Source organism: Dreissena polymorpha, unplaced genomic scaffold (genome assembly GCF_020536995.1).
Source record: "Dreissena polymorpha isolate Duluth1 unplaced genomic scaffold, UMN_Dpol_1.0 chrUn015, whole genome shotgun sequence".
In the NCBI taxonomy this organism is placed as follows: domain Eukaryota; kingdom Metazoa; phylum Mollusca; class Bivalvia; order Myida; family Dreissenidae; genus Dreissena; species Dreissena polymorpha.
Genome location: NW_026273329.1, coordinates 289263 through 361351, shown reverse-complemented (window position 1 = coordinate 361351; position 72089 = coordinate 289263). Strand labels below are relative to the sequence as shown.

Genomic DNA, 72089 nt, shown 5'->3' with positions numbered 1-72089 from the left:
AACGTTTTTAAATAACGCAAAATAATGGCAACATCACAGGTTTATGTATATTTAACACGTCTTGGCCGTAAAATTGAAATAACACAATTTGGAGAAATATATCTTTTTTTGGAATGAGGCAATTTATAAAAAGCAAAATACTAGAGTTTTATAAATGTATTCTTTGTTTATTTTAACCTTCCAAAATCATAAATAAACAATTGACCTCGTGAATTTAAGCCCCTTTTACACTCAAAATCAACGAATATTTTGTTAAATATGTCTTAAAATAATTTTTACCCACTAAAATAAGTGATCTTTATACAAATTGCCGGCATGTCATAGGTAGATTTGTTATTGTTACAAATTTTTAACTCATAAAAAATGCTCGGTTTTATTATTTGTCTGAAAATATATACAAGGTGAATTTCCCGCGACGATATTGGAACATTTAAAAGTGAACGTTAGATTGGCTTCAGACAGCGTCGGAAGCACGAACGTTTGCTTATAATAAAACAGTTTGACTTCAATTTACTATCAAAGTTATTCCGCTTAAATGTTCCATTTGTAAGAAACAGAGAGATTCGTTAAAGACCCGCGTCATAAATAATGGGTCCTAAGTCATATGCAGCCAACGCAGCTCAAGCCCGGTCTGTGCATTTGCGCAGCTTGGTTAGGAGCTGCGCTGGCTGCTATATATAAATCACGCAAAGTACAATTTGCAAAAAAGGTGTCCTACAAAAATACATGTTGCGTGTTTGGTGTGAATAAGAAATAACGAACAGTAGTTTGAATAGGTATGAATCGAAATATGAATACAATTGTGTTTCGATATATGTTGGAAAACGTTCTGATGAGGCATACATTCTTGATTGTATTGCACAATGGTCTGAATCATTGTATTTAGTAACGAATGTATACGATTTAGTGCTCAATGTTTTAGACGATCACGATTAATATTGAAAGCAGTTTGAGGTACGCATTTATAACGAGCACGTTATATATCAACAGCGTGTTATGTCACGACATTGCACACACGTCATGAATGCAAAATATAACATCAACATAAAAATTCAAAAGGTTTTGTTAGAATGAATTTTCATATTTCACGGATTCAATACAATTTTAAGAAGGATTTATTTACGGTATATGAATATATAAAGACTTCAGCACCAACATTGGGCATCTGTCAATTTTTATTTTAATACTATATAAGGTAAATGAGTCGATACAAATAACAAAATATTTATAATATGTGTTCTTATTAAGATAAAATACAAAATGTATTAGTCTTTAGTAGAATAACTTGCCACGTGCGTGTTTATTCTTCATGACGATATGTTGGAGCACCGGTACATTAATGATGTGAATATGACAACTGCTGGTGAATGCATTTCTTACATTGGAATATTGCTATAAATACAATGCCTATGTTTCATTCTATCGTGCTCACAATCTAAAGTGTGAGAAATAGGCCCAAGTTGTGTTGCACTACACAAAGAGACAACGAATACAGAGCACAACGCTAAATTATATCTAGCACACTGACTGTTGTTATTAATTGACGACGACTATACTTAATAAATATAAATGTTCCAACCTTTTCTAATGGATCTTACCTTTTGGATTGTTTAACCATATGAAACGTGTTTTCGAAAAGAGAACGATTGGTGGTTCGATGCTATAGTTGAATGTGATTAGTGGTGAATGCAGTTTTAGTTCCGTAGTATACTACATTACCTCGATACAGTTCATCACACAATTGCCTTCAAAGCAAGTACAATACATATCAACAGAGCGTGGTGCCACGCCTTTTAAGACACGCCATGAATCACACAAAAAACATCGAAAATGCAGGAGTTTTAGTGATAATTTTTCGAATTTCACGGATTTAACATTCACGTTTTGAAATGTTAAGTGGCGCATTTATGAATCTAAAAAATACTTTAGCACTAACCTTGGTGAACTGACACGTATACGCAAATAATGGTCGAAATAATTTGGGAAATGTATGTGCAAATGAGGTACGTATTACAATACATTTTACAAATTTCGTATCTGTGTATTCAAAGCAGTCGTTACAGATTCAGGGTAAAGTTAGAACTTTTCAGTTGCTTATTCGGCTTGAATTATGAATAAGAATATATGTCCTTTTCCTGTAATCAGTGCCGAAAAAAGATTATCAATTAATAAATACATTTAAGTAGAAAGATACTAAAAGGCATTATATTTCAAAACAACATAAAAACAGTATCAAAGCTATAGTGGACTTACTGTTCATCTTATATATACCGGTATTACTTAAAAACAGTATTTAAAATATAAAAATTCGTGCAAACTTGCTTCAATACTGAATGGGACCGGTGTATTTGTTTATTTGGCTAAGTGACGGAATATACACTAGGAATATGCACGATTATACACTGTATAGCTCATCTACACGTATATTTATGATCAGAGTAATGTGGCACAGTTTTGTCAATGTGAAATAGTTTGTTACTATTCCTTATTCGGTTTAAGGATACAATAATGAACCCGTTCCTTTTTTCTTGTCGAACTTTGGTCGTGAAAAAAGCAACAATGTAACTACATTGAATCCGAAGCATGCTGAAGATCATTGTTGTTATTAAGTCCAAGAACAGGAACTGGAGTATTATTAAAACAATTATGTTCAGAAAAATGGTATATAACAAGAACGTATGTCAGAATGTGTATATTTATTTGTTACAGATGTGTACAGATGAATTAGATATTTATATTAGACTATATTGTATCATATTTTGGTTTGCACAGGGAATAAGGAATCGGTTCCGTTTTCTTTATTTAAAGGGAGAAAATACTCTAAGCCATAACGTTATACATAAGTTATATTCATAACATGCTAAAATATTGTTCAATGTTTCGCAAATGATGGTAAACATTGTATATTGTATTTAATTAATACGTGTACTTCAACAATATGTTTATGTTCAGGGTGAAAATTGCAAATGAAAGTAAACAAATACAGGAACGACTTTTGTCCTTAAATATATATCTAAATGACTTTAATATATAATTGATATAAAGGACTTTCATAATACAGCACATCATGGAACACGTTGGTCTTATCACTTCGTGCCGTTGTCTATTAAACATTTATCGGTATGTAATTGTGTCTGGAGAAATATTATAAAAGTAGCTAGATCGCTATATAAAATACTAAATCAGAATGAAAAGTGCCTTTATAAATATATATTATATAGTCTGCATAGCGGTTTGTAAGAACGAAACACCATTTCATAAGATGATTTGAAAATACACGATACATATTTATATGAATTTGATATGTTAATAATTTTAGTTTTATATCAATCGTCCATAAAAAAAACAATTGCACAATAAGCCAACATGGATGACGTTTTAAATTTCATTCAAACATTTATATTTAATGATCGCATTTACACATTAGAATTGTTGATCGTCTTGATTTGTGAAAGTAACCGAATGAGTATTTAATTGGTTGAATTGTATGACTTTTAAACGTGTGGATTTACTTTGGTGCTACACATTCAATAGAAAAGTGTTGATTTATCGAATCGATATCTCATCAAAAATTTAAGAAACTTCCATCTTTTGTTTTTTAATTAATAATCGGAGATATCACTGTTTTCTGTGGTTACAGCAATCTGATCAGTGTTGAAAGTAGTCATTTAGCCTAATCAAGGTTATCAATACTGTAACTTTATCAAAGGCTTTCGTTTATTATATAATTTCTGTGTCTTAGTTTCCTTGGAATTATCACACTTATCATTATTCGCATTCTTATCTCGCTTAGCGTGGGGTCATATTGATCAGCATAGTGACCATTGTTATATTTAACATAATGATTACAACTATCACAATAATAATCGCCATTATCTGTATCATCTTCAGTACTAGTATCGCCAATACCTCCTACATGATCATTATTTGTTAGATGTGTTTGGATGTAGAGTACTTTGGCTATTGGGAATATGAAACTAACTTTAAAATGATTTAGTACAGTGCTAAAATCTTAACACTTTATTCAGTGATGCACTGATAAATTCCATATGCATGCTTTTATTTGCTACCACGTTAACCGTAGCCCTGAATACATATTAAACCGTTTGCACATTATCTAAATATACCAGTAAGACATAGTATAGATGGTTAAAGGCTGTTAATACACATATTTTAGTTACCGAAAATTTATGGTTATAGAAAGTACAATAATTCTAAAGATATGAATGTGTTGTATGCAAATAAATTAAACGGAAACATACACGCACCAATCCGATGTTCATTAAATAAATGAAGTAAAGTCACATTTGCATATTGCCCTTTACAAAATACCTTTCCTTTATTTATAAACATATCCCATCTAAAAAGATCAATATACGATTGCAGTGCTTTCACATGGCAAACATCAGGCAGGTATGCCTGTTGTTTAGCAGGGGATCGTTGAAGATAATTATAATGGCTTACCACTTACAATATTTTATGTGTTGTTTGTACTATCAGTAAACTTCGTAAAAGTTTTCGTATTCTTCAAATCAACACCGGAAACATTTCAAATGATAGTATATCTGAGTTAAATATTTAAATCTTAATTAATAGCTGTAATACAAGGCAATTCAATACTTATTAAACAACTATAATTTCTTAGAATATTTTGGACCAGGCACGATCCTGTTATAAAATGATAATGCTGGCAATTGATAAAACACTACAAAAAACAAGTATTCGGTAACAGTTTGTACGGTAAATTAAACACGACCGTTTAACAAATGCATATGTCAACATCATAGTTTGTGTAGCAACATTTTATTTTCAGTTGTTACTAATTCAATAAACTTGTGCATGCTAGGTTAGTATATGTTATAAAATGGAATATATTGAGATCTTAATTTTGAAAACATTATGCGCTCTAAGAAAATGTAAAATTAATCTTCTGATATATTACACACATTACACTTTTTTTTTCGTATATGAACGGGAGAGGGTTTAGTTCATCTTCCACTGTCTACAGTAAATGTGAATAACATCATATTTTAGAAAAATATGTACGAACTATTTCAATAGCGCACATATCAAAATAACGCTGAAATTTAAAAGTGGAATAAAAGCGCATATATCTAAATAACGCTGCAATTTAAAAGTGGCAATATGCTTGAGTTGCACATATGTAAATAACGCTGCTATTTAAAAGTGGCAATATACATGCGTTGCACATATCTAAATAACGCTGCAATTTAAAAGTGGCAATATGCCTGACTTGCACATATCTAAATAACGCTTTAATTTAAACGTGGCAATATGCTTGAGTTGCACAATGCCTCATTCTACTTTTGAATAAAAGTAATATTTTATCTTTGTCTTACATTTGAGATAAATACCATATAATTTCAGACATCTTAAAAGCGCCTCGTAAAACCCTAAGTTATAAAGCAAGACCTTAAGTAATGAACATCAGATGATCTATTAGAAAGAATATTGCATTACCAACATAAGAAACTTTTAAGTAAACTTGTTTTCTGTCTATCAATTCAATTCAACATTTAATAAGGTTAATTTATCTGGCAGATTGACAATTAAGACGAGAAAGTTCATCGTATACAAAGTCATTTTGTACATCTTTTTATAACGAGGATTTGCTTACAATATTGCACATTAACACGCTCTGCGGACATACCATTAACAAATCTCCAAACTTTACTGCCATAGTTCACATTGGAATTAGAAGTCTATCAAAGAGATTTAGTTTGTGGCTCACAGAAATATCAGTAAATTCAAATTAATACTGATTCATTCTAAAAATGCTTTTAATGCCTGTCCTTAAAGCGTAGAGTGTGCTTTCGAAAAAAAACCTCCGGAAGTAAAAACGATTCCTTGATAATTAAATTCGCTTTCAGTCAGTATACTACTAGAATAAACCTGTTCAGAAGTTTATCACCCACCTTTTATAAAACTCATAATTTTAGTTGTATCAGTGTTTACAATATGTTTACAACGCTGACAATAATTTGAAGTAAATTTAAGCCGTTCTGCAACTTATTCTGCCGTGTTGTCCAAAATAATCATATCATTAGCAGTACGTACAAGAAACATTGTAAACGCAATAACATAAATACTACTATTCCTTAAGTATATCATTCTGATTTCAAGTCATTTAACTATATGTTAAATCAAAATGAAGATACACATTCACACTGTCCCACTTCAAGCATGCATCCGTACCTATCACTTAACTCGTTGCAGTGTTTGACTTTGGACTTTATTACAGTATACATCGACCGTATTATATCCAGTATAAGACCTCGAATACCTCATTTTATCAATGAATAGCATTACATTATCCCGGACCACAGAGTCAATTGCCTTAAGTAGTAAATTCTATAAAAGTGCAATGCATGATTTAAAATGTGAGCTATAAGTCCATGGAATACAAAAATATTATCTACTGTTCTCATGTGAGACCTAAACCCCGCATGTGCCTCTATATATACACAGTAAATGTATGCCCAAACAGGCAATCTATTATTAAAAAGTTTGGTAAATAGTGTTTCTATAGTGCTTAGCAATGTTATACCTCGATAATTATTGACTTTGTTAAAACTGCCCTTTTTGTGTAAAGAAATCACGAGGCCATCTTACCATTGCACTGGAAAATATCCTTACGTAAATATTTTATTAAAAAGAACACGAAAATACGGTGTGAGTATACATGAGTATACTGTGTCCGTGTATAAAAACTATATTTAAATATAAATAAGTGCCTGCACTCTTGTTTGGGCTTATTTTGGTTATAGCTTTGTTAATTTCCTGAATCGATATAGGTATATTTAATTATTCAAACACAATGTTTACCATGCTGTTTATACCTTTGCACTTAGTGTACAACGTCTTCGCCAGGAGTAAAAATCAAGCTATCCGGGGTATAAATAATTTTGAAGTAATTTGCAAATTATTTTGTGGTTATGTTTCATGTTCGTAAGCCATGTCTGTTGGTTTGTTTGTTGGTTTGTTTGCGTCAAACTTTAGCATTGGTCATAACTTTTGCAATATTGTAAATAGCAACTTGATATTTGGCATGCATGTGTATCTCATAGAGCTGCACATTTATAGTGGTAAAAGATCAACTTCAAGGCCAACTTTCAATGTCAAATTTCAACTATATTGGGGAGACATAGTCTTTCACAAACATCTTTCACATCTTGTTAAATATTGCATATACCACTTGTTTTTGTTTTGATTATTATCATAGTGTGTTTAGCTTGCTTAATGCAATTTGTATATTCAGTTCTAATGTTAGTTAACAAACTACCGATATTCATCTGTCTTACTCTTCCTAAATGCATTTAAATGTTTTTAAAAAGTCGATCTTTATTCTGAATATCTGAATACTTAGAAGACAGCCATACATTGGGCATGAGACAACACAAATTATGTTTTGTGTTTTCAGTTTTCGCTTGAATAAAGGAGAAACAACTCGTAAAAATATCACTAACAGTTTGAAATACACACATTCTATATTATTTGCACAACTGCAACTACATGCACTTTTAGCATTTTGCCATGCATTCATTTGATCAATGGCATAAGCAGATTACGAAAATTCTATGTAATTACGCTTATTTTCACCATTCCAAACATATATATGTGTATTATCTAAATAACTTCGAAACATGAATTTATATTATAAGACTTTTAAAAAGACCATATAAAATCACCCAAACAATGATCAGATAAAAGCGTTGGATCATGCACACAAATTGACATATATTGTCAAATAAATACGGTATAGTTAACACATTATCAACAACGTTAGATCTAGAGATACCAACATATGTATATTTTCCAGGCACATCTTTATAAATTCGACCATACATTATACCCAGACCGGTTTTGTTTACACAAATCAATATAAAGAAGGGAAACTCCGGCTGATGGAGCAGAATAGAATTCTTATTAAGAATAATTATTATTTATCCGACCTTCATCTTGCAAGTAGCGCGGGTTATATACGTCAAGGATATAGTCGCCCTGCAAAAAATCTAAATTACTATTTAAATAAAATCTGCCAAATCTGAAGAATGGGAGTTCAAGTCACCACACACAACTAAATTGAGCTCTTTCTCGTTTAATGATTCAAAATCAATAACAAATTAGCATAATCTCTCAAATGTATGGCTTTTTTGAATAGCTTGGCGAGAGCCCTTCTGAGACAATATAACAAACACAAATAACAAATCACTACATCAATTAATTTGTGATGCCCCAATTTCGCAAATATAAAATCATAATGTGTTTTTTTATATGCATCTTTTCTAACAAATGCATTCCTGCTATAAACAATTACTCCACCTGAGGACCGCTTACTAGTGTTCAAGTTTAATATCGATTTAATTCAAAATTGTCAAACCCATGTAACTGTAAATCGGTAAGATAATGGGCCATGTTTCAGTTAACAGTACAATATCGTGACAATAAAATATATCTATAAGATCATTCGCATCAAGTGTATTCACTCTACGGCTAGAAATAGCCTTAATATTGTATGTTCAACTACATGTATAACTTTATATGAAGTTATAATTTAATTAGTGTCTATTTTGTTCAGACTTTACTATTAAGAACTAGTTACACTAGAGTATAAAACATGAATTAAAACTCATTTAAATATGTATACCAGCGGTTAAGAATACCAATTTCAATAATGATGTATCGATAAGATATATTTTCGTTTTTACGTACACATGTGTGACCACACATCTATGAAAAGTCTAATACGTGTAATACTTTTGCAGATATTGAGTTCGTTTCTGCATTATATCTCATATATTTGTAACGTATTATCTAAATGTGATGAAACTAAACAGCCATACTTTCTATTAGGAATTGAATTACGATCTATTTACATTTATTCGATTTTTCGTCGCTATGACTGTGAAACTTCGAATACTAATTTGCAAGAAATCGGTTCATGCGGGATGTTTTGGAATTTTTGTTTTTCTTAAACATTTCCGCCGTTCTGAATGAAAAATCATTGTATCGCGCAGTGACACGTTGTGTCTAAATCTTCTTTATTTCGCAGCGCTTTCGGTTATCTCCGGATAATATCTTGGATATCTTATACATATCTACATCGACATACTATTGATTTAGCTTCGATTTGCGTAACGCGTTAATGTGAATAGTAAGTGTTATTGAAACTGTTTTAATCGTAATGAAAGTAAATAGTATACATGCGAATCCACTCCAATGATTTTCAAAGAGTTTAATGCTTGTATTATAATCTCAAGACGACCTCAGTTTTCAGTAATGTAAATAGGAGATTCAATGCTTTCCCTTTGAATATCTGACTATATATTGGTTGAATAAGACGACCAAACTTATTGTTCTGTTTGGAAACGTTCTGAAGGACCTTACATTTGATTTTATATTGTATCATGGTCTTTATCATTGTATTTAGCGGCAAAAGGATAACATTAAGAGTGCAATGATGTTGACAATTTTACCATTTTGAGGTACGAGTTACATTGCATGACTTCGATACAGCCCATTATTACATTCAATGCCATTATAACTCATGCCAACTAACAATGGTGTGTGTTACGCCTAAGCCCCATTTCACACAAGCAATAACTCTTACAAAAAGCAACACATATTTAACAATAAAGTGTATAATATGGGCCCTTGCTTCTCAGCGGCAAAAAGGAGCTTGACAATTGATGAAAAAATAAAAAATTAATTAATCAAAAATTTATTAATTAATAAACCAATATATCAATAAATCAATCAATTCATCAATAAATCAATTAATCAATTTAGCAATCAATAAATCAATAAATCAATAAATCAATAAATCAATAAATCAATAAATCAATAAATCAATAAATAAATAAATAAATAAATCAATATATCTTTATATCCTTATATCTATAAATCAATCAAATATATTCGAATGCATAGTTTATTATTTTAACAACCGCAATTTTATACATATTAATTAAGTAAGGTTGTATACATGTTCAATTATTATTCATATTCAGAAAAGAAGCATTTCTCATTTTGCTACAATCAGAAATATGCCATATTCGAGTTCATTGTTTATTAACTGCAAGAAGGAACTGGATAAACAAATGATTATAAGTATTTATAATGTTTATTCTTAAGCACACTTACATGTAAAATAATTCAAAAGGGATTGTAGTTTCGTCTATGAAAAAATTATTTTTGTTGAAAATTCCAGTTTCTTATAATTTCGTAAAAAAATCATTTTGATTTAAAAGTTAATGGAATCTGAAGTTTTTATAGTGCAATGTATTACATGTAAAATAAATGTTTTTTTATGTTTGGTATATGTTATGCTATATATTAAGTTAACGAATGCCAGTTAGTTATATGGTAAAAGGAACTTGTTGTGTTAGACACGAAAGGACAATTCTTTATACGTTTATTTATATATAAAATTTGGCAAAAACGTGTTGAGCTATTTATTTTTAAACATAATAACTAAATGCATAATTATTGCTACTTCTAGGTCGAAGCGAGTAGTAAATAAGAAGTCATTCATGTAAGCAGACAATGCAAGGTGCTTATTTAAATTAAATAAGTAATAACGAACAATAGTATGTATAGCTTAATTTAGTTAAAGTGTGATAGAAAAATATGTTGATATACAAATAAGTTAGCATCAATATATATATGTTTGATAATGTCTTTATATGTTAAACAATGCCTTTTATTTAAAAACGCAAGTTCTTCATTCGGTTTGAAGAAAGAATACTTTACAAATTTGTTATTATTTTTGGCCGAAATACAGAGACTGGAATTTAAATAAATATCAGTGAGTAGTTGTATTTAATAAATGACATATATGATATAATTTCAACTTGTTTGATGATTATCATATTTATGTGGTACAGTTTGGTACATTGTAAGTTGTGATTGAAGTTCTGATAAAAATGCTAGCAAAAATGTATTAGTATTCGCCAGAATCTTGCAAACGAATGGTCATTCAATTGCAATAAACAATAATTAACATACAGGTATTCCATAGTTTTGCTTAAAATCAAGGAACAAATATGCGTTTATACAATGGTGTTTATAACAAGGACTACACGTTTTTATATATTTTTCCGTCCGTATGTCCTTCCATCGGGACAGAAGAGAAATTTATATGGGAAATCCGAATTATTTCACAAGTTTTATCCAACAACGAAATTGAATCCATATACGTCGGCGTATTTGAAGGAGTGCCGAACATAGAAGAACTGTAAAACGTTCTCAGACTTGAACTTTAGTACAGATGAACAAGTGTATGTTTAGTTGTATTGATTGTCTGTTATGTTCAGACAGTACTACTAAGAGCTGGTTGCAATATTGCATAGAACATTATGTATTTAAGCCTATTTCAATATGTATGCCAATGGTTCAGAAAACATATTTTCATAAAGATGATTGACCTTCTGGTAAGACACTTTTTGTTTTGCAACGATGATTGCTTCCGCGCTGGATCGCATGAACGTATGATCAAAATTTAACGAATCTGACCGGTACGAATTTAAATTCTAAACTGCGATCTTGCTACATCCATTCGATATTTCGTGGCTACAACAGCGAGACTTCGTGTACTTATCGCCAAGGATCCATTTATACGGGCTGTTATGGAATATGTGTTGATCATAAGCAGGTCAGCACTCATTTCATTCCCATTTTCTTTCGGTTAAGACATGATTGCTCGGTTATTTCTGCCAGTTCTGAATGTACCTTTTCTGAACGAACTTGGAAACTTGTGTGTTAAAAGTGTGCAGTATTACTAAAATCACCGGCTTAAATTTCAAATATTAAACAAATATCATAAATCTACTTATTCTTGATAAATTGAGATTTCAGAATGCGGTCATTTGAATAGTAAATGTTATTGATAATGTTTTAATTGTAATTGCAATACATATACCTATTTAAATGAATGGCTGGATGGCTGGATTGACAGACAGACAAACACAGACAGACAAACACAGACAGACAAACACATACACAGACCGACAAACAGAAAACATACATACAGACACACACACACAGACATACATACAAACACAGACACATAGACACACAGACACACATACATACAGACATACAGACACACAGACAGACATACAGGCGGACGGACGGAAGATCGGACGGATAGAAGGACGGACGGACGAATTGACGCCAGGCAGGCACGCAGACAGACAGACATACAGACAAACAAAGAGACACACAGACGGACGAACGGAAGGACGGGTTTACGCCAGGCAGGCACGCTTACAGACATCCTAACAAATAATACATACAAAGTCATTGTTCATTTTATTCTGCTGCAAAAAAGAACACATGATTATAATCATTTTGGAACATTGTTTAGCACACTTACATGTTAAATGATTTACAAGGGTTGCAGTTTTGTCTATGTAAATAGTTTTGATAGTTATACAGGTCATTTTATATTTATTAAATAAGTATTTAAATCAAATAATTTTGAAAGTTACCTGCAAATTTCATTTCTTTGTATGGATTGAATATTGAATAAGGGATTGTTTTCTTGCTCCTTATTCAATCACGAAAAATACATTGATTTCCAGATTATTAATAAATGAAATTATATGCAATCGTATACTTGTTTTTAACATCATATCTTCATGCCTTATGATTTTTATAGTTAAGTTGAAGAGTGTGGTTCATTAGAAGTCATAACTTATGTGAGGAAATGCAAGTTGCGTAAATGGTTTTAAATAAGCAGTAAGGAACAAAAGTATGAATAGGTACAATTTAATGGAAATGTGACATAAACATATGTTGATGTAAACACTCAAGTAACACTACTTTTATAGTTTTTTGGTACAGTTTTTGCATGTTAAACAATCCCTTTAAATTGAAAACGCCAGTTCTTTACCGGGTTTGAATATCAAATAATTAACCAATTCTTCGTGGTACAGTCTTGTACAATATTAGGTTTTGAAGTTTTCATGAAAAAAACGCTGGTTAAAATGTTCTAGATATACCAGTATCTTGAAAACGAAATGTATTTAAATTGCATTGGACAATACTAAATAATAAACAAATATTTCACAATTTTGCTTTGAATGAAGGAAAAAATAGACGTTTATACGATGTTTTTAGTACAATGAGAAAAATTATTGATACTTCTTTTCATTACATCTGTCCTTCCTTTTGTCTGTCGGTTTTGTGTGTGGCACATAAATCTATTTCACATTTTTTAAACTTAAAATAAAATGAACCTAAAGTTAAATTACATTACTTACCGTGTTAAAGTTTAGTATTTTGGTTAATGTTCAAGAGATAAAATAATAATGTGGAGGCATCCGTATATTTCACACATATGTTTAGTTAATATCTTAATATGTACATACAATCGTATCATTTCGTTTTATTTTGTAAATTACCGTCTGAACGAGCATTTGCATAAATGGGTTTTGAACTACAAAATTATGCGCAAAGGGTTAAATAAAAGGCCTATGTGGTAAAGAGATAAAGCGTTGATTTTAATCATCAGAGGTTGCTGGTTCGAATCCCGATATCGAAACAAATTTGTCTCAAATTCACGGTGCCTTTACCACTTGACTTTTTAAGATCTGTGGTTGGATAATAAAGCGCAACCCCGTTAACTTGTTTAATGATGTCTTTTTAAATAGTTCACCATTGATAATGTGATAAATTGGAGAGTCCGCTTATTCGTGAAAGTTTTCTATAGGTATCATGATATTTTTTAAACAAATAAGTATTTTTTCAGTAAAGTACAACCGCGCGTTTGTTATATGAAGTCCCAAAATTGATCCGACATTTTTCTATGTTAATACAAACAGTTGAGGAAAGTCCCTTTAGTTGCGCTGGTTTACGTCATGAAACACTTATTGAAAATTAAAAAATTTAGGTGACTTATTTCATCCTAGTATGTGTGGGCAAACATATTGTTTCTTCAACTAGGAATTGGTTGTTAACTTAGGTGTTAAAGAAATAATTTGTAGCACTAGCTTACTGAGTGTAAGTCGAGATCAAAATGGTATTATTGCATTCACAGAGCTTAATAAGTAATTAAGTAAACGAAAACGGAACAATTCGAAAATTTACAGGTTGGCAAATGGGATACCAAGCGCGACATCCTTTGCGTGTTACCAATGTATATTTATCGTTTTATTATTAATTTTGAAAATTATCAAATATAAACATTCGATTATTAGTTTAGATGATATCAAACTTAGTGGCAAAAATGAAACACAAATATCATTTAGGTTAATCATGGTTTATATTTAATATTATCATTGTGGTAAAACTTTTACTTCAAAGTGTTACTGACTTTAAAACCAATGACTGGTAATTTCTAAAACACCAATAAATGATTTCTTCTTACAATAGCGCGTGTCTGTGTTTCTGAAAAGTTAGTATTTACAGTAAAGACGAATAATGAAGCATACACTTTGGAATAGGTAGACTATATATTGTCCGCGTAGCAGCAGGATGGCAACTGGTTCGATCACCATTGTGGGAACTTTCTTTAGATCTTTAGATCCCATAATAAAATAAGTACCGGTTCTACCAAAAATGGACTCGAAAGCGTTTCAATAAGCCTGCGGCTTTCTATGCAATCGAGCGAAAATAAATATGTTTAAACTAAATTTGGAATACACAATCTTAAAGATACTCCCAAACTTATGTATAGTTAAAGTCAGTTGTCCGACTGAATAAAAAATATTTATAATAGCATATTCTCATTAATAAACTATGTTACGGCATTAAATGCACGTGACTCTTTTAAGTAGGTGATTTGAAATTTCTGAAAACTTGGGATGGTGTTTGAATAAATTAATAAAGCAATACGTCAATATATCCATAAATCAATCAATATGTTGGAATGGAAATTTTATTATATTAACATCATGCATTGTTTTACTTCTGAAGTAACGTTTTATACACGTTCAATTATTATTTAAGTTAAGAACAAAAGCAATCCTCATTTTGCTACAATAAGACATACGGCATATTCACAAATATTTTTCATTAATGTTGCAAGAAGGAATTGGATACACAAATTATTAGAAGTATTTGAAATGTTTATTAATTAGCACACTAACATGTACACAGATTTACAAGAGGTTACATTTACGTCTATGAACATAGGCTTTTAGCAGAAAATTCCAGTTTATAATCATTAAAATAATAACTTATTACACTTATTTTGATAGCGAATGGTATCTTTCGTTATGTATCTTTAGTAAACTGGCCACAATCGCCTAAATGTCTCTTTTACTGTGATACAGTTCATTTAACTTTAAAGGGATCTTTTCATGTTTAGGTAAATTGACAAAATTGAAAAAAGTTGTACCGCATTTGCAAATTTTCGTTTTAGTTATGTTATTAATGAGGAAACAGTATTACTGAACATTTACCATGGTCTAATATAACCATTATATGAATCTTTTAACGATTTAAACATTATAAAGCGTTGCAACGCAAAACGATTGAATAATTTGGAGAGTTCTGTTGTTGTCGTTTAATTTTGTGAAACTACGAAGATTGCTTATATTAGATATAAAATACGTCAACCATTTATACTTGGCAGAATAGTCGAGCAGGCTAATGCGTTTTTACTCCAGGACTAAGGGGGTCACTGGTTCGAGCCCTTCTGCGGGCTACTTTTTATGTATGTTTTTTTTAATGCTTACACAGGTTGTGATTCAACTTCATTTTCGGTAAAAAGTCGGTCAATCGGAAATAAATAAAACCTGTTTTACATAAATTCATGTGCCAATTAGTTTCTTCTTCCAAACAAGTCTCACGAGGAAATATCAAGTTTTTATATTGGCTTTGTTTGGTGGCAAGTCCGATTATTCATTAAAGTTAATGCACCATAATATGTTCACAAAGAAAGTGGCTACTGCCGAAACATATGTCACTCATTGTTTTACTTCTGAAGTAACGTTTTACACACGTTCATTTATTATTTAAGTTAAGAACTAAAGCAATTCTCATTTTACTACAATAAGAAACACGGCATATTCACAATTATGTTTCATTAATGTTGCAAGACGTAACTGGATACACAAATTATTGGAAGTAATTGAAATGTTTATTATTACGCACACTAACATGTAAACTGATTAACAAGAGGTTACAGTTTCGTCTATGAACATATGCTCTTATCAGAAAATTCCAGTTTCTTATCAATAAAGAAATAACTTATTACACTTATTTTGATAGCGAATGGTATCTACAGTTATGTATCACAGTGTAGTACATGTGAACGAAATGGATTATGGTTGGTATATGAAAAGTTATTGTTTAAGTTAACGATTATCAGTTCGTTATATGGTTCGAATAATGCATAATGCAAATGTTGTGTTCCTTATTATCTCAAGAAAACGAAATTCCTTTATAGGGATAATACACGTTTTCGAGGGCATGTTCATCTGCGGGCGCTCGAAAAATCCGTTCCTGCCCGAGTGCGCAGCAGATGATCATGTCGGAGAAAATGTGTATTTTCGCTATTATTGCATAAACAAATCACTTATACCAAAATAAATTTAAATAACATTGAAAACAATATGTTTTGATCATACGACATCGACAAAATAATTCGATTATTTCAATACAGTTCAAAGTTGTGTTTACATACGCCTCACTCGGTCATCATCCGAAATGACGAGGCTTTACCTTCGGATGGGCAGTTTTCGATTCAAAATGTGTTTAAACAGTGGATTAATGCAAAGTTGAAATGCAGCCGCGCAATGTAAGAAATGAGGAATTATTTTGGAATTAACAGCAGGAACGTTGAAAGTACATACACACTTACATTTACAGCATAGTCTTTTGAACATGTTGAGTAAATAACCTTAACTTCATTGACGTTGCCAATAAAATAAAGCTGTTGCCAAGAGAGTGCAGATGGTATAACTTGAAAAGTGGATTGAAATAGTCATTATCCCTGCATGCATGAGGAAACTAGTGCTTATTCAGTTCCCCATTTATGCTTGGAAAGTCGTCGAAGGCTTGAGAAGGGACGTAACTGCGCGTGGACCAGATTATGGATATGAAACACACATAACAGGGCTTGAACGGCACGTGCATCGCATTGTTAATACACGATTTCACCCGTTCAAGCCCTCCTTTTGCCAAGTTTCTGCACCCCTGCATTATAGTTAGAGTTTATGCAATAATATAAGTGTATTAGTATATAAAATAAAGTAAAACCGTGCTTTGCATACTTTGCATACGTATTACTAGATGCATAATCATTGTTGAAGTAGTGTGTAGCAGTGCTGCACACAAGAAGTCATTTCTTTAGGGAGAAAATGCATTTGCTTATTTGGTTTGAATAAGTCATAATAAACAATAGTATGAATAGTTACACTTTAATTGAAATATGACAAAACTATTTTGATAAAAAATGCAGTAAACATTAAAACATATTGTTTGGTACTGCTTGTACATGTTAAACAATTCGTTAAATTTCAAAAGTCACTTCTTTATTCGGTTTGAATAAGGAATAATTCGTTATTAATTTTTCAGCCGCCATAGAGAAACTGCTGCTTAAATAAATATAAATGAGTAGTTATATGAATTAATTTATATAGTTGATATGATTTTATCATGTTTCATGACAATAATAGTAAAGAATTACAGTTTAGTGCCATGAAATCTTTATTTTTAGTTATTATAAAAATGTTTGTTTTACGATTCACAAATTTTGATCATCAAATCGCATTGTACAAAAACTTACATACAGGTATTCCATAATTTTGCTTAAAATATAGTAACACATAGGTGAGTATACCATAATGTGTATTACAATGAGTACAATTATCGATAATTATTTCGGTCCGTCTGCCCTTCAAACATATGTTTAGTAAATTTCCAAAGTTGTAAATATATTTGTTTCATTTCGCCTTATTTTGTAAATGATCGTAGTCCGAACAAGTTCAATTAATCGGTTTAGAACTGTACACAAGTTATCAACAAGTTCAATGAAAGGCCTCTGTTGTGTAGAAATAGTTTTTCTCCTTAGACGTTTTAGGGTTCGATTCCCGAAATCAAATTTTCTTTTTAAGTTTCTAGTAAAATGACTTTGGAATATTCCAAAATTAAATTGTCGTTTATAAATACATTTCATGATTGTTTTACATACAAAAACGTTTTAGTTGAGTTATTTCATCCTGATATGCGTAGGTCAACATAAAGTTTCTTAAACTTTGAGTTGTTTATAAAATAGCCATTACCTATCATTATTCAAACAATTGTTTGTATGACTCATTCGATGTGAAAACTAGGTACTTTTGAATAGCATAGCTTAAGAGAGCCCGATGAGTTTTCTTTACAATTGATGGGCTGCATATATTTCACAAGTGTGAGCAGTTTTGGGGCATTTTAATGTGAATTAAGATATTTTTAAAAGTTTATGCAACAAAAGTTTGTCAAAATGAAATGTGCTTTTATTTTCAACCACGGATAAATTATATTAAATGTACACGTTCAAACATGGTTCCTTGCCGCATTGCAAGGATTAAAACCTTAAAAGTATCTGGTCTGTAGTTATGTATTAAGAACGTGCACTTGGATGTGCTTCAGTGTAAATCATATAAATACAGTCATATGTTATGTGCTTCAGTGTAAATCATATAAATACAGTCATATCGGATGTTCTTCAGTGTAAATCATATAAACACATTTGGATGGGCTTCAGTGTAAATCATATAAATACACTTGGATGTGCTTCAGTGTAAATCATATAAATACAGTCATATTTGCAAAATAATTGACCAACAATCATGACGAGAGAAGCTATGGTATATAACTATTGTATTTATTAATTCTTTAGTATCCAATTCAGTTTTTTTTAACCCAAGTACTAATTGTTTATAGTGTGTGTTTATTTATCAACGCTTGTACTGATTATTAGCATATTATAACTAAACAACTTGTGTGATACCTTATCATTTTGTTATTTGCGACAGAAAATAAAGAACATATTTGCTAGAGCAAACATGTGTTCAATTATATTACAGGAAAATTGTTATTTATAGAATGGAAACAATATTTAGTAGACAAATCAATATACTGGGATAAAATAAAATCAGTATATTGATATTTGCCTACCTGTTTGTATTTCGAAATACAAATTACAAATTCCACCCATAATATTCTACCAACTTTTCCTGATAGTGTCATTAAACCAAATATGTTTACCTTAGGTTGCAAAAAACAATAAGTTCATTTTGCAATTTTATGCCTTAATAAACTGAAACAGAAACAGTAATGCGATATACACGAATACATCTAGTATATATTTCCTATTGTATTACTATATTATCATAATTAGAATGTAACGTTTTTTTTTAAATTAAGTGACAAAAGCAAAAAATAAATCCAATAGTTAATAAATAAATGAAGTATACTACCATTAACCAAGTTTGTTTTATAACATGTCTTTAAATTCATACACAAATCTCAGCTTTACAGATATTTATTAGATTGCAGTGCTTTTCACATATGCAGAAAACAGGCCTATCTTTAATTTAGTTGGGGCTCGCTTGATGTTCTGTTAATTTACCAGGGAAACCTTGAAATGTGTTCACTTGTTTGGATTTTATGCTTAATCACAGGGCGCTATGTGTTGTCACTTTTATAATGATTAAAAATTGTCCATTTATTGTTTGGTAAAAAGAGGACACACAATAACTATTTATTATACCGATACTAGACCAACAATTATTTCATGAGTTAAACAATCAGTGAATTATTGACAAGTGATTGTTAAGTTCCAACAACGAAGCTAAACACAGTCACAAACAATTGTTTTCTTACACATTCAATCAGTCATTTTTTTAAAGTCTTCATTTATTAGTAAATCTGTAGGTGTCAGTTTAACAGTTTTATATATAAAAATATATTGTCTTGCCAGTCATCTCTACGGGAATCCGCTCGTCTGCGACTGCCATCTGCGATGGCTCATTGTGACAGCTCAGGCCGGCGAGTCCAATGTCACAGTAACGAACGCTAAGTGTAGTGAGCCCGCGCACCTGGAGGGGCGTGGAATAAGGAACGTCACCCTAGCGGATATCAATTGCAGCATGTTCGGTATGTTCATAGTTTTAAATTTAAAGTCACACGCTCATCCGAGCAGTTTGTGTACATGTTAATTGTTTTATCACAATTCGTCCGTCATGCGTCGCCTTCGTATATTGTGCGTAGTCCTTTAAATCACTCCAAGAGGCCACATCATTTCCAATCTTTATGAAACTTATTCAGACAATTTTTCCAAATGTTATCTTTGCTGATCTTATGCATGGTTCCAGTCCGTTGAAAAACATGGCAACCAGAGTGCTGGTTAGTTTTTAATAAATTACATTAAAAAACATGTTACACTGTAGGGTAAACTGTTTAGTTCAATCTTCATTACACTTTGTAGGAACATTTAATATAAGGTTATCTTCGCTGAGTTTGAAAATGGTTGTGGTCTGTTGACAAACATGGCCACCGGATGGCAGTGCAGTCTTCCTTTTATGACTTTAGTAAATATTAACCTTGAAAAACACACTGTTTTCAATCTCAATGAAACATGGAAGGTGCATTTATTCTAAAGATATTGGCCGTGTTTTAAAAAGTGATTATGGTCCGTTGACACACATGGCCGCCATGGCGTATATTGTAGCTAGAGCTATACCTTGTTAACATTGTATAATTAACATTTTAGTCCAATTTTATTTAACCGGGCCGAAACATTTTTTTTGTAAACGATATCTCAACCTATTTAGGAAAAGGCTCCGGTCCGTTGAAAAACATGGCCCCCAGGGAGCGAGAGAGTATCTCTTTAATGGCTATAGTGAAACCTTGTTTACACTAAAGACGTTCATAGGTTGGTCCACTATTCATTACACTTGATAAGAACATGTGGTATCTGTGCAGGGTTTAAACATTGTTATGCCGCTTTGAAAAACATGGCCACACGGGATCGCGTCAGTTTTTATATAGCTTTATTAAAACATTATTAAAACTCTTGAAGTTAAAATTACAGTCCAATTTTCACGAAACATTTGTTAGATCAGTTGTTCTAATGAATTTCTTGGCCGAATATCTTAAATGGTTCCGGTTCCTTGCAAAATATTTCCGCCATAGGGCGGGGTAGTATGCTTTATATGGCTAAAGTAAAAACATGTTTACGATCGTTTGGCTACATTTATTGGTAAGAACATTTGTCAGAATAAAACCTCAGTTACACATTTCCTAGTTAGGCTGATATAAGTGGAACAACATTATGAAATACGGTAATGCGAATGGTGCGATGTTATTTTGACGGAGTCAAACACTCTCGCATGTAGGTTATTTTAAACGATGTCGCGACTATGCGTTAAATAAAATCGATAGGGATTTAATCGACTTTGATCTTCAAACAAACCCATTTTTTTGTAATTTCTCAGATTATCATTTTTCAGGAAATTTCAAATAGACGAGTATCATTTGTATTAAAAATATCATACGAATTATTGAGTTGCGCAAACATTTAAAAACCTCTACATCTTAATAACAGCCACAACTATATGTAATATTTTTTATAAAAGTATCTTATGGTTTGTCTCAGTAAGACAATCCCTTTTTCTGGCATTCTTGTAAGCTTGCCTTAAGCGCGACTTGCCTTAAATAAAGGACCAACTAATTGTTTTTAATGAAAATTCAATACTGCTCCAGCAGCTGGAGTTTCATTTCTTTATATTGGCATGACATGTGTTTAAGCTCACCTGAGCACATATTGCTCATGGGGTGCTTTATGATTACGTGTTATTCGTCTTCCGTCAGTCGCAAGACGTTTTGATAATCAAATGTCGTCCATAACATACACGTTCTTCACAACAAAACAAACCTTAATTGATCCATACACTTATTTGGGTAACACACGATTTTTCAAAAAGCTCGTGTGTCAAGACCGTCCAGAAATCGTTTAAAATCGGTTAGAAAGCGAACATTTCTCATGTGCTCGTGTGGGAATTTGAAATACAATACTTATTTATTAAGATCTTTGAGTAATCTTGTATTCGATGAGTTAATGACATTAAAGTTTTAGACGTCAAAGGCTGCTCAATAAAACTGTGATGTTAAAAGCCTTGCTGTTGACATATTGAATTCCGTGTTTACAGTGGTAGTTGTGTGGTGGGTGGGGAACATATAATCTGAATTCATGGTAAATTCAGGAATTGCAAGAGACACTGGATTTGTTTGTGAGATTAGTGTTGCTGTACATGTTGTGTTTTTTTTATATGGCATGTTCAGACATCGACTGTGCTTTTGAGGACGTCGACAATATGGCTGAACATCGTTGAAGTTGTTTTTCAGTTACTGGAGAATAGTTCAAGATGGACTGAACATTCTTATGACCTGTAATAGCCATACTTTATGTGGGAGAAACTTCATGACCTCGCAGCTTCTGGACAAGATGTTTTCGCGCAGACTGCTTTTTGTAACGTTTGCTCTCAGGAAAATTTGCTGTCACCGACATGTTTTTGAGCATCTTTCCTAGATTGACCTCTCCAAGACGCTGTCTAAAAACACATTGACTAGAACAACCATCTGCGGTACGCGGCGCTAAGTAAAATGGATCATCGTCTTTTGAGAATCCATCTGGTCGCCTTGCCGAATAAGTCTTGTACATGGCAATTGGGTCACGAGGAGAATTTACCCCAAACATCTTCGGGTTGATCTTCCTTTAGTCGACCATATTCTCACCAGTGCGAGTTTTTGTCTGCCTCTCATGAAACTCTATGCATTCATCACCCTCTGCATTGGTTCTCAGCCTCACATCTCCCCATCTAAATATAAGGTATGCTATGTGTTTTGTTCTATGATAAAAATCTTTTGTTCTATTATTGCTTTTTTTAAATTGAAATATAAAAAAATACACAAAAATACACACAAAAATGAAGAAACAACATGTTTTTTCCAGTTTTGTGAAGCGGCCTTTGCCACCCAATTCTGTGAAATAATGAGTCGCGAAATGTTCAAAAATAAAAAAAAAAGTCGCGAAATTGTTAAAATTGTGAAAATGTGAGTCGAGAACTTTCTATAATGGTGAAAATTTGAGTATCGAACTTTTTGAAATTGTGAAAATTTGAGAAGCGATTGTAATAAATTTGTAAAAACGGCCATTCTCACAGAAGAAAAAAAACTCCGAACAGTGCAACTTAAATAGTTATGGCTTCCATAAATTAAAATGTTGTTTTTTATTAATTTGAATGGCGCGCCTTTAAACAGGTCTGTCAGTACAATATCAACTGTTCGCTAGAGTTCTTTCAGCTACCATTTTAATACTATATTGATAATATGTGTAAATTAATTTAGATGACGTTGTCTACAAATTTGAATTTGCAAACTGTTAAAACTCAACAATTTAAAAGTTTGTCAATTTTACTGACAATGGACTCTGACAATGGACAGCGAAACCCTTGTAAATCATTTGTCACACTACCAGTATCATAAATTAATAATTTTATTTGGATTTTGTATCGAAAATTTTATTTATTAAAAAAATAGTAGGTTTAATAATAAAACAACATGCATTTGAGCTATCACTAATGATTGAAACAATTCATTTTGATAAAATAGAGTTACCCACCTCAAATTGTGTTATTCAGTTGTCCCTCTTAAGCCAAAGTGGAGACTGTTATTAAGCCACATTGTGTTTAGCAGGGAACATGGAGTGTGTGGACCAAGCCAAGCAGTTTCCCATATCTGGTATATGTCCTCACCGTGAGAGGTTCAGCTTCTCCCGGTTGCCTTAGGCGTGTATACAGCAATGTTCAACTGTTCAATAATGTGAAGGTATGCATTTTAGAGGTGGTGTTCTGCCTTACATTACAAACATCCAGTGGACAACTAAAATGGCTTTAATTGTTTGTATTAACATTTCATTAAATAATCCATGTGTGTTATTTACATGTTAAAAACAAGTAGAAGTACAGAATATATGCTAGTAATTGCCCCCTACTGGTTTCACCGTAGGGGCCTAATTGTTTACGCTCTGTGTGTCCGTCAGTCCGTCAGTCTGTGAGTCTGTCACACTTTTCTGGATCCTGCGATAACTTCCAAAGTTCTTCATATTTTTCATGAAACTTAAAACATTGATAGATGGCAATATTGCTATAATGCACGTCATTTCATTTTGTGCTTACGTCAAAAATTCTGGTTGCTATGGCAACAAATATATAAAAGAAATCTTACAATGGTGGAGCCGGTAGGGGACATATATTGCTTGGCAATAGTCTTGTTAGAAATGCTATTTATAATTCCCATAGTTTATGCATTTTTTTGGATAGGCTTTGCATTTTTTGGATAAACTTACTTTTATTTTTTATATAATTATGTATTAAGAACAGAAGTAAACCTCGTTGTTTAGACTTTTCTTTTTTGCATTGAAGGTTTAACGAATCAGCGCGAAGTCTGTTCCGGAACCGGACATAAAGCTGTTGAAAACGATGACGACGGAAATACCGATCCAATAAGCTTAAAAAGCCTCTCAATGAACTCGGTTCATAGTCCGACCCATCCGTTTAGTTAGAGAGAGGATGAATCTTGTCACATAGTGATCTAACTGATCAACGGGAACTTCATGTATTTGATTTGTTTTGCCTTTTTGTGCAAGATATCTGCGAAATTTGTTGATATCAGCAAATGCTTTTTTGCTGTTTTTATTTTCTTGGTCAGTGATACATTTATTGACATGTTCAATGTAAACATCCTTAAACTCATTGCTTTTGGAAGTTTCTTGCCTGATTGAATCCTCATTTATGGGAATGTTCTAATAAGCTAGTTTGTCAGTAGCAGGTTTTACCAGTTCATGGTCAAAATCAAACAACACTCTGGCATCAAACCCAAACTTTGCCTAAAAGTCTTCATATGAAATTTCAACAACATTTTGTGTATTTGCAGTTTGCTCATTGAGTTCAGTTTCAAAGTCACTATCCTCTAGTATTAAATTCAAATTTGGATATTCAATATGATCAGACCTATTTGTTGAATTTTGTTCTGTTGCAGCAGCAATTTTAGAGCAGAATATTTACATCATAAATAAATAAATTAAATTAAATATATAACAATAAGGCTAACGTTGTGTTTCATTATTTATTTGTTTATTTTATAGAATGTAATATTATTATGAATTGATTATAATTATAAATTCATTTGTATGTCTATGAGGTCGCTGAAAATATGAGTTTCACATGAACTTTATGAATGAAGTAAACAAGTAGTTCCGTCTAGAAATAGCAATTGGAAAATATCCTGATATAAAAATAGCGATAGTATAAAGCTGAAGTTTAAACGATCGTTGTTATGCTATCGATTTTCATCTGGTAATAGGATACAATCTATTCCGACGCGCATGGCTACTTAGGTAAATAACGTAATATGATTGGTACTGCCTTAAAAAAACGATCGCTTATCTAGCAATTTAATAGTATTACCCATGTACTTGTGCAACGACAATTAGAGTAACCCGTCCAAGGTCCTATTATAAAAATCCGCTTAAATTAAATTTAACTATATTTTGTCGAATTGTTCGATTTTGAACGGATTCCGGTAATCTATGGACTGGTGAATATATAAAGTTAGCGGATTATGTCATTACACTCAGGCTAGTATACCATCTAAAAAAGAAAACGTCTATCAACTTGTGTCGTAATAAGTAATATATTAATGTAATCGTTGCGTGTGCATACAAATCTTGAGAATTGAGTTATGTAAATTGTAAAATGAATATTGTTATTTAGAGTAATTAGATACATATTTATTTAGTCCGATGTCAAATTCAATTCCATGCATAATGTAAACGAGTTGTTCATTGATACATGTCATTTTGATAATATTATAGATATTACATATGAATTACGGAGTGCAAATTATATTTTGAAAAATTACGAAGATGGCGTCAAAATGGCTGCCGAGATCAAGATACCTCCTCAAAACTTGCTGCGTAAACCAGGATCCAATACCAATTTTGCTTTAGAATATTAAATTTGTACAAATAAGTTCAGTCTTGTATGATGTATTGGGTAATTTGTTAGACTTACAGTCATAGGTGAGTCAGTATTGAATGATGCAGGTAATGTGTCAGACTTACAGTCAAATAAGAATCAGTCTTGTATGATGTAATGTGTTGGCTTTCCAAACTAATTTGCATGGGGTAGTGTAAAGGTGTATGCCTAGGGACCGGAAGATCAAGTTTGATTACCGCTGTGGTAGCATTCTTTGAGCTCCTCCGAATTACTCAAAGTAATTGTTCTGCCCAGGAAGCGGACTCAAGAGTTTGAAATAAGCCTTAGGCTTTTGATTCAATCGAGCTTGAATAGATAGGTATAACTATTTCCTATCCTTGCTTTGGCCCCTAGTTGGAGAGTATTATAACGTTCTTTCCAAAATCATAATACCAGAGTACCGGTATTGTTTCTGAAAGTTATGCTGTTCGATACAATGAATGTGTTGTGTTAAGGAAAACAATGTGAACAATGTAACACAAATACATTGAATAATGACATGATAATGACTTCCTATGACAAGTATAGCGATTGGACAACATAGGAGAAAATATGAGTCTCCATTTTGGAAAACTAGGCTAAAGCATGTGTGAAAAGTGTCGTTTTATTTAAGAATCTGCAGTCAGCACAGGCTTATTACGGATGACAGTTGCCAATGACTTAATATTTATTGAAAACGAGACATCATTTTAATGAAAACATCCATGAAAGCAGAAAGTGGACTGCACATGCTAATCTGGGATAAAACTACTCAAATGTATTTAATCCGGTTTTCCTAAATGTAGGCTCATATAATTGAAAAGTGTACTTTATTTAAACAGGTTACAATGAGTTTGTCCTGTTTTGACAAAGCAACTCTTTTATCTGATTTTTAAAAAGTATTTCTTGAACTTTAGCAGTGAATTGTTTTTTGTTGTAAACTTTTTTTTGGTTTGCTGCTTCTTGCAGATACGATTGAAATATTAAAGGCCCCTAATGCCACATACGATGTTGAGCCCAATATGACGATTGTCATTGCCATAGACGTCATCACGGACCCAGACTGGCAGAACCAGATTAGCTACAAATGGTTCTGGTACTTTCCAGTCACCACGGCGACCGGTAACCAGATTATAGGTCGGTGTAGTCAGGTCAACAACACGTTCATTTTGACCCCTAAAAAATTGTTACAAAAGGTTTTTTTAACTGATCTTTTTATGGTAGGAGGTACTTAATATCATTTGAACAGTGTACACAAATCGGACTACTGGAAAGTTGTGTTTATACAAGTATTGACTCACATTTAATGATATGTGTGTCTATGCTTTGGTTTTGGGGGCAAAGAATTAATTAACCCTCTACCGCTCAGAAGGACAGTGAAAATGACTGTTTGCAATCAGTATAAAGCTATAACTGCCTGAGAGTCACTTGAAGTCGGTTACGGCTTTATGCTGTTTGCTTCTCATGTGTTTTAAATGGTTGGAAACAAAGCCTTTGAAACTTGAATCAAATAAATTTAACTTTCTAAGGGACTACACATGCGTCAAAATATGTATCCAAGTGGTAAAGGATCATCAAACTCGGTATCCCAGAACTTTTCTAGACTGTTATTTCTGTACTCTACAATTTTGAATAACTTGCCAAAGACTTTAACCTGTGGAAAGTGCCGATCACATAAAAAAGATATCTAATGCTTAAAGGTAAAGGTCATGCTTAGAGGTGAAAGGTTAAATAAAAGATGATTATACAAAACATGTATGGGCTTCATCATATATTGAGAAATTATTATTTGATTTCTCACACATTTTCACTGTTAGTTATGACATGTTGTAGTGTTTTATCCAGGCCGCATCAGCTGGCGCCCCGCCATGCCTAAGTTTTCGGAGCGCCACTCTACCCCTTGCAAAACCAATTAGCGCGATGTGCCATTTTATCTAGATCCATATGTTTAAAGTCTTATCTTATTGTACAATCGTTTGTTATCTCGGTGTCCCGAAAACATATATATTAATGCATGACTGCGTATGACGCAATGAGAGAGGGCCTATGACCCGAAAAGTGCTGTAAAAATCAATAATCACCCCGAAGCATTTAATTGCGCGAGTTGGTATAAGCTCCAAATATGATATGTTAACTCTGCGTACGGCATTTTTGTGATGCATCTGTCATGTTGACTGGCTAAGTGGCAATATCAATGGAAACCAATCAGAAAAAGCAGTTTGTTCTTAATAAAACGGCGTGGGTTTTGTGTCAACGAATTTATGACAGTCACTCACGTTTCGTAATGACAAACTTCGACGACCCAAACTTTTGGCTAAGACTTTTATCTGAAATAAATCAGCACAAATTATACAGTCCTTGCGTATGACTGTTTTTTTCGCTCACCTACATGGAGTACAAATAATATTTACCTAAATTAACGACTTTACGTAGTGTAACTAAAATGATCCGACATCTTTTGTTAATATCAGAATATTCGTAAGACACAAGGCCGTAACGGTAAAGATTGTAATTACTTAGAAATAAGCCGAGTTTTGAATAGAATACTGTATGTAACAAGTCAAACCCTCTCAAATTTTGAAGAACGCTTATTAACATGTATAGCAATTAAAGCTCATCCATTTTTGGAAAAAAGAGCTATTATCATCAACTGAGCGTCAGCGATTGCGTCGGCGACGGCTTCTACGTCTTTGTCTGCGTCGGCGTCATGTTAAGTTTTGTGTTTAGGTGCATTTATCTCATGAAGTATCAATGCTACTGCATTCAAACTCAGTACTCTTACTAACTGTTATGAGGGGACTTGGCAGGCAAAGTAAAGTTGTCATTTAAACGGAATTATGACCCTTTTTTTACTAAGTAACTTTGATTTTTTTTTGTTTCGATCCTCTTTACTTTTAAAGTATCAAGGCTATTGCTTTCAAACTTTAACTACTTTCATACTACCATTTGGGTACTGTACCTGACAAGTTGAAATTTACCTTGACCTTGAAATGACCTTGACTCTAAGGTCAAATTATTAAATTTTGCTAAAATTGCCAAACCTTCTTTATTTTTATCAGATTTGATTCATACTTTGACGAAACCATACTTACCTGACATACCATAATAGACTCCACCCAAACCATCCCCCATGCTCCATGCTAGATTCCCTAACACAGAACATGATTTTTTCCACATGTTTTTCTAATTTTGGTCAGATCATCTAATTAATGACTATACCCTCACACTATACCACCCTCTCAACCCCCGACCACTTCGACCCACCAATAAAAATACTATTTCTTATTTAAACATGGTTTGAAAAAAAGCAACTTTTTTCATTATTGTATTTTTGAAAGACTGTCTAACCATTTCGCCCAAGAATCCTCCCCACAAAAAGATGATTTGTTCATTGTGTTTCTTATTTGTGGAAGATAATGTAATAAATGCCCACACCCCCACACTATACATCCCTCTCCATCCCCACACCTCATTCATTTTTATTGAAGTTTTGAGATGGGTCCTTGAAATTAAAAACAAAAAAATGAGCAGTCTGCACCCGCTAGGCGGTGTTCTTGTTTTATTATGTATTGACTACCTATTTCATGACTGGCAAACCGGCATATACATGAACCGCCGTTTGTTTAACTCTCATTTTCACGAGAAACACGCGGATATCTAACGCTGATTAAAACTTTCTTTGTTTAATACTTCATTAATTTATGAATACAGACATGATTAATATTTAAAAATGGCATTTAGTAAAAGCATTACGAAACATGTGTAATTAAGTTCATTCAGGGACGTATACCAACATGTGTACGTCCCTGCTTCATGTAACCTTTTCATTTGAAAACGACAAGAGCGTTCGATATGAATGTGACGTCATTGCGAAAATTCGACGTGATGAAAATTTAAAAAAAGTTAAACACAGCTTATGTGCCTTTTGTAAGAGAATAACCGTGTGCAATGCCTTTTTTAAGTCATTATCCATGCCCCTCTGACATTCCAGATTAAACACTACATGTTGTGTTGCTAGCAATGTAGGATTCTGAATTTCCTTGTTACTTAAATGATATATCCCACTTGAGAAAATAATTTCATAATTCCAAATTTCGTTCCTTGTAGCTTAACCAATAATGTTACTCTTTAGAAAATAATGTTATTCTGAATTTCCATTTATGTAAGTCACCAATATGTCTACCCTTCAGAGAAGCAGCACTTCCATCTATGATCAGTATTTCTAGCTGTTACTGACCACCAAGTGGAATAATTTCTGGCTGTTCACATATAGTGGCTTAAAGATGATTTCTTCATGTATACATCTATGTTAATTGTTTTTGATAAATCGCTATGTTCATTGAATTTTACTCACTGATATAACTACCTTACAGAGAAGCAGCCACTCCCAGCCACCTCCAGCTATGACAAGTACTTCAAGCTGTCACTGTCGGGCAAGGAGCTGACCTTCACCATACCCGACGTGAAAACACCTGTAATGGCGGACAATACTGCCGAGTATGATCTCTATCAGGACCTCACGGATGACAGGCTCTTCTCCATCAATATCAGCCACAAGTTTGACCATCGAGTGGTGAACTTCACTGTGAAAGGAAAGGAGCTGGACATAAAAAGTAGGACTTCATTTTTTTCGAATATTGCAGGGTTGTGTAGCCTCCTCCTTATATCTGAATTCCAGCTTTTCACTTTTGCATCATTAAACTTGTGTACATTGACGCGACTATGAATATAATCGTGATTGATATTCCACACTTTGCTGTGTTAATAAAAATGAGTGTTATTTCGAGTCCCGCATACCAATACGTTGAAATAACATGTGTTGAACAATGATAACCTTTATTTAAATATTTTCACAAAGAAATTGAGTATGCACGTATAACTGTATAAATCCATGATTATTTTTTTCATAACTTTATCGGATTTAAACAAGCTGGCTGGAATGCATTAATTTAGAATGGTCAATGCGGAGCGAGTGTTCGATGGCATTGACGGGGTCGTCTATATAAATTGACAATTGCCGCATAGACAAACACGTCACGTCTATGCGGTGACACGCCAATGCGGTTTCATATCCATGTCAGTGCAGGTTTCCGTAGGGCGATACGTTAATGGCTACATGTTTCACCATGCTTTAATGTATAACACTCCTAGCTAAATACTTTTCCTGAGATCCCTGTCAAATAAGCGTATTCATCGACTACATATTATGTGAACAATCGCAAGACGTTGTGATAATCAAATGTCGTCCATAACATACAAGTACTTCACAACAATACATACCTTAAATGATTTATACAATTATTTGGGTCACAACAGATTTTTGAAAAAGCTCGTCTGTCCAGACCGTCCAGAAATCGTTTACTAAAATAATATATACACAATTTCCACTTGTGTCACACCTATGTAAAACTCAATTGTTTCGCTTGAATTGGTTTTTGGTCAATGTGGTTGTCATTTTTGGGTTGTTGTATTTCATGTGCAATTGTAAAAACAAAAGAGCTTCTATTTATTATAGCTCGATTTCATTGAAATTCTCAGGCTTATTGAACGCTCTCGTGCCCGTTTCTTGATTCTTTAACGATAATAAACGTGGTATTGTATTGGTACATTTAGTGCTGAAAGTTGAATATAATTTACTTATACTTAAGATAATAGACTATTTGATGAAGTTATTCAAGAAGGTTTGAACGACGATCAGTTATACTTCAAAATACTTTACTTATATACATCGATTTAACGTTTCAAATGCTTGGAACTAACATACGGTTACCGCTGTTGACCTCATCATCGCTTGCTGTGGCCCTTGCAATAATATGTGTAAAGCAACTTTATACCTTTGCATTTGTTCGTGCATGTACTTCCACCAAGTGAAAATCGTCAATTAATGCTGAATACGGATATGAATTGCGGATTAATTATGTATTGTATGGAATATTGAGCACCTGTCTAAATGAAATAAAATAATGAATGTTAATCAGAATTGTTATGTTGAGTTTCAGAAATCCTATGTATTAAGTGAAATGTGTTACCCATTTTTTTGTAAAATGTTGTCTGTGCATTAAAATTCTTTACTTATTTCTTTTGAAGTGGACTAAAGACAATCTGTTCCGATGCTCATGGCTACATGGGTTAATAACGTAATATTTATTTATGATTTGTACTGCCTATAAAAAAAGGATCGCTTATCTAATAATTAAATTGTTGTATCCCTCTCATAGTGCAATTATTGGCAACAGACATCAGTGTAACCGGTTCAAGGTCATATTGTGACAATCCGCTGTAAATAAGATTAAACTATATTTTGTTGAAGTGTTCGATTTGGGAACGGATGCCGGCAATGTATGGACTGGTGAATATATAAAAGTCCCGGATTAGGTCATAACCCTCAGGCTAGTTCCATCTAAAAAAGAAAACGTCTACCACATTGTGTCGTAATAAGTAAGATATAAATGTATGATCATAGGGTTTGCATTAAAATCCTGAGAATTGAGTTATATAAATTGTAAAATTTATATTGTTCTTTAAAAAAATTAGATATATATTTAGTTATTTCAATGTCCAATTTAATTCCATTCATCATGTGAACGAGTAGTTCATTGAAACATGTCCGTCACACAAGATTTATGCTCTGAACTGTCGACTTTTTTAGACTTAATTATCGTTGTTCATTGACTTTGTATCATATTGTACAAAACGCTTTAAGATAACAAATTCGTATGGATATGTTAGGTTGTGTGTTCGTGCCTATGCGAATTCGTTAATATTTGGTTGGAATAAAAATTGATTCACATCTTAATAGCGACATGCTTTTGTTGATCGTCGTGTAGTAACCACAGAATGCAACAAAACGTCATTAAAACAATTTAAGCATATTTCGGTAATTTAATAATTCTTTTAAATAATCGGCTATTATTGCCAAAGAAGAAGGATACAAGGAACCGTTCCCAAGTACGACCATATGGCCGGTCGATTAATATTTGATCAGATTTAATAATAATTCGCTGGCTTATTTACACAAAACTCGGGAATGTTCAATACGATCGTACATAAAGCGGTTTTCCCCTAAGGACGTTTGTAAACATATTTCCAAAGTTGAAGGCCCAATACATGGATTGGATTTTAATCGTTTTGCTATGTTGTTACTTACGTGCTTTTCCAGCAGCAGATAATTATTGTCAAAATCAATATTTGTATTTACTCACTAAACACTTCAGCCACGTCAAGAGGTTTAAAACCAATATGCTTACATATATTTAATATCCCCCACATTCTCAAAATGAAAACATTTAATGTGTCTAACATATTGTCAATTGCAAAAACACACAACCATGCGGCGTTGAGATTCCTTTATAAAATTGACGGTATGCCATTAAACCGTCCAGTACGGGGTCGGTTACTTCAACTTCAACTGCCTTCATCATATTTGACCCTTTGTCCGCTTGTTACACATTTAATTTTGTTTAGTGTTTTGCAAAATGAGAAACACAAGAAAGGTTCCGTAGACAGGCACTATTCATGACTAATATACATTGGTTTATTTTTGCAGCAATATGAACTGTTAAAAGGCGCCTTTTTTATTTTTCATATATTGCATTTTGTTTCAATAACAATGCAGAGGCGTCAACATCCCAAGCGCATGAGTACATCGGCATTGGCATCGGCATTGGCATTGGGCTCGGTGTCACTGTAGCAGTTATTATCTTCATAAAACAGAAGTAAGCTTAAATGTTACTTGTCAATATATATATATATTGAACTTATATATATTATAAGTTCAATGTGAAATAGAATATACTGAATGAAACGTAAATGGTTTACTGTATACGATTTCACTTAAAACATCCAATGCGACCAAACATGCATGATGTATGTTTAAGTACTTAATACAATTTTTTAAAATGAATTTATTTATTGATGTATTAATGTATTTATTTGTATTTATAATTCTAAAATTTACATTGAACCTTTGTAAAAAAGACGCAGGAGGCATAACACCCCCAGCTCCCCGATGGCAGACCCCGCACTGACTCCGATAGATGCTGTACGTTGCAACCCATTTATACAAACACAATTATTTATATGATATTGCTCTAGACGATCCGTTATATTGATGATATAACACACACGTACAATTTTAAAACAACAATATATTTGGGAAAGACGAATGTAGGTAAAGTGATCCACTTTTTCTTAATCTTTTGCTCACTCCCTCGTTGCCTGCCGACCTTTTGTCTAGGTGATTGCTCAAATAAAAGGTATGTTAAAAATATAACTGATTAGCTAGCACGCAACGAGGAAGTGAGCAAAATAATCAGACAAAGTTGATTGTGTTAATTCCAATTCCAAAATCTTTATTCTGGAACGATCAAAGTATCAGTGTTTGCCCAAACCACCATGTAAATCAAATTGTGTTACTGTAATGGCAACTATACATAATTGACTGATTCTGTATAAAAACTTTTATATGCACATATTAGAATAAGCAAGATGTAAATTTATTTGTTTCGCACGGTTGAGTATATACAAAACAGGACTGCAGACGATTCCTCGATAAACTGTAAAATGACGTCAATGTGGTATTCAATGATCAACGCCAACTGATAGTATTGAAATTGTAAAACAGACGATTTTAAAATGATTGCAATCAATACCAAGGTTGTGAATATCCTAATTATATAGTATTTAATTGGATAATGATTTATACAAGATGATATTTTAAAGAATTGTGCACACACGAAACGATAAATGTCTTCTATATTCATATAATATGGCATCGTGATGAACATGAGTAAGATCACACTTACCTTATTATGCAGGGAAGAAGGAATCAAACACGGTCAGACAGATTTCTTATGTCCAGCGATGTTGAAAACATTGCAGACCGTGATGTTCATAATTCAAGCGATTTTGTTGAGGAAGAGAATGTCTAACCACCCGCAATCAAGGAAGCCACTAGTAGCACGATCAATGGTAAATTAAAACCAATGACTACACAGCTTTCAAGGGGAATAGCAATACCATTGAAACCAAAGGACTAGCCGTTACGTTAATCGAGTGTCACTTGCAACATGACACCAGTGCCAACAGAGCTTTCAATGGGTATACATGCCCTTCGCACAAAACATAAATGACACCACATTTTTCTATCCACAATTATGCAACCTTGTTAAGTAGGGAGGAATAGTTTAATAAAAATTAAAAAAAAACAATTTTACTTAGTTACATTCGTGTAAATATACATTACGTATAACAATAACAATACCTAATTAATATGTATTTGTGAAAAACATGTTTAGATCAATTGTATTCTCTCAAACAGGAATCTGTTTGTATATATGTGTGTGCGTGTGTGTATGTGTGTGTGTGTGTGTGTGTGTGTGTGTGTGTGTGTGTGTGTGTGTGTGTGTGTGTGTGTGTGTGTGTGTGTGTGTGTGTGTGTGTGTGTGTGTGTGTGTGTGTGTGTGTGTGTGTGTGTGTGTGTGTGTGTGTGTGTGTGTGTGTGTGTGTGTGTGTGTGTGTGTGTGTGTGTGTGTGTGTGTGTGTGTGTGTGTGTGTGTGTGTGTGTGTGTGTGTGTGTGTGTGTGTGTGTGTGTGTGTGTGTGTGTGGTGTGTGTGTGTGTGTGTGTGTGTGTGTGTGTGTGTGTGTGTGTGTGTGTGTGTGTGTGTGTGTGTGTGTGTGTGTGTGTGTGTGTGTGTGTGTGTGTGTGTGTGTGTGTGTGTGTGTGTGTGTGTGTGTGTGTGTGTGTGTGTGTGGTGTGTGTGTGTGTGTGTGTGTGTGTGTGTGTGTGTGTGTGTGTGTGTGTGTGTGTGTGTGTGTGTGTGTGTGTGTGTGTGTGTGTGTGTGTGTGTGTGTGTGTGTGTGTGTGTGTGTGTGTGTGTGTGTGTGTGTGTGTGTGTGTGTGTGTGTGTGTGTGTGTGTGTGTGTGTGTGTGTGTGTGTGTGTGTGTGTGTGTGTGTGTGTCCTGAATATCCTTACAGGATGTTCTTACACTTAATTATTTCGTTGACGCTTTGTTTCATCATGTCAGTTCTGTTTATATCATGTTTATGATATTATGTTTACAAAGACGCTGTACAATGTGCATGTTTCCTTAAAAAACTGTAAATCGTGCGCATACATCTCGAAGCTAGTTTTTCTAAGATCTCTGAACATATGTTTCGATGTTATTTATCATTGAGATCAATGAACTGGTAATGCAGTATACTGTCTTTGTTATATATCAATGAGGAATAAAGTGATAGTATATTGTGACATTCGATTTCAATATTATTGTTTCATGAGATAAATAATCTATATCGAGCACATTCAATTGCATATCACATATTCATTTAATGAATGTATATCAAGCATTAGTATTTTGATGTTTTTCTGAGGTAAATCAAAGTTACATATGTGCTGGCTGAATTTTACTGAGATGAATCAACCATTGAATGCATGCATTTTGATTTTGTTTAGTTGTTTGTTTACAGATATAACATTGTATTGTGAACATGTATTGTTTTTTGGATAACATAAGTGTATAACTTATACTCGTATATTTTTGGTTCTGAAATGAATGAAATGTATATTGCGTACACATATTTTTACTTTATTTCTTCCTTCAACTAAATTATTGTATATTGATCGCATGTTTCGATTATTGGTTTCATTTTTCCTGATATGTTATAACTGTAAATGGTGCAAATGTATATCGATTTTATTATTTCCGGTCTTAAAAGTACGGGATATTGTTCACATACATTTTGATATTTTGATTTCACATACATTAAATCTATACTGTTTTGTTCTTAGGGAAAAGGTATTAATTATACTAGGAACAACAAAAATACACTTATAGCGCAGTTCATTTACTGTTTACAAATGTTGAAGAAGTTACTTTTTTACCTTACATGACTATGTAGCATATACGTATGTTTATCGTTCGCTTCTTTAGAGGTAAGACATTAAAATAAATATATATACTCAATACTGATACCAATTATTTTATTTAAGGGAATACAGCTAAAAATGCATTATGATGATCGGCTTTCTTATTTTGAATAATCCAACGATCCAATTTCAAGCCTAGCAAAAATCAAAATTTAAATACCATACTTAAAATTATTATATAATAGTTGGTCTCCTATTTTCATAAAAATCATCTTACTAGAAGTAAACAAGCACTGTCAAATTCAAATTCAAACATTTGCGATAAAAAGGGTGAAGGCGTTTTGTTTGAAAACATGCGCAGATTCATTGAAGCAGTGTATCATTTTGTGTCGCCATTTCGAACACCCAGAGTGAGAAAACACTTATTACAAATATTTATGCAAATTCTACTCGTGAAATGCGAACCTTTTACTGGTTCAGCTCTGTTATGTGTAAGAGTTCTGTTCACCTTAATTTGTGCGTAGCCGAATTAAGAGTTAAAGTTAATCATTACCGTTTTGGATTCTTAAGTTAAAAGCAAGTGACGATATAATAAACTTATTCGTTTGGTGCTAGCATGTCAAAATATCAATGAGAAAAGAAAATATGTTATTTGAACACGCTTCGTCCGCAACCACTAAGAATAATGTTGCCCTTTAATTGTATCAACGATTTCATAATGTGAACAATATCAAGTTTAACGTCGAAGTGTTTGTGTCGTAAATATAAATAATTCGATTTTGTGAATCACTTCTATTTTAGGAACCAGGACGTGATTCTCACGAACTGCTCAAAGCCCATCTTGTGTTCGATGGTAAATATTCGTATATCGTCGCGGGCAATTCACATGAAATATATTATCACACAAAAAATAAAAACGGGAATTTTGTATCTCGTAAGATCTATGTTACGAGAGCACATATATCGCTAAAATTTCGGATATTGCTATAAGAAATACTTAATTGTTATAGGTTAACTCTATTCTATGAAATAGTTTACGACATTTTGGTTGGTTTTGAGTATTTATGTTTCTTGACTATAACGGTGTTTTGTTTGAATATACATGAGTGAGTGTTATATAATACGCCAAAAAATGTTTCAAGTATTTTACTATGATGCATCTTAACATTATTAAGTGATTTAATTTAAAAACCTAATTAAATGCTTTTATTTGTTTTCATTTTTAATCACGATGCTATGAGGTAAATGTTAGTGTTTGTTTACACTATTATCGTGCTTGAGTACGTATGGACTAAGTGTTTTGTTCAGCTATTGATGAACCGGTTTAAAGAACAAATGGTTACAATGGTCATTCCATTGCGTTTATCCAGTTTCAATCATGGTTTTGCTTAATGTTGTTCGGTATATCAATTGTCAATCATGTTTTGTGCTTAATGATGTATTATATGTATTTTCTTGTAAAGCATAGCCAATTGGTCATATGTCTTTAATTAAGAACTAGCGGGCACGGATTTATATCCTGTTTATGATTCTTAAGTTTCATTTCATCTACATGTATATATTTGATAAAAGCTGATTATTCGAATTACTTCTTGATATTTTTGTGAAACTGCATAAAACTTCTCTCGAGTCATATTCTAAGGGGGTATTATTGCGTGACATATTTTGTGCTTAAATTAGAAAATAGCTTAACTCAAAATGTGATATACTTAAGGCAAACATTTTATAATCGCCATTGACAATAATTTGCATTCCACAAAATGCAAAATGGCGGACACTCGATAACATTAAAATGGATAACTATTAGTCTTCTTGGATAAAATAATGTTCTTCGATATTTCATCATTAAATATTAAACTTCACACGTTTTATATTAAAAAAATATAAGTAGGAGACATTATTTATTTTGTTATGTCAATAAAGATGATAAGTCGCCATATTATGTTTGCTTAATCTAACATAACAGCAGTTTCCTTAAAAGTTAGCGCACTTGACGAACTCATTGCATGGATATTGAAAAAACATATATTATTGAACACAAGTCAAAATAGCAGGCTGGTGGAAATAATGTTATTGAGCCGAATTGTTGCAATAAGGATCTGTTTTATTTTGTGAAGATTTACTTACAATGTCATAAAGTTGACACAAAATATGCGTGCAAGTGTTCGACATAAAGATTCCACCAACAAACTACAAGCCCGTCGAATTTTTGCTATCTTAAATTGTTTAAAATGGCAATTATATCAAGTGAACTTCGCAAACATATTTTGACAGATTTTGATTCACGTCGAAGTAGTTGCTCTACACAGTAACTTTATTTATTATGTATTTAACTTTATTTTCTTACAAGTCAACTTGCAAAATGCAGACTGGCGGTTAACTATAACTGCTATTGGTTATGAGCACTGTTGTATGTGTACACACACATATTGTATAATATAATTATATAATTTTTATGTTAAGCTACACTGAACTTAAATTTAATATAATCATAATCTCAGTCTTTTTCACTTTACTCATTAAGCATGGAATAAACTTGCGTAACACGATTACTAAATTTCTTTATTCTAACAATTAATTAGTCATTTATACTAATCATAGTACAAACTGAAGATCATGTCAGAGATTTACACAATTACATATAGTATACGAAATGGTAGCATTCATCGTTTACATAGTATTGATATGTAAACAATGCAATGTATCCATCCAATGTTTTCGTCTTATTTTACGAATCAATCTTTTATTTTAAGACATTGTTCCGAAACCGACGGTTTGACAACAGCACTTTGTATTTGCGTGCTCTTTTTTTAGTTGCTGATTTTTTGCATTTAACTAACAGATTGGTTAGATTAAAAAATGAACCGTATTTCTTTATGAAATGTTGCGTATATATTGTACATAGTGTTTTGTATAAGATGCTTAAGTCCCTTCCCCGTATTTATTGTCTATATTGGAATAATTATGCATATTTTGTTCAAAGCGTCTATGCCAACAAAATTCGTCTAGCTGTATTATACACATTTTAAAAACTAAAGTTAGTAACGTCAGTTTACAATAGTCTCTAATTATGAACATTTACTTGAATTAACAATAACTTTCTGAAAAAACAAAACAAAACAACGTAGATCGTGTTTGTTGGACTTTTTTGTTATTAACACCCAACCACATGTTAACTTTTTATATCGTCCGTTTTATTTTAATGTTTAATTGGTTTCCATTTTTGTGTATTTTCCTTAATGTTTATATATTCATTTCTTGAATGTTCTATTATTATTTCGACGTTTGTATATTGTTTGAATTGATGATTTCTTAAAAGTCTTACAGGTTCTTATAAGTCTGATAATTTGTTTCGGGATTATATGATGTTGGTTTTTACTCTCACGTTGGATGTATGGATATCATTCTTTCCTATGGTATATTATAGTATAATAAAAATAACCGCTTTCTTAACAAGTTTGTGTGTGTTTGTTATAATCCAAACCAACAGCTTACTGAACTTAGAAGGAGTAAGTATTCACACGATTATTGGGTTCAGGTTATGGGTCATGTACATTTTAAAGTCACACACGTGTGTTCCTACTTTGAATGTAAAGGCGTTCTGAATCTTGTCATATTGGTTTTATTACACTTTAAAAGAACATAAACGGATAAGCTGAGTAATGAACTGTGTTACCATGATCAAAGTAAATGTAAGTTTTCTTCAATTTGAAATAATGGTACAGTGGGGTTAGGGATTTTGTTCCGGGGTTAATCTCTTAAGAATCCCTAAAAAAGAACCCTCATTAAGCCGATTTTTAGAGATTAATCCGTTTTAACCCCGTTTCATCCGAATTCATCTGTATTTAACCCTTTCCAGCGGTTTTTAGAAATGAATTGCGGTTAATTAATCCCTTTAAGAGATAAATGCATCGCAAGGGGTGAATTAATCCCTACAAGAGGTGAATTCAGCGCAAGCGGTGAATTAACCCCTTCACGGGGTTAATTAACCTCTACGCTTGCGCAGTCGATTTTAGCGGTGAATTGGGATGAAAAGGCGGAGTTAATCAGTCACGTAAACGAGTAGGCGGGGCGTAAACAACTATTTTTAGATTTTGTCGGTTTTATGCATAATACAATTTATTAATTGTCTACCAGTGAACATTAATTAAGGTCTCATTCGCCATCGTGCACTGGTCTATTTGGATCAAAATTATTTCTTTGGCGAATACCCGGGCAGCCGGGGTAAATTTGACCTACTATGGCTCAAAATTAAATAGTTTGCCCTGAAAGTGCACATAATGTAGTCGTGAAGACTAAGCGACGACCTGTAAATAAACTCTGAATTACAAACACGCACTACAATTAATAATATTATACTGCATACAGCATAGTGTTTCATAGCCTTAAAAACACGTCATTTGTAAACTCAACAAACATTTTTTGTATAAACACCGAGGATTAGAAAACGAAACTTATGTGTTTTTTAACACGATAAAAGTAGGATTATACGTGATATTTGCCATGCTGCACACAAATCGTCCATTCCATTATAAAATTCATGTTCGTGATCATTTGTCTTGAGTCACATAGTTTAAAATATTATTATTGTGGCTTAGTTTATCCTGAGATATGTTTTAGTGATTTACGATTTTTTTTTACAGTCACGTTACCATTACCGGATTAGTACAGTGATTTTTTTACACATTTTCTCATCTGGGTCCTTGGACTCGATTACTTGCAAATCTACGAGTCCCTAAATTGAAAGAACGAGTCCAAATATTAAACTATATTATTTTTTAGAAATTTCAATGCATTTTTGGGACTCGCATAATTTATAACTTTGCATCCCCAGAGATTTTTGTGAGTCCAGGACGTGGGACTCGCAGGTAAAAAAATCACTGCAGTAGCGTAGTTAAGTTGTTCTGGTGACAAGCAATAAATGTTTTGAGACTTCTTTTACACCAGTTTGATTAAATATTAACTTTGCTTACTGATTCAGCACATAGTTTTATTTTTAGACGCAGGCAAAATGTATTTGTGATACCTTTTTTTCAGCGCAGAATTCATGCATAATTGAGCAGTTGTAGCCATAACGGATCACGTGATCCAAACCACTCAGGGGGGCATCTAACACGCTATTTGAACTGTCGAATCATGAACTGAGTTGTTTACAATGACCAAGTTATATTGCCAGTTATAAATTATATTCATTTTTTTATAAAATTGTTTTCTATGTGATCTTGAATATACACTTTACACATGGTGTTCTTGTGTGAATTATCTGTTGAAAATAATAAATAGATCGAAAAGATATGGGCATCTTATAAACCATGTATATTGTTTGAATCATATCTAAACATGAATATTGAGCATGGAACATAAATAAAACATTAAGATTGAGATCATTTATTGTGAGAAACAACAGGATTTGCATATATTTTAATTTAATTATAAATAATATATTATCAATACGCATATTACCACACTTGATCCGTTATTGCACTAATTCTTCATTTCATTTAAGGTGTTGCGAAATCTTAAACACAAATCAAAACTGAAATGGACTTTTGCAAGCAGAAAGAAAACTATTAAATGGCCTTTAAATTAATGCGTAAATTTCTTACTTTCCAAAAGAGTTAGTCGCCGTGAAAAATGGTCAACCTCCATTTGGAAATGAGACGGAAGTCAACAAAGTCAGCAAAACATACCAAAATAATTGACAAAGAGTGGCTCCGATTACGACTCAATCATTGCGTTTTAAAGAACAGGCTTGAAGATGCTGTGTGCAAAATATCATCTAAAAATGTCAACTATTTATCGCGATACGCAGTCTTGAACATCAAAGTGATCCGCTGTGGGTAATGATATGGTAATGGTAACTTGACTGTATCAATTTGCGTTTACGACCAATCATGCTTCTTCTTCGACGACTGTCTATAATTATTGTTTAATATTTTAACATTCTCTTTATGCTTTAACTCAATTGGTAGATATACGTGAAATCTGTTTTACTGCTGCCCATCATAATTAGTTTATTTAGTCCTTTTTTTGTTATCAGATACCCACAAACATTTGAGTCATTTTATTAATAACACGATTGTCCAGGAGCCGTATTCATCAATAATAAACTCAAACTTGAACTCAAACTCAGACTTTGACTCAGACTTAGACTTACTCAAGACAGACTCAGGATTCGTATTCACGAACGCGTTTGGAAATAGACTTAGAATAAGATTGTGTTTTTTTTATGACGTCACAACTAAGCGAACTCTAGTAGAGAAAACGCGCCAAATAGTGTCAAAAATAGTAGCAGACATTTCTGATATAACTTATTTAAATAGTGTGTTTGGCAGTTGAAGACATCGAAACGAAGCGCCAGAAGGCTCCAGATTGGTCCGAGCCAGCAGAGATTGTTTTGAATGCGCTGATTCGGGATCGCTGGAGCCTTCTATCGGCGAGTATAAGGGGATCAGAGCCGAACAGATTTCGGTTATCGAAGAAAAAAATGGGACGAGGTTGCGAGCAGAATATCATTGTAAGTTATATGTTATTATAGTATCTGCGTTATAGTTTTAATATTTTATTTAATAGCCTATCTTTGAATTTGCTACCGATGTCGTTTTTACTAGCGCCGCATAATACACTATCGACTATGTAAATAAGGGGCATAACCACTCAGCAAATTGTACTTACGGATTTCGGATGTGATTGTGGAATGTGTTTTAGTTTCAAACATGTGTTATGATTTATGGTACAGTTGCACGTTCTTTGTTTCCAAAATTTGTACACATGAATTTTAATTTAAGTATTAATAATGAATATTTGTGCTATCACTGATAAATGTACCATTTAAGAAGGTCTATTGTTTTAGTTTTCATCTCGAACTCTGTTAGATCCGTACCCATGTGTGTTTAATTAGTATCTGTTTACAATCTGCATATTTCCAAATGAACTTTTCATTTACTACAAGTTAACATTGATAACTATTACCCTGAATTTTGTGTATTTAACTTTTCGACAGCCATGATGGTAAACATGAAATGTAATGTGTTTCATAAATACTGCTATACATCATACAATTGTTTTTATTAAACTTTCAGAGAATTTGGGGTCGCAAGAACTAGTGAACAGTGCCGGAAGAAGTACCAAAATTCCAAGGCTCGGTGTAAGTTGTCATATTAAATTACTTTTTTTTGTAATGCTAAAAATCATTTAATTAAATTTGTTGAAAAAATATAAATTAATTGCAAGTAGTTTGTGTTTCAATATAACTACATGTCAAACCTTAAATGTGTTTTCTATGTAATATAATCTCTATGAATACTAACTTATATTGTTTACATTTGTAAAAAAGCTTATGAGCATTTTCATTAGTTAATGTATGTTTTATTGTACTGTATTATTTTGCTGAAATGGGGTTAGAATGTACAGCTACATCACGCATTGTAAACACTTTTCAGGTTTTATCCTTAAATTTATCCTTAATCAGGCCTCTTTCTGCCTATCTCACGGGTCCGATGTTTGGACCCATTCCCCTTGCCAAATATGGATATTTTTTCCCCATTCTCAAAAAAAATCCCAATTAAAAAAAAAAGAAGAAGTGTCTTATGACTTATGATTATTAGACTCTATATCTCAATTTTACTTTTTAAACAACCTACAAAATATATAACCATAATTTATATGATTTTTATCCAAAATGGCTGGAAAACCCCCTGCCCAAATAATGCTTTTGTCGATGAAAATTCTTCCCAATTTGGAAGATTTCGCGACTTGAAAAATCCCCATTTTGCTAGGTACTTTTTCCCCAAATTATTGAATAGACACAAAAGGCCTGTAAATAATAATTTTCTTTGCGTAATTAAAATAGTGTTATAAAAAGGATCTTACACTTGTCAATTCATATGATTATTAATTTAACTCCTCAAGGAAATATGTAGGTAAGCTCACCAAAGGTGCACTAAATAACAATATTCTTGGACTCGTTCACAGAAATATGGTATGAAATTGCAACTCGTATCAGAATCTTTGTTTGTTGTAAATTAAAAATAAAGATCATTAATTTTAGATCGGCTAATGAAGTTGTTCATTTAAGGAAGTATCTATTTCCTTTATGTTAGATACTTTAAATAACTATTTCAATTTTGTTGTTGAGTTCATTTATTCAAGGAATGAGTGCAAATACAAACATTGTATTTCTTGGTAATCAAACAGTATGATTTACCTTATATCGGGTGCCGTTTGTCCAGGTATACAATTTAATCGGGTGCCGATTGTCCGGGTCGACGAATTTATTGGGTGCCGTTTGTCCGGGTCGACAAATTTACTGGGTGCCGTTTGTCCGGGATTGCAAAAAAACACTGGGTGGTGATTGTCCGGGTGCCGTTTGTCCGGATACCAGTGCATACAATTCATTAAGAGTTTATAATTAACTTGCATCGATGGAATTCCAGCTCTTAAAACCATACTGACAATACCATCTGAAAAAGCAAGCACTGTATAATATTTTGTTATTTAATATGCAATTTGTCGTTATTTTTTTTTTCATTTGTGTAGTGATTTTCTAATGCAACTAAGACTTAGAAATACATACCATATACATATGGTAATATAAAATTATTACTGGCATACAGTTGCCCCATCGATAGGGATCTTTTGTAATTTGAAGACTATAAACTTAAATTGAGTGTAAACAGTATACTCATTAGAAAAAAAGTTGAATCATTTAATAATATGCTTAGGTATTAAAATATAATATAATTGAAAATTAATTACGGTTTACTTTATTTGTACACTAGTGATTAGTTCAAATTTACCGGAGATGAACACTGGAGCTTTTGCCATTTGTTTATAATGTAAGGGGAAATTTTTTTAGGCTAGAAATAAATTACCGTAATGACTCTATGTTTTCGGACACTTTTATTTTTCGGACACCCCCTTTTTAGCAAAAAAAATTATTTTTCGTGACTCTTAATTTTCGGACAGTATATTTCACATCGCGTTTTTCTCCATATTTCGGCCCTTTTTTCGTTATCTGATGACACTTTGATCATGGGGTTTTACACCGGGATTAATGTCATAAAACCGGGCATGCCTGAGGAACAACTTTCTTTTGAAAATAAGCGTTATGTTCTATTATGTATTGTTCTATGCCCCATCTCACAAAGATAACTGTAACAAATACTAAGCGTGATGCACCCTATTGCAAGTTTTACGAACAATTGAAGGTGTTTGACAACGACTAATGAACAAACAAAGAATTCATAGTTTGCAAAATTTAAGTTTATTACATTAATTACAGATTCATAGTACTGCAGGGGTTTTTATCTTGTTTTGGGGAAAGGGCCTGGCCTTTTTTGAGGGGAAAAAAATAGCGCGAAAAGCCGGAATTTGGGGGGGGGAAATCATGCGAAACGCCGGATTTTGGGGAAAATAAGGAAAGTCTTAAATAATCACTTTAACATATTTTACTGTTTTTAAAACAAATTCAAGGCAACAGATAATTTAATTATGCAATATTTTGTATTTTCTACACTGGATCAGGTTAACTTATGTATTTAAAGGTTAAAAAAAAAAAAAAATTTTTTTTAGGGGAAAATCATTTTTGAGTGAAAAATTTCTTTCAGAGGGGAAAACAATATCAAGGGGAAAGGGCCGAAATTCAGCAGGTCTTTCGGAAGGAAAAAAAAACCTGAGTAGAGAGTATCTGTACCTCACATGCTCATCTTTGAACTTGTTGGTCAAAGTTTAGAATTGTGGTAACTTTCTGTAAAATAAATTAAGCATTTGAAATTATTTCAAATGCATTGCAAACATATATAAAGGTAATTTATACTATACGGCGTGGTGTGACTATGTTACAAGCAGGGTTGGCACGAAAAAACCTGCCCCCGGGAAAACCTGCCCCCGGGAAAACCCGCCGGGAAAACATAGTTTTTCACACCCCGGGCAATACTCTGAAAGTGGGCAATACTGGGCAATACTATTTTTTCTTCATTAAACATGCAGTTGTAATTGTTTTTTTATCATCCTTACTTCTCTTCTAGCCTCTTTTGTAAAGAAAAAAAGAGTAAGCTGTAATGCTGTAGATCGTTGGCAATAATATTGAAATAGAAGTAACATATTGTCACTGTATGATTTATAAAATTTTACTGCAGACTTCAAAGTGATTGTTGTTTTATTAATTACAATATCTAGTCACAGTTTCTTAACAGGAATCTGTCACTTACTGTAGCAATCAAAGCATGTTTTCACGGTTTATGGCAGGGCCCTAACTGGCACTTATCTGTGTATCTTTTATGGCCCCTAATAAACAGTTAGAGGTCTTTGTCTGGCCCTAATAGGACCCGTATGTGGCACAAATAGGTCCAATGTTTATCTAAGTGGCCCAGTGTTTTTGTTAGTTGTACAAACTGTGTGAGTGTCATAAATGATCACACAAAACTGTGTTGATAATTTAAAACACTAAAATGGGGCATGAGTCTTAATGCAACATGAGACCAACAAAATTATTTGAATGATAACAAAAAGATATCTAATCCATCATGTCTCTACCCATTTCCCTTTTCCTTCATAAATACCATTCTTTTACATATCATATCATATTTGTAGAAAAATTGTGTAAGTGAGTAAATAAAATGTAAATCAGATAAAACACAGATACCAAGTTATACCCAGTATTGTCAATAAAGACCATTAAATTGAATTTCATTCATGTAAAAAAAAAGTATTATTAGGATTCCAAACTTTCCACATGATGTAGTTGGTTAAAATGTAACAAACAGTTTCTAATTATTAATAATAAAAGGATATGTTTTTATAGAGACTAATAATTATACATGTATAGTTTATATAATTGTGTAATATCTTTATTACCCAGTAAAGCCCATCCAAACCATCCGACGCAAACACAAAATGAATTGCACTTTTTTTTTCAGAAAAAAAGTAATTAAGCTAGTTCTTCTTCAATGCTCAGAGCTTTTTATGAGTACATGCATACAGCTCAGAGTTCTTTGTCCATTGTAAAAACTTACACATTTAAATGAACCGTTGACGTGTTTGAAACTTTGGATTAATATTATTATTATGCGAGCACACCATATAACGTGAGTTGGTTCAAATTGCGTATTAGTGATATATTTATGATATGTTTGTGGTTATTTATGCCAGAAGTAGTTTACGTTGCTAATTTTACCGATTAAAGTGCCGCCCGGATTCTGGGCGCTAAACTTTCTATGGTAAATTGTGTTAGAGGTTAATTGCAACTCCCAGTGACCATGAGGGTCAATATAGCTGGGAGTTGGATTATTGCAACTAATATATGTGTCGCGTTCTGAGAAAACTGGGCATAATGCATGTGCGTAAAGTGTCGTCCCAGATTAGCCTGTGCAGTCCGCACAGTCTAATCAGGGACGACACTTTCTGCTTTTATGACATTTTTCGTTTAAATGAAGTCTCTTCTTAGCAAAAATCCAATTTAGGCGGAAAGCACAGGCTAAACCGGGACGGCACTTTAGGCACATGCATGATGCCCAGTTTTCTCAGAACGCGACACATATATGAGCAAGACTGGGCAAGAATTTGTTAATGCACTTTGTTGGCAAAAACAAGTATATACTATATCGTGTAAATACAGTGCAACAAAAAAGGATTAATGGTGGAAATTGAGTATTCCCCATTTTTGTTAAACGATTGAGTACAGAGTGATTTTATTATATACTTGAGATGATGCGAATCTTTGATGTGAAAGTATGGTTGGAAATACCTGTTTACTCCTGTTTTTCTTTTGCTAATATATTTGAAACTTTTTCTGTTCCTATGCAGTGTTTATTATGCGGTTATGACATGTTGAATTGTTTTTGTGTGGTTAGACAGATATATGGTTTTAATTATAGAGATATCAACACAATAACATCTTGTTTGATCGCATGGTTATACATGTAAATATGGAAGGCAAATATGTACTGAATTTCAATAACATCAAGTCAACAATCACATTTTTATACCAAAATGTTGAGTAATTTATGACATAAAGTTACCATCTGATGAGCCACAGATGGGAGTCCTAACATAATGCAGCCTCAGGCAATCTAGAAAGCACAGACACATAATTTAAGATCAACTAAACCTTGGTAAAAGTCCTCAATTTATGAAATGTCCATGTTGGTGGGTTCAGTCATTGTACACATGGGTAATGTGTCCTTGTAAGGAAGTTAATTGAGTTAATTTTGTTTTAAAACATGTTCTTAATTATAAAGATTAAGATTAAATGGTATGTTTCACTTTGAAAAGGACTTTGGTTATAAAAATGTCAATGAAGTGTGTTAAATTAAAATAATCAGTAGGTTGCAGGCTATCTAAATATTCTGGCATTTAAATGTTAGCATTTCCGTGTATGAAATTAAGTAGATTTTCAGATAATTCCCAAGATAGTGAACCACAAGTAGTTCATATCAGCATTTGATTTTGCACCCTACTGTGCCTTGTCTGTGGTCCCTAGAATCACTGGTCCCTATGAAAGCAACAAATCAACAAACAAATCTGTGTATATTAAGCTTCAGCAATGATCTGCTTAATCTCTCTAAAAATGGTCTTATACACTTGGTATTGGTCAGCATTTGTATTACCCTTTTAATTTCCCATGGAAAAACTAGCTTTCATATTCACAAATCAATTTGAAATTAATTACAATATGTGAACATACTTTTAATGGAAATCCATTTTTGTTTGTCAAGCAAAAATAAATTTCCATTGTGAAAAAGTGTGATACAGCCTCAGGGAATACCAACTCTGACTCTGCCTCATAATTGTAAACAAAGTAAAATTTAGAGAAAAAAACAACTAAATGCTGACACAACAATTGTTTATATGTAATTGTTAGGTGCATTGTTTGATTTGATCAGTCAATCAATACAAATAATATATAATATAGTAATACATATATCATCTAATACAGCCCTTTTCTGCCCATTTTTGGAAAAATGAAATTTCGGGATTGGGATTTTTCGCGCAAAATGGCCACTTATTTGGGAAAAACTTATTTAAATATACCGGTAGCTCCTTATTATAATTAAAATTAGAAAAACAAAATGAAATAAATTATAGTTATAATTTGTTAGATGGAATAAAAATTAAATTGAGACATAATAATCATTATAATCACACTTCTTTCTATATATTTTTTTTTTAAGGACCTGTAGATACACCAGGAAAAGGCCTGTCATATAACTTTAGTTTGTGCATTTTAATTTTATGTTATTGTTGTTACAGCAGATCTAGTATAATTACTTATTTATCATGAAATTCAGAATGTTTGAGACACTTTTCAATAGCATTTTTTTATAAGTCATGTTTTTCATATGTATTTTGCCTTATACTTGGTTTATTTGAATTGAAAATATTGATTGCACTTGACAGGATGAAAATTGTGCAGATCTCCAATTAAAACTGCTGAAGGTACCCCTTGCTAATATGTATACACTGTTGTTACATATAGCTTCAATCTTGATAATACATGTAGTTTTAGCTCACCTGAACAAATAGTACACATGGGTAGCTTTTAGGATACTGCATGTTCTATTGTCCATCAGTACTTGCGTCTTTGCATTAACTTTTTTCTAATTTCTTACAGTACATCATAATGTTCTTTTCTTTAACCGCTGGTGAGAATTAAATGAAACATTCTAAGGAATAAACATCAGGCGCCTCATAATCTCTTTCAACTTTATTACAATTATTCCCATCCATTCGCATACTATTAATAAAAGTAAATTAGAGATTTTAGGGCTTATTTGGGGCCGAAATTATTGTATGATGTTCAATAATCAAACATACCACAGGAAACCTTTTTATTTCATTTTTATCTTTACATTACTTTTAAACAGATTATTCACAAAATCTATTATTGAGAAAAGTGATACAAGTGTAGCAACACAGATAAGCTGTGTATTCCAGTTAATACTGCCATATACTGTTCACAGGAACATAATGAATGGTACTTCATCTAATGTTTAAAATTAACATTTGGTGGAAATATAATCACCTTTACTTATAGCAAAAGAAGTATACCCAGTTTTATAAAAGTGATATGGCTAGTTCTTATTTCAATACATTGTATGACTGTGCATAATTGCTGGCATGTTTTAAAATACACATTTTGTTGTGTTTTAGAGCACAAAGTGAATTATTTTATTGTGAAACCAAGCCACATTTATATCTATATATACAAATGTTTTGTTTTTTTTATGAAATACAGTTTGCATTTATAAAAGTGAATTGCACTGTAGAAGCTCCAATTTAAAATACTTCATACACAGAAGAATTAACTATTGCCGGTAATGTAAAATGTATTTGATGTTGAATAGTTTACTACAATACTTTAAAAAAAGTTATTGTCAAAAGTAATGCCTAAAAGGATACCCATCAATAATTAGGCCACAAAAAATGGTCCTACACCAAGAGGTATGAAAGTGTAGGACCCTTCTCTTGTGGGTATTGTTAGAACAACATGTCACCGTGAGAGGAGAAGCCCCAGTTCCCTTTCTTATTGTTTTAACATTATGTTATTAGTTCACTCCTAGGTGTCAATTAAATTGGTGTCAGGTGAGAATATTTAAACCCAGTTTAAATAAAGTGACTTCATTGCAATTCTGCAACCAAACATACACATCATCAAGCAATACTTTGTTTATATATAAGTCTGGTTTTGTTTTGAATTTGTGATATTTGTGATATTTGGATAAAAGGAGTTGTTAGCAGGTTAGTGTAAAGGAGTTGTTAGCAGGTTAGTGTTTCTTCATAATCATGCTAAACTAAAACATATGTTGACATTACAACAATAGTGTTACTTTAGTATAAAGTTTACTTTAACATTGAATTTTTTCAGATCAGATTGAATGTACAGTGATATTTCTCCTAATGTTATAATACAATAAGTCATTATTATAAAGGTTTTACAATTAATAAACATCTTAAGAATGATGTACAAGCAATTGACATCTCGCCAACTGTCAATCAAATCCTTATCTAAATATCGATCGACCAATCAGCCATCGATTAATCGGGCGCTTCAGTTACCAACGAACTGTCCGCCATTTTCTAGACACGCTGAATCTAGATATTCACATTTTTCAACGAGTTTCGTTTGTTTTCCTCTTGAAAAACGAAGATAAAATAGAGTTAAACGGTGTCAATTTGGATTGTGTAACTCGGACAATAGATATCCAAAAAGATTAGTGGGTGACAATTATTAAGTTATAAGTTATTCTGAATACTTGCCATTTGTTTGTTAGCACATATTTGCTTTATGTTGTGTCTTGCAAGAATATAGAAGTCGGTCCCTTTTTGGATTAGTGTGTGTTATTAACAAATTGAGAGAATTACTGACTCTGTCCACATGTCACTCTGTCAAATGTGTCACTGTGCATGGGTTTTTCTAGCCACTTTGAGAAAAAGAGTCTGGTCAAATTGGGATTTTAAAATGTGGGAATTATTTATCAACAAAATGGACCAAATTTTGTATCAACAAATTTTCACACATCAGGGTTTTTCCTGGACATTTATTCAATACAAGACATTAAGTGTATATATATGTATATGATCACAAAACAAAATTAAATCATGTAGCAGCAATAATGTTCAAACATGTTATACAAGATATGATAATATTTGCTTTTTTTTTGACCTTGTGGTTTCCTTTAGATTTAAAAAATAAATAAAATGTATGTGAATTTTTTTCTTTGGTTGTTTGTGATAGGTTTTTAAAGATGAGTTGCATAAAGTGGGTATAAAGCAAACTGGACTCAATGTTTATGAAAGTTTTATGTGTTTCCATTTATGTTCAAATATGTGAAGTGTATCATTGTTGTGAGCTATTTTTCAATTTGCATCTTAAGTTTTAAATAATCGACAAAACAGCTCGTTGTCGGTGTTTGTTTTTCTGTATTTCATGCTGAATATGAAAAATTTCATAAATATAATAATGTAATTAACAGCGTTATTAACCTCTAAATTTTGAGGGTATTTACCCCTAGATTGATGTCTAAGAGAGAGATAGTTTAACATGTAATTGTTGTTTCTCTATTAAGGGTGTCTTTGCATGCCTTTTTCTGTTTAAATTATTTTTTGGGGAAAAAGTGTGGGATTGTTGAGTCGCGAAATCTTCCAAATTGTGAAGAATTTTATCGACAAAAGCACTATTTAGGCAGGGGTTTTTCCAGCCATTTTGGATAATAATCATATAAATTATGGTTACATATTTTGTAGATTTAAAAATTAAATTGTATTTTTTTTTAATGGGATTATTTTGTTCTGAGAATAGGGTAAAAGTATCAGTAGTTGATTAATATGGCATGATAAATATTTGTTGCCAATTAAATTCTTTTTCTCGCAGAAGGTTTTGCCATTTAGTTTGAGCTTTCGGCAATTATGTTTTCTACAAATGTTGTTTGAGTACTTGGTGGGTTATTTGTATTGGTTACAGCTGTAACATGTATGGGTAGACTTTTGATCAATGTGTAGTACATCAGGAAATTGCTTGTTGGTGTTCCGAATATGTAGCATAAATTATCAAAAGAAGTTGTTTATCCTGTAGTCGTACAATTGATCTTCATATTTTATGTTTCGTTCAAGCCAATGTTTATAGAAAAACTTCTTATTGTTAGCAGTTTTGTCCTTATTGTTTCAAAAATTTATTTTGATTTCTAAATTATGAGTACCAAGTAATGTAATATACCAGTCGTGATATTTTAATCAATATAAACTAATAATTGTAAAAAAAATACGGTATTTTAGAATTTTTCTTTTTTCGTCATTCGTGGTTTACAGTCCCTTTAAGTCCTACTAATGGGAACTCCAAAATGTTATTAACTGCAAATACCATACTCTTACCCATCAAGTACATATAGTAATAAGTAAAGCTTTTTGGGAAAAAAATATCCAGGAAGCATAATGATAGGCATTCAAAGCTATTTTACAGAAATGAATACAGTAAGTACAACTGACAGTCTAAACCATGTCAAACTGTTACCTGTTTTACTTGAATGTAGGTAAAAATGCCATAGGTAAAAATGCCAGAGGTAAAAATGCCAGAGGTAAAAATGCCAGATGTAAAGTGGTAAAAATGCCATAGGTAAAAATGCCGGATGTTATACAATTGCATATGCTATGGTTATAAAATAAAGACATTTATTAACATTTATTAACTGTAATGATATCCATATTAAATAATAATTTTTAATTTTATAATTTGCCATTGAACGCGTATTTAAAATAATAATGGTAAATAAAATGGACGCTTGCAAGTATTGTCATTAAATATTTCAAGCGGTAAAAATACTAGACAATGGTAGAGCGTTTACTATTTATTGAAGTTTTTTTAATGTACACAACAATTTAGCAATAAATGAAATCAGTTATTTTGGCAGTAAATCAAATTTTTCCAGTACAGAAGCCAGGTAACTGTGTATTGAGCTAATACGACAGGGATCACATCAGGTTGCTAATACACAGTGTAGACATCCCCTGACTTTGATTGGAGCACAATAAATCCCAATTAGTTAACAGAACAGAACAGCAAGTTTATTTGCATTTAAAGCATATACAGGTAAACATCAAACAACAATAATAATAAATACACAACAACATGCATCAAAATAACACCAACAATATGTTTATGCATTTTGTACAAATATATGACTTTTGTGAGAATGTATGATGTAAGAGAAAGCTCTTTCTGTTTTTACAAAGTTAAGTGATTTTTTTTTAATCCGCAATCGATACAGAAAAAAATGCAGTTAGATATTATGTATAAAACTTTACTGTCTAAACAATCTATATATTATCGGCTCCAAATGTTTCCGTACAATACTCAATATCCTTAAACAATAGTGCTCAAAACTCTGTTTTACTGTATAACATCTGGCATTTTTACTAAGGCATTTTTACCACTTTGCCTCTGGCATTTTTACCTATGGCATTTTTACCTCTGGCATTTTTACCGCATACCGTTTTACTTTGATATTAAATGTTCATGTCTATTCAGAAAAATATCTTTGCTCATTCATTCATTTGAAATGCACTGGGGCTGTAAATTTATGTGCATATCAAGAACAGAACTACCCATGTATCATGCTGATACAGTTATTGGTCTGGATACCTATAATATATAAAACAAGCTGAAGGGGTATATATATATGTACCCCTTCAGCTTGTCTTATCAATATTTTACTGATTATAATACAATTGGGGGGGGGGGGGGGGGGCACAAGCAAATCGATTTGAAGTTGAATCTACATAACTTATGTTGATAAGAGGGAACAAGGCACAAGTGAGCCCTTTATTTTGTTATTTGATACATTGCAATAGGTTGCATTTGGTGTGCCTTTTACATTTATACATACAGGTATTGTTTATTCCAATGGAACATTGCTATTTTAAATGTATCACGACTGAATTATAACATAGCAAAGGTTTACGCTATAATAATATAAATAAGCACATATACATGTAGATACAACTTAAAAATAAACCATTTTTACCCTGGTATAAAGTGATTCATAATTTGCATTTAGGTTCTTTGCAATTCAATTAATTGATGAAAGGTGAGGTTGTTCATTGCATATAGGTAATTAAGGATATTATTGAAATCACAATATTGCAATTGCTTTAAATAACTTAAAACTGGTGCGAAATTGCACATTTAATTTTTTTATTAATTGCAATTATCTATGATATGAGGCTTATAACGACTTATGAAATGCCAAGTTTGTATTTGTGTTTATGTAATTCGAGTCATTTAAAACTAAGGGTTTATTTGTATAAAGAACAGTTTTCAGTTTTTGCATTTCTTGTAAAACAAGATATTTGAATTTATTATAACACATATTAATATTGGTCTGGGGACTTACCCTCCATCAACTATTATTTTCATTTCACAGATACACAGAGTAAAACAGGCTAACGTCTTTTGAGCCAAATATTGTCAATATAAAATTGATCATAAAATCACATCGGGAGTACAGCGGTACATTTCTAGTATGCTATTTTATTTTTTGAAATTAATATTTACATTTAAAATAACTTGATTTCTTAATACACGTACAGCTTGTTGTGCAAATATTCTGCAAAAAAATAGTAATAACCACACAAAAGTTGTCCCCGCGGGCGCGAGAAAAACTACGTAGCAGTAGTAAAATATTTATGAATGAAATGTACAAGAGTATACATTTATGCGTATGCTCACTGACAATAATCAATGGTACTTTAGCGTAGAAAATATTCATTGAAGCTTTTTGCGTTTTCATCAATCAAGTATTGTTCCTCACAATTATATGTTTATACAATTATGACTTTGTTATTTGGAATATTTGCCTTTCTATAGGGAATTACCGTTGTAATAATGTCTTTTGATGCAAACATCTGTATTAAGTTGTTGATTTTCTGCATTAATTACATTAATGTTTTTAGACACATGGCTCTTGTATATAAATGTGATATTGCCATCATGTCCAATTGAATATACAATTATATAATATTATGGATAATAATGAATAATCATAACACAGTTAACAAAAAAAATACAATTATTTTCAACCCCAAAGTTTTCAAAAGATTTGTGTTCATTTAAAAAAAGGGTTAAAAAAAGGGTTTTGTTTAGTGTAAAGGTTACTAAGTTTAGTTCCATAAGCAAAATTTTAATGATATTTATCAAGCTTGGTGGCAAGTATTTTCAAGAGGCCTGGGCTGGACACTGGTCGAATGCTTTTCATTTCCATGTTTATGTTGGTAATCATGACTGTCATACTGATACTTTTAAAAATTAATTACAAAGTAATACGTTATTTTGGATGGACATTTAAAATTGCAATTTAAATTACAAAATAGTATATTAAATCACCTAGATTTATTGAAAAATCACATGCTTCATAAAGTTCATTTGTAAAAGGCATAACCATTTATTACTTTTGAGGGGGCATATTGATTACATAAACCACATAATTAGATAATTAAAAAAAAAATCTTGTAAGAAGTTCCGGGATATTCATCAAGTGATAGCTTAACACACGTTTTGCTTCTATACCATATCAGAAACATAACTTTTATTATTATACCCCCAGTACCATTGGTAATGGGGGCTATATAGGAGTCACTTTGTCTGTCTGTCGGTCTGTCTGTCCCGCTTGTCCGGGCAATAACTATGTCGTTCATCAAGGGATTTTGAAATCATTTTGCACATATGTTCACCATCATTGGACGGTGTGTCGCGCGAAAGAATTACGTCAATATCTCCAAGGTCAAGGTCACACTTTGAGGTCAAAGGTCAAAAATGGCCATAAATGAGCTTGTCCGGGCCATAACTATGTTGTTCATCAAGGGATTTTGAAATCATTTGGCACATTTGTTCACCATCATTGGACAGTGTGTCGCGCGAAAGAATTACGTCAATATCTCCAAGGTCAAGGTCACACTTTGAGGTCAAAGGTCACAAATGGCCATAAATGAGCTTGTCCGGGCCATAACTATGTTGATCATCAAGGGATTTTGAAATCATTTGGCACTTATGTTCACCATCATTGGACAGTGTGTCGCGCGAAAGAATTACGTCAATATCTCCAAGGTCAAGGTCACACTTTGAGGTCAAAGATCAAAAATGGCCATAAATGAGCTTGTCCCGGCCATAACTATGTCGTTCATCAAGGGATTTTGAAATCATTTGGCACATATGTTCACCATCATTGGACGGTGTGTCGCGCGAAAGAATTACGTCAATATCTCCAAGGTCAAGGTCACACTTTGAGGTCAAAGGTCAAAAATGGCAATAAATGACCTTGTCTGGGCCTTAGCTATGTTGTTCATTGCCATAAATAAGCTTCTCTTGTTTTGTGAGACAGCATGCAAAATATTCTGTGTCAATGCAGAATGTGGGGGTATACGTCACGTCAGTGACAAAGCTCTAGTTATATAATATTGTCAATGGGACACAGTAATATTAATTTCTATATGGATGAAATGTATATGAAGTGCTGCATGTACACTTCTGATAATGGTTGTGTTAAAGCGGAAATTCAATGTTTTGGTAAATTGAGCAAAAATTGAAAAAAAAAATGTTTGAAATATGCACATTTTATTTGTAGTTATGATATTTGCGAGGAAACAGTAATACTGAACATTTATCATGCTATACAATATCCATTATATGCACATTTTCGTTGTAGTTATGATATTTGCGAGGAAACAGTAATACTAAACATTAATCATGCTATACAATATCCATTATATGACAATTTCAAAAAACTGAAAATTTTAAAGTTCTGTTGTTATTGTTATATTTTGTGACATTGGTCAGTGGTTCGATTTATTTTTTTTATTTTTTTATTAGCTCGACTTTTTATATATAGTGGAGCTATGGACCTATTCACCCCGGTGTCGGCATTAGCGTGAGCGTGAGCGTTGGAATGTTAAAGTTTGTGTACCACCTCAAATATTTTCTATGTCCATTGACATATTGCTTTTATATTTTGCATACTTCTTTACCAACATGACCCCAATCTATAAACAAGAGCAGACAACTGTAAAAAGCATTTTGTAAGAATTATGGCCCCTTTTTCCTCTAAGAATATGCATATTATTGATAAATCTTTGTTAAAGTTTGCATACAAACTCAAATATTTTCTTTGTCCCTTGACATATTGCTTTCATATTTTGCATACTTCTTGACCAACATGACCCCAACCTTTAAACAAGAGCAGGCAACTGTAACAATCATTTTTTAAGAATTATGGCCCCTTTTTATGTCCCCCAGTCTATACTGGGGGGCATATTGTTTTTTCCCTGTCTGTTTGTTTGTTGGTTTGCACATATAATATTCAGGCCATAACCTTTGTTAAAGTTACGTACCACCGCAAATATTTTCTATGTCCCTTGACATATTGCTTTCATATTTTGAATACTTCTTTACCAACATGAACCAGATCTATAAACAAGAGCAGACAGCTGTAACAACCATTTTGTAAGAATTATGTTCCATTTTTATACTTAAAACATTGAAAATTTGGTTTTGTGATTAGGTCTACTTCATTCCTAAAGTATCAAAGCTATTGCTTTCTTACTTGCAACACTTACTTACTTTAATATGGGCACTGTGCAGGCAAAGTTGTGTGACTCTGAATGGCATTATGTCAGAATTATGGCCCCTTTTATATTTAGAAAATTGAAAATTTGGTAAGTTTTGATTTTTGTTCCACTTAACTCCTAAACTATCATAGCTATTGCTTTCAGAATTGGAACACTTGCTAATTATCATAAGGGGACTGAACAGGAAAAGTTGCATAACTCTGGTTGGCATGTTGATGGAATTATGGCCCTTTTTTGACTTAGTAACTTTGAATATTTTGTTAAATTTTGTGTTTAGATCCACTTTACTTCTAAAGTATCAAGTCTTTGGCTTTTAAACTATCACCTTACTATCTTATTAGTTCTTTTATGTCTTGACAAATGTTCAATAGGTTGTGGAAAATATACCTCTATAAATGTACAACTTCTTTAAAACATAAGCAATCATGCAATATGTTTCATTTATGCTCCTCTTCCAGTTAGAATATGACTATATTACCTTGACCTTATTGACCCATGATGGCTTACGTAAAACTGTAAAGCACTCAAATAGTCGAGCGCGCTGTCTTCTGACAGCTCTTGTTCTTGTTTTATACTTGAGCTTTTTTGGTCCGATGTTTGTATATATCAATTTAAAGCATATAATGACGACTTCAAAACATGCCAAAATCTGTGAACAAGTCCCATTAACCTTTTGACTTCAATTGACATTTATGTAAGTAATTTCATCAATATGTAGTTCTTCATTTATTTAATTAGCTAAAAGTGCATATTGGATTGATAAATGATTATATAACACATGTCAGAAAAAGACTGTCATTCCCCTAACTAATGGGCAGTCATTTTACCGTTTAAATAATTAATGCTTTAAAAACAAACTGTGGACAAGTCTTATTTTCCCTTCAGGATGTCATACGGTTTAGTACTCTTTGACTGTGATGGAACAACGGCCGTTGTTCAAAGGCGTCAACTTCAAGATGATGCAACTGTGGGACAGCGATGTCATCTGAAAGCAGCTGGGAACCACCTTTGTGAAATCTTACAGCTTACAGGTGGGTTCTCAGTCCCTGCTTGTCATTCATTCAGGATAGAAGTGGTACAATGTATGAATACAGCAATGTGCATGCTTCCATTTAGGCATTTCTACCGACCCTTCTCTATCTTCTTTAATTGATGGTAGTTATCATTCTGTCTAGCGGAAATGTATTTTGCAAATTTGCAAAACTTGCAAATTAAAAAAAATCGAGCAGGACTCAGTTTTAACAATGTATAAGTTTGTTTTTTGTTGTTTTTTTTTCACAGAATAAGAAGTCTTTGGAGTCAAATTATTGGTTTCTATAAGTTGATTAAGGATTGGGAAAATATAAAAAATCAACCAAAATATAGAATATCAACTGAAAAGGTTGGCTATCTTCCAGAACAAATGAATATAATACAGATACTGATATTTTCCAATAGTACAATATTAATAACGATGCAAATATCAATACTTTACCACATCAATTAAAGAGAATCTACTATTAATTGATTTTGTCTTAATAATAATAAAATGTACATATTTATGAATGATTATGTAGAAAACAAGTCATGTCATGTTAGAAAAAACCCTTGTCACATCATGTTATAGATTAGAGGATGATAAAGGGTGGGGGCTTCAGTGCATCTCAGACATTTCTGTTTCATACATTTTAAAGAAATAATTCCATGGATCCATCTTAATTTTAGACTTACGACAAAACATGCAAACATCTGTGAACAAGTCCCTTATTAAGGGAGATTATGATTATGCCTTGCGCAATAACTAAGCTGTGCTGATAGATTCATTATACCAATATGTGAAGATAATTATACCCCCACAAACAAAGTTTAGGGGGGTATATAGGAGGGTGAGATTGTCGTCTGTCGGTCGGTCCGTATTAAGTGTCCGCTCTCTAATGCGAGTTGTTTTCATCCGATCTTCACCAAACTTGGTCAGAAGTTGTATCTAGATGATGTCTAGGTCAAGTTCGAATATGGGTCATTCTGGGTCAAAAACTAGGTCACGGGGTCAATAAGTGCGTATTCGGTGTCAATGCGGCGTGTGGGGGTATTTGCATCTTAGTGACAAAGCTCTAGTTAATCATTTATTATGCTTGCCCGCTTCGTCTGTCCGTGCATCCGTCTGTCTGTCCGTCTGTCTGTCCTTCGGCACAATTTTTGTCCCGGCTATTTCTCAGCAACTAATGACCGGAATTCAATGAAACTTTACGGGAAGCTTCACTACCAAGAGGAGATGTGCAGATTATCAGCCAGTTCTGGTCGGATGATTTTTCACAGAGTTATGGCCCTTTGCAATTTTCCATTAACTGTACATATAGTGCAATTCTTGTCCGGGCTATTTCTCAGCAACTAATGACCGGAATTCAATGAAACATTATGGGAAGCTTCACTACCAAGAGGATATGTGCATAATTTCAGCCGATTATGGTCGGATGATTTTTCACAGTGGTCCTTTGAAATTTTCTATAAACTGTACATATAGTGCAATTATTGTCCGGGCTATATCTCCCCAACTACTGACTGGAATTCAATGAAGCTTTATGGGAAGCTTAACTACCTTGAGCAGATGCGCATGTTATTAGTGGGTTCTGGTCAGATGATTTATTTAGAGAGTTATGGTCCTTTGAAATTTTTAAGTTGCTAAACCATCCATCGTATTATTTTGTCCAAAGTTATGCCCCTCAAGACGTTTCTTTAATCTGAATATATAGTGAAATATTGTGACCAAAAAAATACTTTGGAGAGCATCACCCGTCTCAGTCGGTTTCTTGTTTATCCATGTTTGTCATGTTTATTACTGTTTTACATAATCACATTAATCATTCAAAGCATGGCGTAAAAAAAATATTATATTATTTTAGACACAAAGGATGCACTAGACCAATGGGAGCGAGTGTGGTCAACAACATCAAGGAGCAAGATGATTGACCAAAAGAGGGACAGTGGAGAAACTAGTGGATTTCTTGACCAGCAGGTACATTGTGTTATCATTATTTTGTATAACATTGCAGCTATTGGGCAGAAAAAGATATTTATATTAATGTTTTTATGCCCGGCCATTAAACCAAAAATGGTGATGAGGAACTAAGAAATACCCCTGTCCGTCCACGTGTTTCTCCCTGCGTCCAATTGTCCGAACTTTCGAATGACCATAACTTGAAAAGTAATATTGACTTGAAACGTCATAAGCTGAAAGATATCATTGAGTGGAAGTACACAGCAAATGTGTATTTTTGTAGTTTTTTTTTACATTAGATTCATTAGGATGTCTTGGTCAGTTTAGAGTTGTACCCTTAAATTGATACAACCTGAAGAATATTTTCAATCGGCAGTGGATTTCAATTCATTGCATTTTCTTGTTATCATCTTGAAACCCTCACATAAAATGGTTTTTACCAAACCATTCTAAAAAATTTACTTGGCTATGGGGAATGATTATATGCGAAAAGCCGTATAGTTATAACGGTGCATATCAAATTGTGTGTCAAATTGAATTTTAAATTTCTTCATGCATAAAGGTTAGTGCCAGTTTAATATTGTAAAGCTACATGTACATTTGTGTGTCACATATGTGAACTGCCCATTCTGGGAGACATTACTTGTCTATGATGGCCTTTTGTTATACAACATGTTCTGTCTTTTTTTCTTTCAGAATCTTCCACCATTTGTTCTTTTGGACCCAGTAACTGTTGTAACCGACTCGGTTGTTCCCGAGCACTCTGGGAAACGTAAGAAGTAATCTCCAAAACAACAAATCAGAAAACGAAAGGTTTGCACATGATTGCACATTAATTGTTTCCATACGCCGATAACAAAACCACATGGCGTCCACTGTACTTCCTAAAAATTGGTCATACACCGAAAATAGCAACCCGTGATGTAAGCTGTAGGTTAAAATTACGCTTCAATCAATACTGCTTTCTGCAGACTCAATGTGTTTTGCACACGTCTCGATCAGTCTTAACTCCGCCTCCTTTCCAATACGATTGGCGCAGGCTCACAGTAGACACTTGTGTATTAAAACCAACTTAATTACATGAACATAACATTTGTATATATGTTTAGGTTCTAGTTAAATCCTATTGGCAATTCTAGCCTTTTTTACAAAATGATTTTAACTCAATTAATTTTATATGCCCAAAAAACACTTTTTCCCTTGAAATTGTCTATAAAGTCAAACTCAGCTTTCCTTTCATCTGCCATTTTGATAACTATTATAAAAGCCGACAAGAAGAATAATAACCCGAAAGAGAATTGGGGATGTTTAAAAGCCGGTCGTCTAACTTATCAGAATGCTGTTACGTAAATTTTTTTTTGATCATTATTACTTTTGTTAATAATAACATCAATTATCATTTTTATTAATTAATTGTATTTTTTTTTTCATATTTTCCATAAGCTTCATCTTAAATTTTATAGTATGACATGCAAAAGTAGATCTTGCGGACTCCCATGTAACAACGCTACTCCGTATAATAGACTATTTATGATGCTATTTTTAATATAAATTTATTTTTACTAAACACCGATTTGTTTTGTTTAACCTTGATATCATTATTTCGGATGGCTTTTTTGGACAAAATGTCGATACATTTTTGTAGAATTTCCGTACTGGTATGTTGAAAACTCATTACAATAAGGGGATTGCGTATTGTTGCAGCACTAGCATATAGGGATCGGACTGTCTGTCCGTCTGAAATTCCGTCACACTTTGCGTTTCGGTTTCGAAAAATGTGGAAAAACACTTTGCGTTTAGGTTTAGAAAAATGTGGAAAAGGGGGCATATGTCATCCTATGGTGACAAGCCTTGTTTATTTATTGTATTTGCTGTTCAGAAGGCATAGAGATATTGTTTTGGCATTATGTGTCTGTTATTCTGTGGTCCGTCACACTTTTGTATTTCTGGAGCTATTTTAAGTAATTCAGGATTTGAATTTTATGGAATTTAAAAAAAATAAAGGGGTAATTATTATGTGTGGAATGTTTGAAAATGCACATTGAAGATCCATCAGATTGACTAAGACTACTAAGTAACACAGAGCTTTAGTTAATTAATTTAATGAAATTGAGCTATGCTCATAATATTCTGGTCAGGGTATGTCAATACTTGGAATTTGCTTGTTTTACATAGAATTTTGAGTTGTAAGTGAAGACCATTACTAAAAAAAAATAGCTTCACTTGATTTAAAAGTGGAGTTTTGTTTTGACAGTCTGCATTGGGTAACCTTTTTGTTGAAGTCAATTCTCAGACTTTTTTGGTTCAAATTTAGTATGCATGTTTACTATTAACACAGGAGCACAGTTCACAATGGGCAGATAAGCCTAAATTTATTTTTGTTGTAGTAATGACCCTTCGACTTAGAAACTTCATTTTTGATTTACCTTTTTGTTAAGGTCATTTTCTAAAAAACTGTCAAGGGTATTTGGTTTAAATTTTGCATGTTAACTGTCACAAATGGAACCCATTTTAGCAGGGCAGATAACCCTATATATAATTTTGTCAAAGGAATGCCCAATTTTTAACATGCAGTAAATTGTGGACGAGCATATTGTGTTGACTTTGTCTGTAAATGTGCATGTGTGGTGGAGGGCGTAAAGCTCTCACACCAATATCAGTCCCTGTATTGTTCTGAAAGCCATGCACCTATGTTTACTGTCAATATTAAAATCATCTTCAAAAAATATGATATGAACCATTTTCACTTTAAATTATGTTTCTTATAGAATGAAAAAATCCCTAACCCAAGACCCAAGAAAGTGACCCCTAAACCGAAAGCTGCATCGACTCCGAAGGCAACTCGAAAAGGGGCATCACATCCACAAGATGCCTCAACTCCGAAAGAGGCAACAATATTATTGGTAAGTGCAAGCATATGGTTAAGTGGGGGTGGTGGGGGTTGGCATCAGATATAAAATATTGAAAGAGTAATATTCACTTTTATGTTTACCTTAAGCAGGGTTCATACAGACCTTAAAAAGTGCCTAAAAACAATCTGGAGTGCTTAAAAGAGCTTATTTTCAAAGATTGCCTAGAAAAGTGCTTCGTAAGTCATTTAATTTGGTTAGAAAGGTGCTTTAACACAATTAAAAGTGTTGAAACCATATTCATTCTTTCCAAGCTTTCAGCTCATTTTGTGCATATCGATCCGATGATATTGATTGCTCCTCCTTTCTGAGGAGATACCCACTGTTTGTTTAAAGTCGTTCTGGTACTTGTTTTGACGGGAATTATGCAGCTGATGCTTCATAATTAAATAAGCACAACTATGTTTAATGACATTGAGTTGTTATGTATGTTCAAATACATCTTTGTAAGCATTGTCATAAAAAGTACTTAAAGACATTTCAAAGTTGCAAATAGGAAAAGTGCTTGAATTTCACTTTTTTTACCTTGAAAAGTGCTTAAAAAGTGCTTAAATTCCATTTGGAAATGTTTGTATGAACCCTGTTTAGGTGAACATGAGCTCACGGTTATTGTTGTCAGTATGTCTGGTTTATATTAATTGTTAGAAATAAAGAATGTGAACAATCACAATGTTGCAAACCATATATATTGATCTATAATGTATACTTGTTTTGTTTACTGTTTGTTCGAGGTAAAATGTTTCTTAGAATATGGACCTTTTTATGTTGTAAAAGTTAGTCTCCACAAGGGAGTAATGTGTTCTCCATATCTATATAGTAAAAAATTATAATATAGTAAAAAATATCCTAAACCACAAGGGCTAGAGAATAAATATTTTGCATGAAATATTATCTGGTGAAAGGTTACCAAGATTGTACATGCTGTGCCTTTTTTGTCAAAATTAGCCCTGCCCATTTGTTTTTCTTTAATGTATACATTTCAATCACAAGGCCTAGAGAATAAATATTTTGCATTGGAACTTTGTGTAGGGCACCTTTTCTTATGGTCTTGCAGTCCAAATTCTCATGAAAAAGTATACGAGTCCCTGTGAGATTTTAATTTTAGATTGGTTTGAATTAAGGTTATTGGCCAAGGACCGTCAGGGGCATCTTGTTAACAAATTAAAATGAAAGTTGTAAAACAGTTTAAATCGAAGCTTAAGATATACATGTTTGATTTCAGGGCTCCAATGGAAGACAATTGAATGTCCTGAGTCAAACAGACGTCTACAACGGCCCAGGTGCAAAACCTAACCGAGCCCCTGTCCATGTGGCTGACCTGAGCCAGGACCAACAGGAGCTGTTGGCAAGTCATATCAACAGCCAACATTGCCACAAAGCAACGATGACTGAGCCTGCAATGACTTTTCTTACTGCAGAAGAGGTAGCAGGCTACGTTTGCATAAACTATGTGGGTAAAAAGCTTGATGGTTTTGAAAAGAAACTTGACTCATTTGAGAGTGTAGTACGAAGTGTTGAGAAACAGTTACGAAGGTTGGTGGCCTGTGAAGTTCTAGAGGCTGTTTCTGGTGATGTAACTGTTCCTGATGCGTTTGATGTCAATGATGCGCCTGTCAGTGCTTGTGACGTAAATGATAATTCTGTTGTGTCTTTAAGTGATGCTGTTTGTCATGATGTTGTGTCTATTGGGCATGACAGTATTTGTTTGTCTGGCGGCAGTGTTGTTAGTAATGGTGTCATGACTGTAGCTGGGTGTGAAACTAGTTGTAGAGCAAATCCAGATGCATCTATTGCTGGCAGTCTTGTAGGTCATGATAGTTTGTATGTAGCAGGTGGGTTTGCAGGGTATCATAGTGTGTCTGAAGCAGGTGGGTTTGCAGGTCGAGATGGTCTGTCCATTGGAGGTGGTGTTATAGGTACAGGTGGTTTTTCTGTAGGAGGTAGTGTTGTTGGTCGAGATGGTCTGTCCATAGGAGGTGGTGTTGTAGATACAGGTGTTTTTTCTTTAGTTGGTGGTGTTGTAGGTGGAGATGGTCTGTCCATAGGAGGTGGTGTTGTAGGTACAGGTGGTTTTTCTGTAGGAGATGGTGTTGTAGGTCGAGATGGTCTGTCCATGAAAGGTGGTGTTGTAGGTACAGGTGGTTTTTCTGTGGGAGGTGGTGTTGTAGGTGGAGATGATCTGTCCATAGGAGGTGGTGTTGTAGGTACAGGTGGTTTGTCTGTAGGAGGTGGTGTTGTAGGAAGAACTGAATTGTCTGCAGGAGGTGCAGTTGTAGGTAGAAATGGTTTGTCTGCAGAAGGTGGAGTTGAAGGTCGAGATGGTCTGTCCATAGGAGGTGGTGTTGTAGGTACAGGTGGTTTGTCTGTAGGAGGTGGTGTTGTAGGTAGAACTGGTTTGTCTGCAGGAGGTGCAGTTGTAGGTCGAGATGGTCTGTCCATAGGAGGTGGTGTTGTAGGTACAGGTGGTTTTTCTGTAGGAGGTGGTGGTGTAGGTAGAAATGGTTTGTCTTCAGGGGATGGAGTTGTAGGTAGAAATGGTTTGTCTGCAGGAGATGGAGTTGTAGGTAGAAATGGTTTGTCTGCAAGAGGTGGAGTTGTAGATAGAAATGGTTTGTCTTCAGGAGGTGGAGTTGTAAGTAGAAATGGTTTGTCTGCAGGAGGTGGAGTTGTAGGTAGAAATGGTTTGTCTTCAGGAGATAGAGTTGTAGGTAGAAATGGTTTGTGTGCAGGAGGTGGAGTTGTAGGTAGAAATGGTTTGTCTGCAGGAGGTGGAGTTGTAGATAGAAATGGTTTGTCTGCAGGAGATGGAGTTGTAGGTAGAAATGGTTTGTCTGCAGGAGATGGAGTTGTAGGTAGAAATGGTTTGTCTGCAGGAGATGGAGTTGTAGGTAGAAATGGTTTGTCTGCAGGAGGTGCAGTTGTACGTAGAAATGGTTTGTCTGCAGGAGGTGGAGTTGTAGGTAGAAATGGTTTGTCTTCAGGAGATGGAGTTGTAGGTAGAAATGGTTTGTTTCTTCAGGAGGTGGAGTTGTAGGTAGAAATGGTTTGTCTTCAGGAGGTGGAGTTGTAGGTAGAAATGGTTTGTCTTCAGGAGATGGAGTTGTAAGTAGAAATGGTTTGTCTGCAGGAGATGGAGTTGTAGGTAGAAATGGTTTGTCTGCAGGAGGTGGTGTGGTGGGTCATGATGGTTTAGCTGTAGGCCATGTCATGGAAGGTCAAGATGTTTTTTATGTTGGAGGTGGTCCAGTTGGTTTGGATGTTAATTCTGTTGGAAATGGTGATATTCGATGGGGCGTCAGGTCAAGAAGTGGTTTTTCTGATCTAGATGTTGTTAATAATGGTCGTCTCTTTGATAATGTAAGTGTTATGATTTCCCCGCATGTTGGATATGGTGAAAGGGATAGGGAATTAAACAGTGGATTTATTGTGTATGAAAATAGTAGGGATGATGATATGGATGATGATTTGGGTGGTGAAAGGGTTGTGTCTGCTGATAGGGTCCCTTTGAGGTCAAGGTTTGAGCAGCTTCCAGTGGTTATAAGGTCATATATTGATATGCAGTCTGTTTCAAAAAATGCGCCTGTGATGCTTCATCCAGACATTTTAGATAGTTTGATTACTCAACATGACGGGAACATATCAAGATTTGTGTGGGATTTGACTAAACTTTTGTATTCAAATGAAGAAATGATAGATAGCTCATTCAATGGCAAGGGAACAAGAAAAGCATTGTCGGCGAGAAGAAAATCGCTTATTCTAAATGGAGCGCAACAGGCATTTCCTGGAGTTGGAAAATGCACCCAGTATATTGCCACCGTCATCAACAATGGGTTTAAAAATAAAAGAACCTATCAGAAAAAGAACTAAAGAAGAAACTTTGGGAACTCATTACCAGTAATGAATAGAGCACAGTAAGAATTTAGCTATGCTTTAACAATATGTGTTGTGAAAAGTGATTTGTACCAGTAAAACATTGTACGAAATTGTCATTTTTTTTGAGGATTAATTGGGCTTTAATTTAATTTTGATACTCTTCATTTAAAAGTATGGCATTGTTTAAAGTTTAGTTTACAATAACCAGGTCCTTTTTGTTGTATTTTATTGTCATTAATTTTTTCAGTCAAAGAATACACGAGTCTGTCTTGTATCCTGGTTTTATGTTTGCTTTATTAATTATATTACATATAAAGTAAAGTAGTTATCCTATCTACAAAAAATAACCGGTTTTCCACTTGAATGCCAGGTGTAACGTTTTGGTTCTGGGTGACCATATTGCACGAATCGAGTATGGACTTTATTTGATTCCTGCTGTTTATGTGTGTATCTTTTTAACCATAATTTGTCTTGATTTGGGTTGAGTATTGTATTAAAAGCATCTCCTATTATATAAGTTTTATCCATATTTTGCAGAAGATGTTTTTCCAGTTTCAAAAAAACTTGTTTCATCTTTGTTTGGTCCATATATATTTATTAAGGTGATTTTTTGATTATTAATAATAACATCAATTGTGCATAATCTACCCGGTACTCTTTCTTTAAAATCGCCTATACTTACATTATCTTTTATTAAAATTCCTAAACCTTCACTATTTGATTTTTTCCCACTGTAAAAACATATTCCACTTCATTCTGATTGCCATTTCTTTTTGATAGCTCAAGACAAGCTCAATCTTTGACATGTATCATGAAGTAAACACACTGTTTAATTATTTTCTTCAAACCATTTGAATATACTTTGCATTTTATTATCATTGTTGAGACCACTTACATTTAAAGAACATATTTGTTCATACATTTTTATCTTCAAAAGGCTTTATTTATGTCTAATTGAAAAGTGCTGAATCTTGCCTATGAAATTTATAAGAATACATATTTATAACATCAATGAGGCTTATGAGTTATGAGCCTCTTCGTCGACTTAAACCAGGTTATAGATCTAGACCAAAGTTAAGTCAAATTACACTGAAACCTTTGTCGCATGGTAGTGCAATGTTAAATAACATACATATAGATATGAACACTTTTGCCATTTGTTGTCTCTTGTCTATGTTTTGCATGCAATATTATGCTTCATTTGTTTGTTATTGTTTGTTATTGATGGATGTGAAACCAGAGAAATAAATATGCAATAAGCTCAGATAACTTGTCTTATATGATACATGTGTATATAGTAAAAAGAAACGATCAAGTTATTCAGCATGTTTTGGAAATAATACTTTTCTGTATTGAACTTGATTCACAGATAGACAGTTGCGCGTACAACTTTCATGTAGGCCCCTATCTTTAACTGAAATAACACCATCGGGGGCATGTGTCATTCTCTGGAGACAGTTATGTTAAGCTCGGCTGTTTTCGGAGAAAACCCGAGGTATTGTAATAGCCAGCTCGTTGTCCGCCGTCCTGTCGTCCCAAAACCTTAACATTGGCCATAACTTTTGCAATATTGAGCTATATATATATAAGATAGCAACTTGCTATTTGGCATGCATGTGTATCTCATAGAGCTGCACATTTTGAGTGGTCAAAGGTCAAGGTCATCCTTCAAGGTCAAAGAACATTATTTTATTTTTTAAACTGCGTTGGCATCTGCTCTGCGGTGCTGTTGTTTATTATTGAATTCACCCTTAATGGGTGTGATTATTGCTATCGTCTATTGAAAATTATTTATTCTTTAAGGATAACCAAGTCTTCCAACTCAGTTGGGGATACTAAACCAATTGGTGAAATAAATCTGAACCAAATTGGGACTTTTTATAATATTTAGCAACACTTTAACTGCTGTGAACACAAAAACAGGAAATTCCTAAATAGACAATTTAATACAAAGGCACCCTAAAGGGGGCAGTGTCATTAAGGGTTTCTGGCTAGCACAGTAGACGGTACACTCTAACCACCAAGGCAATATGGATTTGATTTTTTAAGCAGGTGTTCCAAAGGAAAAAACTGGTTATTAGACTGGTGAATGTCGGCGGGAGGGTGGGCAAAACAGAACTTGTCCGGGCCCTACATGTCACTATGTCGTTCATTATCAGATTTTAAAATCATTTGTCACATTTGTTCACCATCATTGGACAGTGTGTCATGCAAAAGAATTACGTCGATATCTCCCAAGGTCAATGTCACACTATGAGTTCCAAAGGTCAAAAATGGCCATAATTGAGCTTGTCCGGGCCAGGTGAAGTCACTTCTGGGTACACTAACTCCTTTGCCCTCAGAACAACATCAAATTATATACTTTAAGTAAATAAAAGATGGCTTGAACTTTGACTGTTTGGGTTGCCTTTTAAACAGAGGTCCCAGTTTGATGGCATTCAAATGTTGATTTTGAATGTGTCATAATAAAACATTTCATGACATATTTCTGTTAAGAAAGTACATTATTGTGAACTTTTAAAAAGGGCTATAGCAATAAGAATATGCCTTAAACTTACCATTCTCACACAACTCCCTTTGTTATCTGATTTTAATGAAAACAAAGTCATTAGAAATATTCGCTTTCAATTACTCTTATCTTTTAGACACAATGCCATGTTAACAATACACATGTATATGCCATGTGTTTCATGCTTTTGAATGATTTGTTAATCTTTTTTTTTCATATTCATAAAATAAGAAAAAATAAATGTGTTACATGTATTTTGCAAAACCAAAACAATACCTGAATATTAGTTTAATTCTTTAAATGTTGTACACGTTAGTTAAAGTCTGGTGTTCATTCCAACAAAATGTAGAGCAAATCTCTGTTAATAGTTTAATCATTCTTTCAGTTTTAACATTCTCAAAACAGTATTCACTGACAGACAAACTCTGGTAGAAATAACCAGTTTCAATTGTTACAAGGATATTTTAAAGCTAACCTAAATGTCAGTAAGCTACTCAGTACAACATTGGTCACAGCAATATTCATTTTGTTGGAGTCCTTGATTTTTTAATGGTCCACCTCACTAAAATCCTGATATTCCACCGTCATTAAGCACAACGTGTGGTAGGACTCTGTGAATATGGTCGATGTATTTGGCACAGTCTTCCGCTGTAAGGTTTGTCCAAAACTCTGTTATTCCATCAACAAGTTGAGCCTTTGTTCGGGGCTTCACTTGTCGCTTTAAATAATCCTTCAATGTGGCCCAAACATTCTCTATGGGATTCAAGTCAGGACTCGATGCCGGTGCAGGCATGGTCTTTACTCTGTT

At 33.1% G+C, this 72089-nt stretch overlaps 2 protein-coding genes across 7 annotated transcripts in view; both read left to right on the top strand.

Moving 5' to 3' along the window:
- Nucleotides 1–35445, top strand: part of LOC127863551 (uncharacterized) — a 63844-nt gene extending 28399 nt beyond the window's left edge. Inside the window, exons 4-9 of the mRNA XM_052403107.1 lie at nt 19937–20112; nt 27003–27170; nt 30407–30646; nt 33649–33748; nt 34011–34074; nt 34850–35445. Coding sequence (XP_052259067.1) covers nt 19937–20112; nt 27003–27170; nt 30407–30646; nt 33649–33748; nt 34011–34074; nt 34850–34963 — 862 coding nt within the window. The 3' untranslated portion in view covers nt 34964–35445. The remainder of the gene's footprint in view (nt 1–19936; nt 20113–27002; nt 27171–30406; nt 30647–33648; nt 33749–34010; nt 34075–34849) is intronic.
- Nucleotides 35446–43550: 8105 nt separating this feature from the next.
- LOC127863552 (uncharacterized PE-PGRS family protein PE_PGRS54-like) lies at nt 43551–70041 on the top strand. Of its 6 annotated transcripts, XM_052403109.1 has the most exons (8): nt 43552–43636; nt 43986–44050; nt 64759–64893; nt 66122–67523; nt 67632–67667; nt 67704–67811; nt 67848–67895; nt 67934–70041. In XM_052403109.1, exons 1-8 carry the CDS (start codon nt 43627–43629, stop codon nt 68764–68766), a joined length of 2637 nt encoding a protein of 878 aa, XP_052259069.1. In that variant the 5' UTR covers nt 43552–43626; the 3' UTR covers nt 68767–70041. The 6 variants fall into 6 exon arrangements, with proteins under 6 accessions (XP_052259074.1, XP_052259069.1, XP_052259070.1 ...); XM_052403110.1 differs by having other exon boundaries at nt 66122–67463; nt 67644–67811; XM_052403108.1 differs by having other exon boundaries at nt 67632–67811.
- The last annotated feature ends 2048 nt before the right edge of the window (nt 70042–72089 follow it).

Excerpts from the sequence above, each read along its gene's own strand:
- LOC127863552 (XM_052403108.1), top strand. Across the intron at positions 67,524-67,631 it reads AAATGGTTTGTCTTCAGGAG|GTGGAGTTGTAGGTAGAAAT; the intron begins GTGGAGTTGTAA and ends TGTGTGCAGGAG. Across the intron at positions 67,896-67,933 it reads TTCAGGAGATGGAGTTGTAG|GTAGAAATGGTTTGTCTTCA; the intron begins GTAGAAATGGTT and ends GTGGAGTTGTAG.